Raw genomic sequence first — 63,215 nt, forward strand, 5'->3', positions numbered from 1 at the left:
TTCCCCAAATTAGGGAAGTTCTCTGCTATAATTTGCTCCATTATACCTTCTGCCCCCCTCTCTCTTTCTTCTTCTTCTGGGATCCCAATTATTCTAATGTTGTTTCGTCTTATGGTATCGCTTATCTCTCGAATTCTGCCCTCATGATCCAGTAGTTGTTTATCTCTCTTTTTCTCAGCTTCTTTATTTTCCATCATTTGGTCTTCTATATCACTGATTCTCTCTTCTGCCTCATTTATCCTAGCAGTTAGCGCCCCCATATTTGATTGCACCTCATTAATAGCCTTTTTGATTTCTACTTGGTTAGATTTTAGTTTTTTTACTTCTCCAGAAAGGGTTTCTCTAATAACTTCCATATTTTTTTCAAGCCCAGCTAGTATCTTTAAAGTGATGATTCTGAACTCTAGATCTGACATCGTACTAATGTCCGTATTGAGTAGGTCCCTGGCAGTTGGTACTACCTCTTGTTCTTTTTGCTGAGGTGATTTTTTCCATCTTGTCATTTTGTGCAGAGGAGAATAGATTAATGAGAGAACAAAATGCTAGCAGAGTAACAACGTCCCCAGAAAATATACTCTAAACAAATCAGAAAAGACCTGAAGCAGTGGGAAAGAAAGGGAAAGAGAGAAAAAAGAAAAAGATAAAGATAAAAACAAACAAAAACAAACAAAACAAAACAACAACAACAAAAAACAGAATGTGATCAAATATGAACAGGCTGGTATATAGATCAGTGCCACACACTAGATTTGGGGTGTATTTTGGTCTGCCTCCCAAAATTTTAAAGAAAGAAAAACTTATATATGTACAAAAATAAGGGTTGATATGATGAAGGGATGGAATATGACTGTAAAGATGGAAATTATAAAAAATTTTATAAAAGGAATTGATAAGAAGTTGTTTGAAAAAAGAAAGAAGAGGATTTAAAAAAAGAAAAAAGAAAAAAAAGGGAGAGAATGTGATCAGGCAGGGGAGTAGAAAAACCATATAGTAGAGATTTAGGGTATATTTTGATCTGTTAGAAGAAACTATCTCAAAATTTTAAAGAGAGAACAACTTATATATATATGCCAAAAATATGGGTAACTACTATGAAGGGATAGAATATGACTCTAAAAATGAAAAATAAAAATGTTTTTTAAAAAAGGGATTGATAAGATGTTGGTTAAAAAAGGGAAAAAGAAAAATTTAAAAAAAAAAGAAAAAAAGTTAAAAAAAAATTAACTTTGAAAGACTAAAGAATCATGGTAAAAAAGCCATGAATTCTATGTGTAGTATTCCCCTAGCGCTGGAGTTCTGCCGTTCTCATTGATCAGTAAACTTGGTCTTGGCTGGCTGTTCTCGCTGATCTTCTGGGGAGGGGCCTGTTGCCGTGGTTTCCAAATGTCTCTGCCGGAGGCGGAATTGCCCCGCCCTTGCCCCCTCCCGGCTAAGGAATCTGCTCGGGTTTGCTCTCCGGGCCTTTTGTTCCCTGCGAGCTTTCCGTACAGCTTTGGAGGCGGAGAGTGAAAATGGCGGCCTCCCACTCTCCGCCCCGGAGGAGCCGAGAACTCGGAGCCCGCTCCTCAATGAGCCCCCAGAGAAAAGCCGTCAGTCACTCCCGTCTCCCTGGTCTCCGGCCGCACTCCGTGCTCCCCCGGCCTGTGACCGCGCGCCTCTCTCTCTGGCACCCGACCCCGGGTGGAGTCTCCAAACCCAGCAGACCCCTGCGGTGCCCTCCCGCGCGGCTCCTCCCGGGGGAGGAAGGGGAGTCTCCCCGGATCTGCCGCTTGTTGGGTCCCTGCTGGAGGAGCAGGGGCCCGACTGTGCGGCGGATCACGGTTTAGGGCCACCCCGAGCTGAGAGCCCGCGCCTGGGCTCCGCCTCTGCAGCCGGCTTCCCTGCTCCGATACCTGGGAGCTCGGCCACACTCAGGCACCCCCGGTCTTTCTGTGACCCCGAGGGTCCTGAGACCACACTGTCCCGGAGGGTTCCACCCCCCGCTTAGCCACCAGAGTGACGTCCCTCGGCGGAGCAGACTTAAAAGTTCCGATTTTGTGCTCCGTGGTTCTATCACTTGCCAGAAGCGGCCGACGGAGGCCCCTCTCCCGCCATCTATCCTCCCGAATATCGCCGCGGATTCACTTCTCCGCACGTCCTACCTTCCAGAAAGTGGTCGCTTTTCTGATGAGAGAGTTGTTGCTCTTCTTTTCTTCAATCTCCTGTTGAGTTTGTAGGTGTTCAGAATGGTTTGATCCCTATCCAGCTGAATTCCTGAGAGGAGACGAAATCCAGGTCTCCTACTCCTCCGCCATCTTGCTCTGCGCCCCCTGTCTCTTGATTTTTGAGCAAACTTGCCCCCACCCAGCCCTAGAGCTTCCCTAAAAAGGTTGAAGGCTCTGTTCAAAGAGAAGACAACTATTTAAAATTGACATTTTCCACAGTTTTACTCAAGAATATCTATACAGCATTGATTTAAAAAATTATCTCTTAGGCTATATCTTAGAGGATCATGGCTTTTTAAAAATAATGCTAGTTAGCAGAGCCTGGGACAAAAACAATGCCCATCTCTTACAACTTTGTAAAGCATTTGGTCCCAGGCTGCAGTCTTCAGGTGGATGGCCTACATCACTCAGCAGTGGGTACATTTTTCAATAATTAAATGACATTTATGTTGGCTGCCTGTGTTATGGGGAAAAAAATTAAAGGTGACTGTAGCTAATTTGAATTCCTCTGGGAGTTTGACCCCAACGCCAGGCTAACAAGTAATTCCTGAAGGTCTTGCTTTTTTCCCACTTCTCCGCACCTTCCTGCTATCTGGCAAAATATCAATCTACCTGAGGTGGTTCTGAAATTGGCTGGCCTTAGAATAACCGGGGGAGCTTTAAACATTCCTGCTACCTGGGTCTCATCCAAGACTAGAGTGGTCACTCTAGGGAGTGGCCCAGGCACCAGGTTTGTAAGCCCCCCGGGGATTCCAGGTACAGCCAAGGCTGAGAGCCACTGGCCACAGGGTTGCTATGAGTTGACTCACAGCTTGTCCCTTGTGAAATGAAATGCTTTTTCCAAAAGGTAGGTAACCAGGGCCCTAACAATCCCAGCATCCTACATGTGCATTTCAAGTGGCGGGATTCCTGAAGGAAATTGTATTCTCCTGTGGTGGCCTATGGGGTAAAAGGCCATTGTTGGCACTGACAAGGCCCCATGACCAAGAGAATCTGTAGAGTCTTGTAATGTTTGGCTCTAGGTTTGTGCACGCAGTCAGTCTTTGGGGCTGCACCTGTCAGCAGGTCTGGAAGGAATGGGGAGTTCTGGGTGTGATTAGCTGACTTAAGTGGGGACCTAAGTGACTTCGATGGTCCTGCCGCCACCACCATGCAGCCCCCTGGGGCATTCTGGGGAGTCAGAGGTACTGCCATCAGGGGAGGCTGCATCCAGCCTCACGGGAGGGACTGAGCGACTGCTATAGAGGTTTCTGGTCGTTCTTTGGCTCAATCGTTCGCCTGTAGAAAGAGGTTTTTGGAGAGGGAAGAAAATATTTCCCCCAGGAACAAAAGTTCTTCTGAAGCTGTGGCTGAATTCTGAGTCTCTGGCTAGGAAAGTATTTCCAAGACCTCCTCACCACCTCCAGAGGGGCTCAGGGGAGGGGAGTGCATGGGGAGGAAATCTTATTCTGCTTCATGAGATGCAGGTGTAGTGCTCTCAAGTGCACCTGGGCACAAGGTCAAGGAACTGACACATGAAGAGCCAGAGGACACCCATGTTAAGGAAGCAGGAGCCTGTTTGATACTAGGCTCCGTGCAGTAGAAAAAGCCCAGAGGGTTTGGGTATCAGCTGGTTAGGATGCTAACCTGTGCAGGTAATCGCAAGTTAATTTCTTCACATCTCCAAGTACCAGTGTCCCCATGTATGAAATGGGGCTGATACCCACCTCATCAGATTTTTGGATGCAAACGATGTACGCAAAGGGCTTGGTGTTGGGGGGCAGGTAATCCTAATGCTGCCAGGTAACACACGTGGCAGAGGCGGTCAGTGATCAGCCAGTGCCCACCCGCTCCTCTACTTCTGGCCCCTCTAGCAGTCTGGGGCCCTGTGACTGGGTTCTGGCCAACGGGACAGGAGCAGGTGGGACCGAACTTTACAAAGCACCGCATGCTACCTCTGCGCTCTCTTCCCCAACACCCTTGGCAGAGTTCAAGAAGGACCACGACATGAGGGTGCAACAAAATGAGCTATATGCTAAACCACTGGGAATGTGAGGTTTATCTGTCATGGAAGCACAGCATAGCCATCCTAACAGAAATACTTTAATAATTTAGTTTATAATGTCTTAATGTATTTGTTAGTGGTTTTTTTAAAAAGATTTTATTTATTTATTCCGAGAGTGCATGAGCAGGGGAAGGGCAGAGGCAGAAGGAGAGAATCTCCAGCAGGCTCCACGCTGAGCGCAGAGGCCAATGCAGGGCTCCACCTCGCACCCCCGAGATCACGACCTGAGCTTTCGGAAAGCAAGAGTCCGGACGCTTAACTGACTGCGCCACGCGGGCCCCCCTATTTGTTAGTGGTTTATTAGTAACAAGACGGCCACCGTTAGTCCAGTCCTTGTCTGAATTTTTTCACATCTCTAAACTGATTATACTTCACTGGAGTTATGCTTGGTGGGACCAGCTTCAAGAAAACACGAGGATGAGGGGCACCTGGGTGGCTCAGTCGTTGGGCGTCTGCCTTCGGCTCAGGTCGTGATCCCAGGGTCCTGGGATCGAGCCCCACGTTGGGCTCCCTGCTCAGCAGTGAGTCTGTTTCTCTCTCTCTCCCTCTGCCTGCCTCTCTGCCTACTTGTGCTCTCTATCAAAAAAATAAATAAAATCTTTAAAAAAAAAAAAAAAAGAAAACACGAGGATGAGACGTTCTAATTCATTTCTTATGGGGCACATTTTATCAGTACTCTAAGCATATTCATCATGGCCGGTTCGCTTTGGGGCATGGCCCTCGGATGTAGCAGTTAGGAGGTTCGTCTTCACCCAAAACTCATCACTCAGGCAACCTATTTGAGTTGTGCGGGGTCTCGCTGACCCTGGGAGGGACCCCGGGGGACAGCACGGTCTGGGCTCCCACCGCGAGGAGGCCAAGAGCAGCTGCTGGGAGTAAGACGTACTGGTGCAGGGGTGGATGAGAGGGGCAGGACAAAGGAGGACTGCGTGTCGGCAGCGGCCTGGCGGTGGCTCAGCTCTGACTCCCCAGCTGTCCCAGCGGCTCCGGCTCCAACAGCCCTGCAGACGTACTGCAGCCACTCCGTGGGCGCTGCACAGTGGCCCCTGGTGACGCGCACGGTGGCCCCTGGTGACGCGCACTCTGCCTGCTTGTAGACCTGCCCAAATGAGTTGTGCAGCCTCCCGGCAGGGTCGGCCTTTCCTGGACCCGGTCCCCAGAGTTTGGCACCGGGAAGTAGGTGGACAGTAGATCTAAGGACGAGACCCAACAAGCCTTTGGCTGGGATTTCTGAGGTGACTGGCCAGAGAAGGAGGCAAAGCGAATGGGTATCACAGGTTCCTGTTGAGCGCGATTGTTTCTGTGGCCAGTTAAGAAGACTACCCCGGGTTGCAGAGAGCTGCTCTCCGAACCCGGCAGGTGCTTGCTGCCCCAGCCCCTGCAAGACGGTGGGCTGTGGCGTTTCCCTGCAGAGGTGGCCGGCGCCGTGGCCGGCCTGTGCGTTTCTACGGGCACGAGGGATCAGCTGGGTCTCCATAGACATCCGGAGTTTTTAACTCCTACACCACCGTGCCAGGTGCTGGGAAGACCGCAATGAACGGGCCAGACCTAGTCCTGGCTCCCTCGGGGCTCCCAGCACACGCTAGGTGACGGCACCAGGCTCTGTAACTGGGGGGCTGCGTGGAGAAGGGCCGGCTGCCAGGAAGGCCTGGGCAGGGAGCGGGAACGTGCTCAGGGAAGGCTTGCTGAGCCACCAGCCGTCAGGGGAGCGGTCCACGGCGGGGCAGTGGGCCTCGCAGCTCAGAGCATGGACTCTGGAGCCACGCTGCCCGGCTGTAATCCTGACTCTGCCACTCACCGGCGTGTGGCCTCTGTGCCTCGGTCACCTTGTCTGTAAAATGGAGAGAAAAGTTGTGAGAATTAAATGAATACATGCAAAGTGCTTCGAGGACATGTGGCGCACCATAAGTGCTATGTAAATGTTAGCAATGGGGAAGCAAGACTGAAAAGGAAGAATTTGAGGGCAGGCTCTGAAGAAAGCTTCTGTTCAAGTAACTGAAAGAAATCTATGAAAGTGGGCTTGCAGAATGTGTGTGTGTGTGTGTGTGTGTGTGTGTGTAGGGGTGGGGAGTAGCAGCGAGGAGAGCAGAGATGGATGGGCCAGGGCCTGAGGCAGGAGTAATGGGGGGCCGTTGATCAGTTTTAAGTAGGGAAATGACATTAAATTTGTATTTTTAAAAGGTCTCTCTGGCTGCTGGAGGAGAAAGTTGTGCAGGGCGTCCAGGGAGGGGCCGAGGTGTAAGTGAGCCCAGTGTTTCAGTCCAGGTGGCAGTGTGGATTTTGCACCTCAGTGGAGCAGGAAGGAAGGGGACAGCCTTGAGAGTCACTTAGGAGCACAGACTGGAGTTTGCAACTGACTGGAGAGTGAGGGAGTATTTCAGCGACCAGCCACACCGGAAACTGAGGAGTACTGTCCTTATTAGAAGTTATTTCTTCAGAATAATAAATACCCCAGTGAGACTGCCATTGCTCAAAAACTTTTCTAGCACCTCTCTCTGTCACAGATTAGTTTTAAGGATCTGAATGACTATTCTACAAAGTTACTAAAACGTAAGTCTTGACAGTTTCCTTAAGACCCAAAGAATATGTCTTTAATTTCTGGAGGGAGGGAGTTGTTGGCAAACAGAAGTGGCTGGTGGGGAGGTACCATGGGTAAGGCATGTGGTTCTGCGACCACAACTCTGTGTCTTGGGTCGGAAGGACAGAGCCTAAGTTTTGCCCCAAAAGATTTTTTATGGCGATGCTGACAATTATAGCCACGGCTGTCCACAGTGGGGACTGTCTCTTAGAAATGGAGTGAAGGTTGGGGTGGGGGCGCCTCGGTGGCGCGGTTGGTTGAGGGTCCAACTCTTGGATTCAGCTCAGGTCATGATCTCAGGGTTGTGAGATCTAGCCCCACGTCAGGCTCCATCCTCAGTGGGGAGTCTCCCTCACCCTCTGCCCCTCCCCAACTTGTGCACTCGCTCTCTCTCAAACAAACAAATAAATAAATAAATCTTAAAAGGAAAAAAAAAGGAAAGAAATGGAGTAAAGGGATGCATTCAATCCAGAGACAATTTAAAGACATGGATCCCACGCTGGTTGACTGGTAAAAGAAAGCAGGCTTTCCACCCTGTAACGAATGCAGTCTTTAGTAAAAAATACTTCTGTATTTAAATGTGCTGCTCACGAGTTCAGTGTGGCTTGGGATTTTTTCTGCTGCCTCTAAATAATATAAACGCTTAATGAAGGTGAGAAACAGATTTCACTTATCGGGGTGAGTATTAAAATGCTTCCTGCGATGAAGCTCTGTGAACCTTTCTGGGTACCTCCGCTCTTGTTGATTCTTCAACAAAAAGAACAAGAAAATCATCTTGGAAGGAAGGACAACTGGCAGGCTTGCCGGTTTCTGGCTCCACGAAATGCCTAAGTTACTAACCACCGACAACTCTAACTTCTCACGAAGCCGGGGAGCTATCCATTCAGCCGCTGTCCCAGTCCGGCCCACCTTAAGCCCCAACAGGCGAATGTTGTCAGTTTTCTTTCTTATTAATGGTGAATCCACCATTTCTCCTGAGCCCCAGCTCCAGAATTTAATCAGCACTACGGTGCAAAAGTCCTCTACGTCAAACCAAACTTTTCCCTTGCTTCAGTCCAAGGCAGTTTCTTCTTCTTCTGTCGACACTGGAGATGCAAACAAGGGCAACTGCAACAGTGAATCAAAGATCTGAAGACAGCTAAGACCCTCCTTAGTCATCTCTCATCGGAATCCATTCTCCCCCCACCCCCCGCCGATCTCTAAGGCCCATTTGTTCCATCAGGAAATTGCAGAATGGTCATGCCAAAAGGGATGGTCAGTTAGGTAGTCCTACCCACTTGACAGATCAGGAGAGCAGGGCATGGAGGGATGGTGAGTCATGCAGGAAGCAAGCTGTAGAACAGGGATGATTTAGGTCTCTCTGTGCCAGGACCCTGTTCTCTCCATCCTACTACACAGCCAACTAAACTTGTCTTATTCTTTGTTTCTTCTCTCTAGGCTCCTACAGTCCCTAAGAACAGAGAGGCTTAGTTGGATTTTTAAAAAAATCTCACTAACTGGAATGCTCTGGCAATGGGCTATTCTGGTGAAATGAGTCTCTCTCTTAAAAAAAAAAAAAAAAAATGGCGGCCAGTCTACCCTGTTAATGGTGGGAAGGATTTTGGAACAAGCTCAAGGATGAGTCTGTGGGGCAGAAAGCCCTCTAAAAGGAGAGGAAGGAGACCAAGTCCCAGTCCCATAGTTCTAGCTTTGTCACTCCCAGTCATGTGCGCCTGGGCAAGCCACCTAACCACGCAGTCTCATTTCCCTTATTGGTAAAATGGGATGGCATCATCACCCTGATGCCCCTGCTTACTGCATATAAATGTGGATAATTTAATGAGATAAAACAAACTAGAGTCAAATGTCAATACTTCTGTAGGATTCACTTGAAAATAGAACTCTAACCAAAATCTAGACCACCAGTGAATTCAGGTTAACCCCTAAGTTACTATTTCCCCTCACTTCTCCTCTATCAGGTTACCTGTGAAAAGGAACCTCTACCACTATGCGTTAGATCTTTGTGTTTAAATAACCTGGAGATGACAAAAAGGAGGTAAAGAAAATACAGAATGTACTAAAAAGCTAGAATAATTAAAACAGTGTTATACCAGAGTAGGAACAAATAAGTAAACCTATGGAACAGAGAGTCTAGGGGAAAAAAATCCATCTGTAGGTGGGACTTTCATATGTGATAAAGGAAGCATTTCAAATCATTGGGGAAAGTGTGGAATACTGGATAAATGGTGGTGGGCAACTGGAGAGCCATATGAAAAGATCAGATGCCTATCCCCCGTCAAGCACAAAAATTAATTCCCAATGGGTTAAAGACCTGCAAAAGTATCAGAAGTCAATATATGCATAAAAGCTGAGGGAAAAGATGGATATATTTGATTATATATAAATATAAAACTTTGGTGTTAAGTTATAACAAACAGAACTCAGGGACAAATAATAGACTAGGAAAAAACATTTGCAACACATATACAGGCAAAAGGTTAGCATTCATTCTATTTTATAAAGATTTACAAATCAGACATCAAAATGGACGTGAAGTGTGAACACACCATTCTAAAAAAAATGGCTAAAATACTTTAGCTATCTCCTGGCATTTTTTTCAAAAATCATCTTTGACTCAACCGACGAGGAAAATACACTTTAAAGACTTAGACAATCCAGTGCTGCCAGAAGGTAGAGAAATGGGTACTTTCTTACTCTATTAGAATATAAGTCAACTACTAGGCATTTCACAGGGTAATTGGGCAATACCAGCCAACTTTTGATCCAGAAATGACACTTCTAGTAATTCCACAGGAATACATGCACAAAAATTACACAAAAAAGTTTGTTCACCACAATACTGTTTGTAATAGGCCCAGACTGGGAACAACTAGATTTTCATCATAGAAACACAGTTACATACGTTACGGCATATGCCCACAGTGTGGAGTGTGCGAGAAGACTGAAATTCACAAGCATACATATCTGTATATGTATACAAGGTGAATATACTGTAAAATGTCTAATACCTAGCAATCTCTTTATATAGAAGTTCAATGTAGGCCAGGGAATGGGATGGGAGAGAAGAAAACTTTGGCATTTTGGTGTACATACTTTCATATTATTTGATTGTTTACAATCATATTTATCAAGTAATTAAAAAAAGATAAAGGAAGAGACAGAATCTTGGGAAGCTGAAGCAGAGTGAACTGGGACCTGGGTATGAGACGGAAGAGACGAGGTCAGACTTATGGGCTCCTGCAGGGTTATTAAGAACCCGGAACAGACTGGACCAAGATGGCTGCTTGACAATGAGGAAGTCTGGATTCCTGAACACAAACACTTTTCAATGCATGCCTCGAGCTGATGGTGGGTTAGGAGGTATCTTCCTAAAAGTCATCACCACGCTTGCTGCGGAGGCACATATTAGGAAAGAATAATATGAAAGATGAGGCATCTATTTCTCTAAGATGAGAATAGAAGACGTCTTTGAGTTTCATTTAAAATAAAATGAAAGAACAGCGCTTGGGTTAAATTATCAGCACACGATCATCTGCAGTACCCAGGAATGAAGGAAATTGCTGTTTTCCATCCAGAAAGAGAAAAAAAATCTCAGGCAGGGGAGCACGACACCGGACAATGCCCGCAAGCACGCACATACTGCGGCTCACACAAGTGCATGTGAACATACGTGCAGCAGCTGTGCATCCCTGTAGAACAACTCTCCTGAGCTCTCGAGTGTGGGCACAGCCCTTCCCACGGCCTCTCCCGCGCCTCCACCCGCAGGATGTCATCCTCCAGTGACTCGCCCAGCCAGCCACCTTCTACAGCTCTCTTTCCACAGGCGACAGGTGCAAAAAAACACCACTTTTCTCTCCAAAGCATTTCCACTTTCAATCACAGAAAAAAAAAAAAAAAAAAGCTTTCCAAACTCCTTGACTTGCTCAAGACAACCTTATATTTTCCTATCTTCAGTTTCTAGCCCGGTGACTGCACATACTAGATGCTCAATCAATCACACTTAACCGAGTTATCATCCTCCAGAAAAAGTCGTCACCTCCCCAACTGGTATCCCCCTGAATGATTCTTTCATAGTTTTTCAGGCGGTTATCTCCCTCATCTTAAAAATACTGTGGATTAGTCAACAGTACTGTACCAATTTACCTGTACTGCTGACTTCCTAGTTTGGGCTAAAGGCACCAGGGTTATGTAAGATGTTGATATTCAGAGAAGCCGGGTAAAAGGTAAAGGGGAACCCTTTGCAACTCTTCTATAAACCTACAATTATTTCAAAATAAAAAGTTTTCAAACAAAACAAATTTTAAAAAATGAATTAAAAAAGGGGGGGAGTTCTCTTGACTCTACTTGCCTTTCCTATCTTTTTCCTTCCTTTTATAGAAAAATTCTTTGAAACTATTATCTATACCCACTCGTTACAATTTCTTTTCTCCCAGTTGTTCCTAAACCCACTCCAATAGGTTTTCCTTCTTCGTATGCTTTCCTTGATAACACCCATCTTAGGGGGATCGCCAGTGATCTTCCGGTCGCTAAATCAATGGCCGCTCATGGGAACTCTCATCTTTCCTGTCCTACCAGCAACATGACACAGCTGGCCAGTCTGTCCTCCTTGAGACAGCTTCTCGACACCACACTCACCTCCTTTTCCTCCTTCCTGCTTGTTAGAGCACTGTTGGCACCTCTGAGAGCCCCAACCCTCATCAACCCACACAACCAACACAACAGGGGTCGCCCCCAAACAAGCTGAGTGTTGGAAAATTGGCCACAATGGGTACAGTCAAATGTACAGAAAGTCATGAGTCCATAATGATACTTAAAAAAATCTCACTGGTGACCATCTTTGGAGGTTGCTAGGGCAGCAACTCTTACTAGGCCAATTGATAAAGGGCAAGAATCAAGCACTGATTCTGTCTTTCATCATTTTTATAACAAGATCTTTGTAAGTAGAGGCTACTGACCACAACCAGGGTTCCAGAGAACATCTTCATCTCAGAGCTCCACATCCACCTGCAGACACCCTGTTGGTGAGGAATGGTAGACGATTTGGGAAAGACCACATATTTGATCCATTTTCTGGAGAGCGCTGATGCTCACAGCAACACTTCAAGTTTGAGGAAGACTCGTACATCAGCTTAACCTATTTCTTACGTAGACTGTAAAAGGGTCTCCTGTCACAAGAAGAAACAGCTTTCCACAGACTCATTAGGCCAGAAGGATCTTTAAGAATCCCTTTAACACAGCTCATCAGCTCTGGGCAGGTCCTTTCACCCGTGTAAGAAATATTCCTTAAAGCACCTGTCGTGTGCCAGGCACACTGCTGAACAAGACAGGGCCTTACCCGCAGGGAGGTTAAAGGTCAGTGGACTAAACCTAAGTCATCCAGCCTCTTAAAGTCCTTTCTGAAGAGGACAAGGAATAGCAAATTAATAACACACTCAAGCAGTGCTCTACCAGGCACTTCATAGGTTTTATCACATTTAATCCCTGTAACAGCCCGAGGAGGTAGGTAGTATTATCTGTTTTATATGCAGTTGCAAGTGTGCACACGTGTGTGTAATTACAAACTGAGGCATGCCACAGTTGAGTGACTCGCTCAAGGTCATCTATCTAGTGAGCAGTATGAACCCAGCAAGGGCCCTCTCCAGTCTGCGTTCTCAGCCACCACACTATAAATTCAAGCCGCCCTGGCTGGAGATCTGGACTAGCCTGGCAAACGAGGGCAACGGGCCCTTCTCGGCCAGCAGACCAGAAATGCTGTCCAGCCCTCGGCACCCGAAACGACACAGAGCTGGAAGAACGACAGTCCAGGCAAAGGTCGTGACCTGGCCTATCTCAGCAGGTTACAGATGGTGACAGGGAGTCACCGGCAGGGGGGGCGGGCAGGACAGGTGGACCTTGCTCGGCGACAACAGCAGACACAGGCAGACGGGCTGTGGCAGTGGGTGGACGGAGGCGGTGCCTGGCACCCCCCTGGGCTCCCATCATCTCATGCTGCGCTCAAGATGCTCGCCCTACACCTCCACTCCCCGCGCGGAAAGGCCTGGGTTGGCCACTTGCTCTGTACCTTGTGTCCCCTTCCCCGCTGGCTGCCTTTGCCAGTCAGCAGAAGGACCCCCGTGCTGCTCCCACACCCCTGAATCTCATGGTGCTAATTCTCCCGTGCCTCTTGAGTACTCAGCTCTCAAGCCCAGCCCTTGGGCCTGGGCCCTTTGGGGCCAGTTGCTGAGCCAGGGCTCCTTACAGTAGTCAGAGCTTCGCATATTCCCCTCACCTCTGAAACGCTGATGACCTCTGCCTTGAGTAAACTTTGAAATGCCCATCAGGGCAACAGCGCCCCCCCCCCCCCCCCCCCCCCCCCCTTCCTCCTGCTGAATTCGAATCTGGGATTGAAACGGTTGACAAATGATCTTTGCTTAAAACTTGACAAAATTCAAAACGGGGCAGAGGCTAAAATCCTGGTGCCAGCCATCATCAGTCCCCATAAATCAATGCTGTGTTTAAGCTCCAAAGTCCTCACACCGTGAGGCCTGCAGCCACAGAGATGACAAGGTGCAAGCTGTCTTTTCCCAACAGCTCAGGAACAGAATCCCAACTGGGGCTCCTGTGTCTCCAGAACTGATCTTTCCTTCTTCCCAGACTCCCTTTACCCTCAGTGTTCTCCAAGCTGGTAGCCTTGGGCCCGACACTGTGTGTCACAGAATGGCCTGGCCTCAACCTATGCACTCCTTTTGGATTTTCTAAAAATCTAAAGGAAGGCAAGAACAGCAGTCTGCTTTCTAGCAGTTTCATTAGAGCAGCCTTGGGATGAGGCTCCACCATTGTCTCTACCCATCCTGGGGACTGCCTCCCAAACCCTGGGCTTAGCAAGGAGTTGCAGGTCAGTTGCTTTCTTTCAGTCATTCAACAAGTACGTATCGAAGACCTGCTGGTGCCAAGAAGAACTCTGGCAAAGAAACGAAATAAAAGACTGAAAGACAGGATTTGGAAGTGGCTCTGTAACCCCTAATCAATCCTCACCACATTTTTAGAGCCAGCCAGCCTAGTCATTGAAGGCAGATCCGACATGCAATGCAGCAGTCACCAGGGCCTTTGTCCCAAACAAGGAGCCGCCGCCTGCAGAGTGTGAAGGCAGGCGGCCAAGACACAGAGCACAGGAAGGGTTTCGTTTGAGAAGAAACTAACAATTAGTCAGGATAACACACTTAGGACATTCATTAACATTAAGCAAACATGCCAGACACTCAATTCCCTAAAGCAGTTTTCCTCATAATCTTCCATTTCCAAACCCACGTATGATGGTCTGAAGAAGCAAGGCTTCGGGCTACAGGGAGGTGAATGAAGGCATTAAATATAAAGAATTTTCAAAGTAAAATGATTAGGACCGTGTTTAAATTATAAGTTTATTGAGCATAAGATATAAAGGTTGCTATCAAATGAAGATAGCTTACATTTTACACACAAAACAGCATTCTTATATGATTAAATTTAAGTCTATGTCTCTTTTTTCCCTAAGAGGAAAGAAAACCTATATTGACCAATTCAAGATATATCATAAGATAATCAGTTATTAATAAAAGAAAATCAATAAAGTAAAAAATAATTGAATCAATGAAGTCTTTGTAAAAAATTTATCATCTAAGTCTGTCAGCTGGTTTTTCTTTTATGCTCCAGCTGGTCACTTAGTTCAGCCAAAAAAAAAAAAAGCTGAGCAGAGGTAAATTTGTCGTGCCACAAATCATAGCTCTGTTGCTGTCCTGGGTAGATTTCACAGCTTTCTCTTTTCTATCTTTGCCCGCTCCCTACCACCACTTCTCAAAGCAAATGTGTTCTTTGGGAACGTGGCTGTTTTCCAGTTGCTTGGAGAAAAAGTCTGTCATTGGAGGTGGGCCACAAATATAGAACAAAGTCTCTTGTGAAATATGATCTCTTATCTCCTTCTCCGTTATTCTTCCTTCTACCAAAAAACAGAATAAACACCAAATAAGCCAGACACGCCTGTACTGAAATGAGGAAGGACTAACTACAACTCAGCAACGGGGTTTATTTCCAGTAACCCAAGCTCAGGGCGTCTAGTGTGGACTCGTTCACACAATGGCTTCTGGTGGCAGCACCAGACGCCAGACCCAGGCAGAGAATGCATCACCAGGTTCCCTAAGCTTACGGTGAGCAAAGTGGGGAGCTAACCATCATGCACTCTTCAGACAGGGCCAGTTAGCTTCCTGATCTCTGGCAGAGATTCAGAACTGGCTTCAGCAAAGTAAATAAACTGGTGAAAAAAATCTTTCCAAGCAGGGGAAACCACGGGTAATTCAAATGACCATTAATGGCAAACGGCATCAATTCAGTCGAGGCTGGAACATAAAATCTTTGGATGTATACTACAGTGATGACACAAAGGTCCCCTTAAAATATGTGGAAAATAAATTTTTAACATGGGCAGTAAGAACCCCGTATATAATAAGGAAATCCAACCAAATCTCTCATTTTTCCACGGTGAATCACCTCCCAGTTCCCCAGGTAGTGACATCCCAGGAAAGCAACTACCGTCCACCAGCGGTCCGTGCCACCAAACAGCTGCGTGGACATAGTCAAAATATCCCCGGGGGACTCACCCGTGACGTATGGCTTGAGTTCTGCACTGATTTGGGCTGTCTGTTTCGTAACATGCAAACTGCACGCAATCTTCTCAGGAAATTCATTTACTAAATCGAGGATATTTTTCTGGAATGTCAAACGTATTTGGTCACACTACAATTTTAAAAAATCAAAACAGATGTGCACAGCCTCTGCCGCTGAACCCCGACTCCCAGTCTGCACACGTCTGCCACTCTCTTCCTCTCTACTTAAGAGACGTATTGTTGGGGCGCCTGGGTGGCTCAGTCGTTAAGCGTCTGCCTTCGGCTCGGGTCATGATCCCAGGGTCCTGGGATCGAGCCCCGCATCGGGCTCCCTGCTCCGCGGGAAGCCTGCTTCTCCCTCTCCCACTCCCCCTGCTTGTGTTCCCTCTCTCGCTGTCTCTCTCTGTCAAATAAAATCTTTAAAAAAAAAAAAAAAAAGAGACGTATTGTTTGCAGCCTCGCAGGCCGGAGCATTCACAGCACAGAGGGCTAGTTGGCTTTAATTGAAATCTGAATATGCTAACAAGCATATTACTAACTCTCCGGGAGTTTTTTCTTTTCCCTTTTTCTCAAGCAGTGGCAATTAAGCAGCAGTTTCACTGACCACAGTTGTGTCTTTTAACTGTTTCTGTTCTTTTGTTCATCCCTGCAGCTGCAAGGCAATCCAGAGTGAAAGCCTTCTCCTGTCAAGTGTACTTCCTTTCAACAGATGCAGCCGAGGGGGGTTTCCGTCACCCGGCGGGGGCCGAACTCCGCGCGCCTCACCTCCTCTGTTATAGAACCTGTAGGTCTCCTGACTCCGCAGATGCTCGGGGCTGTGGCCACCTTTCTGTTCATCGGCCTCCAGATTCAGGCCCACCAAACCCGTCCTGGCCTGTCCTGTCACTTCACCGGGAGCCCCTCAACACAAGCTGTTTTTCTGTCCTAAGAAGTGGTGGTTAATTCCCCATCTGAACATGATTAACGTCAAGCCTTCTGTTGCAACGAACTCTCGTAGAGAAGACAGAGTAACGAAGAACGTTCCGGAGACGACTCCCACCCCGCCACGAGTTTGCTCACGGCACGCTAGCAAGTGTCCGTCTCTCCCCTACCTTAAACAGGAGCTCACTGGTATTCTGGGCACTGTAGAACAGCTTTGTCGTCCCCATCTCGTAGCCGCTCCCTCTGTGGGCCAGTTCTCTGTGGAGGTCGGCCGTGTGCCGCAGGATGGAGAGCAGGGGGTTAATTCCGACCCCTCCTGCAATCAGCACGAGGTTTCTAGAGGCATCTGCAGGCTGCGGGTCAAAGAAGAACTCTCCACCCACTCTCACGGCCACTTCAGAGTCAAGTGTACACTATGGCAGGAAAGAAAAGATCCGTGAGTCCTTTGGGGCACAGGCCTTACACCTACCGCTCTTCTTCAAGAAAACGGACTGCCTCTGCCTCCTGCATTTTTATCCGTGCTGAGGACTGTTTTCACAGCCGGCTCCCACTTGTCCCACTCGCCCATCACACAGGCCATTCGCTGCTCTGCCTTTGTGATCCGTACCGCCTAGCCGCTCCAGAACCCAGGAGAGGGGGACTCCCTTCAGTCGTTTTGCCACTTGCTCACTTCTTAGGTGATGAGCCGGGCTGCGCAACAGGCACTGGACTCAGGGCACAGCTCTGAAGCATGAGTTTCCTTTTCTGCTCGAAGCCATGGAGCTCAGACAGGCAGGCTGGGGCAGGTGTCATTACGCTGCGGCTGCCCTGGGCTCGTCAGAGAACACTCTGGGTACCGGGGGCCCCCTCCGGGCCACCAGCAGGGCACAGCCAGAGCTCTGCTGCGCAGGCTTGAGGCCGGCCCCGCGGTGCTGGTCGGTGCTGTGCGCCTCTCCCCGGAGCAGCAAGAACAGGCACAGAGGCTTCACTCCCCGGGGGGCGACTGCCACACCCCCGACCCAGCAAAGCACCTAGTGGGTGAGGTCACTTAGACCCGAACGACCATCAGAGCTGAATGCACTGGTTCTCCATGAGGGTGACAGAGACCCCAAAAGGAGGTGTTTTGGAAACACGTGGTGATACTTTTTTATTGTCACGATGGTTTGGAAAACCCAACTGGCATTTAGAGGGCAGGACCGGAGATGCTAGCTAGATGTCTTGTGCAGTTAGCAGTGCCCGGGAGCTGGCTCCCACTCAGCTGATGGTTAAATTTTGAGGAATTTCGTGAACCAGGTTTGTTTGGGTTTTTTTTAAAGATTTTATTTATTTATTTGACAGAGAGCACAAGCAGGGGGAGCAGCAACCAGAGGGAGAGGGAGAGGCAGGCTCCCCCACTGAGCAGGGAGCCCGACGCGGGGCTCGATCCCAGGACCCTGGGATCATGACTTGAGCCGAAGGCAGCCGCTTAACCGACTGAGCCACCCAGGCGCCACGTGAACCACTTCCTACTGGTAGTTTGAATTCAGCCACTGAGGGAGTATCTGCAACACAGAAATCAGCAAATGCTGCAAATCAAGACTTTTTGTACTCAGCCAGTTTAGCAGCACAGGATTGCCCTGCAGAAACTTCTGAATGGCCCATGGGACATACATGGAGGTGAAAACTGGTTTGTAATGATCTGAGACTAGATCCTAACTCATTTATAAAAAACCCAAAGCACTGTGTACGGACGGATCTAGTGGAGTCCGAATGTTCCAGAATGTACCCATCGTGTAGACTGTACTCTATTGTATCCAGAACATTACCAAGTATGCTCACTGTTCTGGCCAGCCACATCCCCGTTGGTAACATGCACGTGTGGTTCTCCCGTCACCAGGCAACAGGCAGCACCATCTGCACCTGTAGACGGTGTACTCATGCTGATTCTACGCTGAGGAACAGCCGTCTGACTACTTAATTCTCTCTTCCAGTTAAGATCTGCCCAACCACTGATCTAGTGAAATACACAGTCTGTGACTAGGAATCCCCCCTCTTTTTTTTAATTTCTCCTTGGCATTACATTTAGAGAATTATGTCACCAAAAAAAAAAAAAAAAAATCTTTCATATGTTGATTACATTAACTTTGAATTTCATTTCAGGAGGGTTCTAGAAAGAGGGCAGCGGATCTGATAGGGTTGAGACCTCTAGCTTGGATAAAATGTACTGATGTAGGAGTCAGAAGACTGAATTTTAATCACAGCCTATGAAATCCATCAAGTTCCTTCATTTCTCTGAGCCTCTGCTGCCGCATCTGTTAAATGGGTACCAACACCTGTGCTGCTCACCTCACAGGGCTATGGTGGCCATCACGGGACACCCGGCGGGGAAGAATTCCCTGCTGGACTGCTGCCATCTAGCTCTATTACAGGAGGGGGTTTTAGTCACTGAAGCTGCCAGGGAAGAAAAAGTGCTGGGGGTGCCTGCTCCTTTCTTCCCTGCCACTAAAAGGCAACCCAGAACTAAAGAAATTTATATGAAGAGCAAAAGTTGGCTCCATTACATGTTCCTGATGTAAATCAACAAAATGAACTCCCTCCTAAGAAGCAATAAGTTATCATGTGCTTTTTAAAGACCAAATCCTCAACATTCACTCCTTGGAGCCCTGCATGGCAGGTAGGCCGTTAAGTACTTATTTTTTTAAATTTTTTTTTAAGATTTTATGTATTTATTTAAGAGAGAGAGCACAAGCAGGGAGAGCAGCAGAGAGAGAGGGAGAAAGAGGTCTCCACTGTGCAGGGAGCCCGATGCGGGGCTCGAGCCCAGGACTCCGGGATCATGACCCGAGCCGAAGGCAGACGCTTAGCCGACTGAGCCACCCAGGCGCCCCCAGTTAAGTACTTTTTGACATGAATTTAATTTGGGGCTTTACAACTTAAAGAAGAAGTTAAATCTTAAAGAAGAGTTAGTCTCAGAGAAATGTAAGAAAAAACAATAATTAGTTTCATTTACAAAAGAGGTCCTTTCTGGTAAAGAACTATCAAATGAAGGAAAATCCTTTCTCTGAGGGAAAAGAAAAACATCTAAACTAAACAATTTTAAATAGGTAGGCCATTTTTACACGAAGGATGAGAAGTGGGTTTTTATTTTCGACAAAAGAAATGAGCAGCAAGGGAGCATTCTGTTAGGAATAAGTACAATCTAGGACTTACTACACTGGCCACCAAAGTGCTTTAAAATGCCCTTCCTTTTCAAGTCTCAGAAACAGAATCTATGGTATGAGAAGTTCTGCCTAATGATGCCAAAAGACTGAATCTCTCTGTCCCTTCCCTCCCCATCTTGCTTGCCTGTACACCTCTCTCTTTATCACTAAGAATCAAAGAGTAAAAGAAACTAAGAAATGAGAAAGAAATCATTTTCTCCAACGGTCATCTTTAGCAGGATTAATAATTACAACAAAGCCTTTAGGGTACTGTTTTTGAGACAGAGTATTTTCAAAACCCTGAAGTTGGCAAAAAGAGAAAGAAAGAAAAAAAAATGTGCCTACCATCTCCTTAGTGACAAAATAATCTTAAATAGATCTATCTTCTTATTTGCTAGCATCTGGAAAGAATGAAAAGCCATCTTTGTCTTTTACTGATCAATAAAAGCTGCCAAGGTAGCATGAACACAACACTCCAAGTACTGTACCCTATAATACGGAAGTGAGTAAAAGGACATTACCTTCGATTACGCGGCCATGTTTTGGGTACAGATTTTCCACTTGTGAAATAAACAACTTTTCCACAGCAGCTGGAGCCCAGCACACAATAGCTGTCTAGAACCCTTTACCCTGCCAGGAGCCTGAGCCAAAGCAGATAAAATAAAGGAAGACATTTATGGCACTTTATCCCATGTCCCAACAGAGCAGCCTGCTGCCACCCAGACACTCACGTGCCTCCATTGTCCACTCTAATAGCTTAATAAGACAAACCCCTCAGGAGGAAAACAGCCACCTGAGAATGGTTCCAAGACAAATCTGACTTCATAAAGGCTGTTTGCAACTCCCACCGGGCAGAGTGGAGCCGGCACTACAATTAAAATGTGCATTCAAGCAATGCCACTTGGAGATTTTCTACAGCCTCTAAGAGTAAGTTCCTTCATTGAAATGCCAATGAGGCATGAAACCAAGCAGGGAGCTGTGGAGCAGGACCAGGTCAGGTCACGTGGGAGGCAGATAACGGGAGGGAACTCATGGCACTCGGAGCCAAGATGGCCAAACTCACTGTAACCCTGGGCAAGGGGCACATGGAAACCTTGCCAGCCCCACCCCCACGGCATTTTTTAGAGATTCAGGATATAGCCTACAGACAGTAATGGGTGGGAAATCCAAAGAGAATCTAAAAAGGAATGAGGCAGCTGAGGACACATGGAAGGAATGACTCAGAAGGTCGGAGGGTAAAAATGTGACAGGATACATTGAGAATGGAAATGCTAAGGCAAGCAGCTGCCTTATTCTGAACAGATACAACTTGACACGGAAATCATAATTAGAAGAGACTTTTTTTATGCCCCTATAGATTTAAAAACCTTTTATTTTTTTTTTAATTATCTTACAGTAAAACTTTTTGGGGGGAGCGGGGGAGGGAGTATAGTTCTGTGGATTTTAACACACACACACACAGATCTGCCTAACTACCACCAAAACCAAGATACAGAACAGTTCCATCACCACCAAAACCAAGATACAGAACAGTTTCATCACCCCCAAAACCTCCCTCTGCTTTCCCTCTATGCTCACACCTTTCCCTACCCCTAACCCCTGTTAACCACTCATCTGTTTTCCATCATTGTATTTTCTGTCTTCCAGAGTGTGACAAAAATGGGATTACAGAGTACCTAACCTTTGAGACTGGCTTTTTTCACTCAATATGTGGCCTTTAAGACTCACCCAAGTCAAGTGCATCAATGGTTCATCCATTTTTACGCTGAATAACAATATATTGTATGAATGGATCACAATTTGTTTATCTGTTCACCTTTTGAGGGACATTTGGGTTGTTTCCAGTTTTTGACAATTATGAATAGAACCACTATAAATGTTTCACGTACAAGTTTTTATATGAACAGAGCTTTCTGTTTCTCTAGAATAAAGATCCAGGAGCAGTATTACTAGGACTTACAATAAATGATTGTTTCATTTCATACAAAACTACCAAAATGTCTTCCAGATTGGCAGCAGTATCTCGCATTCCTGCTAGCAATCTAAGCTATAGAAGAGAGTTCCAGTCACTCCACATCCTTACCAGCATTTGGTATTGTCAGAACTTTTAACTTTAGTCATTCTAATAGGTGTGTAGAGATATCCCCCTATATCCAGTTTTAATCTGCATTTCCCTAATGATGGTCAACATCTTGTCATTGCTTACTAGCTGTCCTTATATCCTTTTTACTGAAGTGTCTATTCAGGCTTTTACCCATTTTTAAATTATGCTTGTTTTCTTTCTGCTGACTTTTGAGAGTTCTTTATGTATTCTGGATATTACATATCCTTTGTTGGATATCTAACGTGCAAATACCTTTCATCGAATCTGTAGCAGTGTCTTTTGCAGAAAAACGTTTTTAATTTTGATTAACTCCTATATATCAATCTCCTCTTTTATGGATCTGGCTTTTGGTGTCATGTCCTAACACACCTACCCTCAAGTTCAGAATATTTCTTATGTTTTCTTCTAAAATTGTTACGGTTTTGTGTCTTCTACTTACATCTATAACCTATTTTGTGGGAATTTTCAACATAAAGTAGGACACTTAGGACAAAGTTGTTTCTTTGCATATGGATAAACAACTGTCCCAGCACTGTATATATGTTGGAAAGGTTATCCTTTCGCCACTGAATTTCTTTAGCACTGTCGTCAAAAATCAAATGGCCATATGTGTGTTGGATCCAATTCTGAATTCTTTATTCTGTTCCATCAATTTATGTGTCCATCCCTTCACCAATACTAATTTGATTACCATAGCTGTATTTTAATCTTAAATTTGAGCAATGTGATACTTGCCACTTTATTCTTCTTCAAAACTGTTTTAGCTATTCTAGTCCCTTTGCCCTTCCATATAAATTTTAAAATCAGTTTATAGCTACAATATTTATACTGGTACATTCCTTTCTGGCAAAGGAGATAAGAAAATGGGATGGGATAAAAGTTGTTGGTAAATATAGAAGGCACTCTAGAAATAAAAGGGATGGTCAAAAACTAAGAAGACAAACAACTGATTTGTGCGGAGCTCATTCTTTGTTATCAGAGTTCTCAGAGGTAATGAACAGTCAGCTTATGTAGAATTGTGTTGAGTCCCTTAGTGAAACATGAGTTATTAGCTGCAAACGTGGATTCCCTCTCAGGATCTCATGTGAAGAGCTCTCCAGAGGCAATGGCACCATGGATTTAGCAGTGCTCAGCTCTAGGCACAAGCGGGATAGAATGAGAAATCACTTCCTTGGGGCGCCCGGGTGGCTCAGTCGGTTAAGCGTCTGCCTTCGGCTCAGGTCATGATCCCAGAGTCCTGGGATTGAGCCCTACATCGGGCTCCACGCTCAGCAGGGAGCCTGCGTCTCCCTCTCCCTCTCCCTGCCTGTCTACCTACTCGTGCTCTCTCTCTGTCAAATAAATAAAATCTTTAAAAAAAAAAAAGAAAAAGAAATCACTTCCTTTCCAAATGACAGAATAATAGTTTAATTCCTTTTATTTAGGATAGTTAGGACAAAATAATCTGATTTATAGGTTTACCATTTATAAGACACACAGAGAGCCAATTTAAAAAAACTTACATATAAAGTAAAATGTTTCAATACTAAAGTAGTGTTCAACTGAACACTAGTAACCCAGAAGGTATTTTCAGATCCCAAAATATCTTTGAGTCTTCCCTAATGCATCAAGAAGATTCTGCTTCTTTGACCATTCTGGAGTCTGAATTCTGGATGTGGGGGAGCTCTCTGTGAGCATGTACCCTTCCCACTCAAGCCTTGGTTTCTTAGGTGCATTAAGTGAGCTGAACACAAATTTTGTGGGTAGGCAGAGATGCCCAGAGCTCCAAATTTAAACAGGTTTGCTCACCTGATTGTGAATCCAGAGAGCAGGAGGGTGGTTCGCATATTTCACTGCCAATTCTATCATTCTCTCTTGTTCTAGTAGTCTGGGGCTGGAGCATATTGAGAACCCACCAACCACAGAGACTCCTGGGATAAAGAAATCAATCCTAAAAAGAAAGGCAAATAAACTTTTTGTTGAAGCAATTTTAAAAGTGGGCAACAAGATAAGTAAAACTGATAAACTTTAAGCTAGTTAAGAAAAAAAAAGAAAAGAGAAAATTAGTAAAATCAAGAATGGAAGAGGGGACATCATCACCAAGCTTACAAAAATAGAAAAGATTATTACAGGAATTCCATGAACAACTGTATGACAAAAATTGAGATAAATGAAATGGATACATTCCTAGAAAGACAGAAATTATCAAATTGGACTCAAGAAGAAACAGAAAATCTGAACAGGCCCCTAACAAGTAAATAGTTTTAGTAATTTCAAAACTTCTAGAAAAAAAAAAGGATAGGCATCACTGGTGAATTTTACCAAGGATTTAAAGAACGCTAATCTTTTACAAACTCTTCCCAAAAACCAGAAAAGAACATTTGCCATCTCATTTATAAGGCCAGTATTACCCTGCTACCAAAACCAGACAAAGATATAACAAGAAAAGAAACTAAGTTCAATATCCCTTGTGAATATAGATGCAAAAATCCCAGGAATATTAGGTTGGTTTAACATCTGAAAATCAATCAATGAAAAACACCACTTAGTAGAATAATGGACAAAACCCAGGTATCATCTCAATAGATGCAGAAAAGGCATTTGGCAATATTTAAGACCCTTACATAATAAAAATACTCAACTAACTACAAATAATTGGGAACTTCCTCAATCTAATAAAGGACATCTACAAAATATCCAACATTCAATGGTGAAAAGCTACAAGTTTCTCCCCTAAAGACAGAAACAAGACAAGGATGTCTGTTCCTACCACCTCTTTTTAACATTGTACTAGAGGTTCTAGCCAAGGCAATTAAGCAAGAAAATTAAATAAAAGGTATCAAGATTAGAGAGGAAGAAATTGTAGATGACATGATGTTGTATATAGAAAATCCTAAGGAATCTACTATAAGGATATTAGAACTAATAAGCAAGTTCAAATGATGCTGCAGAATACAAGATTGATAAAAATCAACTGTATTTCTATACACTAGCAGTTAACAATCTAAATGTGAAGTTGAGAAAAATAATTTTATTTATAATAACATAAAAAAGATTAAAACAACTGGGAATAAATTTAACAAAAGAAGTATATAAGACTTGCATACGGAAAGCTACAAAACATTATGGAGAAAAATCAAAGAAGGTCTAAATAAATAAAAAGACACCTAATGTTCACAGACTGAAAGACTTAATAATATTAAGATGGCAATACTCTCCAAATTAATCTATAGATTCAATGCAATACCTATCAAACTCCAGATGGTTTCTTTGCTGAAACTGACAAGTTGATCATAAAATTAATATGGAAATTCAAGGAACCCAGAATCATCAAAACAATTTGGAAAAAGACCAACAAATTTAGAGGACTCACACATTCTGATTTCAAAACTTACTATAAAGCTACAGTAATGAAGACACTGTAGTACTGGCATTAGGACAGGCACATAAATCAACGATAAAGAACTGCAAGTCCAGAAGTAAACTCTTAAGTATGTGGTCAGTTGATTTTTGACAAGAGTACCAACACAATTCAATGGCAGAAGAACAGTCTTTTCAATGAACTGTGCCAGAACAACTGGATATACACATGTAAAAAGAACGAAGTTGGACCCCTACCTCACACCATATACAAAAATTAACTCAAAATGGGTCACAGACTTAAAGAGCTAAAATTATAAACTCTTAGAAGACTCACACAGGAGTAACTCTTCATGGCAATGGTTACTCAGATAGGATACCAAACACAAAAGTCAAAGAAAAAATGGAGAAACTAGCCTGCAACAAAATTAAGATACCATCATTAAAAGGTAACCTACAGAATGGGAGAGAATACTTTCAAATCAAATATCTGATAAGGAATTTGTATACAGAAAATATAAAGAACTTGTACAATTCAATAATTAAGACAACTCAAAATATGGGCAAAGGATTTGTATAAACATTTCTCCAAAGATATGTAAATGGCAAATAAGCATGTAAAAAGTTGCTCGACATCATTAGTTATTAGGAAAATGCAAATCAAAATCACAAGAGCTATCACTTCATACTCAACTAGGATTGATGGCTAATTAAACCAACAGTAGTACTAGTAAGGATCCTGAGAAACCAGAACCCTTCTACACTGCTGGTGGGAATGTAAAATGGCGCAGCCATTTTGGAAAATAGTTTGCAGTGTCTCAAAATGTTAAACAGAGTTACCATATGACCATCAACTCCACTCTTAAATATATACCCAAGAGAAATTAAAATATATGTCCATTCAAAAACACGTACATGAATATTCATAGCATTATTGATAATAGCCTAAAAGTGAAAACAATCTAAATTTTCATCAATTCATGAATGTATAAACAAAATATGGTATATCCACAATGGAATGAAGTACTGATACATGCCACAACACAGATAAACATTAAATTATGTTAACAGAAAGAGGTCAGTCACCCAGAGGAATGGGAGAGAATTGTTGAAAAAGAAATGTTGAAAAAGAAAAGCAAAGCTGGCGGCATCACAGTTCCGGACTTCAAGCTCTATTACAAAGCTGTCATCATCAAGACAGTATGGTCCTGGCACAAAAACAGACACATAGATCAATGGAACAGAATAGAGAGCCCAGAAATGGACCCTCAACTCTATGGTCAACTAATCCTTGACAAAGCAGGAAAGAATGTCCAGTGGAAAAAAAGACAGTCTCTTCAACAAATGGTGTTGGGAAAATTAGACAGCCACATGCAGAAGAATGAAACTGGACAATTTCTTTATGCCACACACAAAAATAGACTCAAAATGGTTGAAAGACCTAAATGTGAGACAGGAGTCCATCAAAATCCTAAAGGAAAACACAGGCAGCAACCTCTTCGACCTCAGCCGAAGCAACTTCTTCCTAGAAACATCACCAAAGGCAAGGGAAGCAAGGGCAAAAATGAACTATTGGGACCTCATCAAGATAAAAGGCTTTTGCACAGCAAAGGAAACAGTCAACAAAACTAAAAGACAACCGACAGAATGGGAGAAGATATTTGCAAATGACATATCAGATAAAGGGCTAGTATGCAAAATCTATAAAGAACTTCTTAAACTCAATACCCAAAGAACAAATGATCCAATCAAGAAATGGGCAGAAGACACGAACAGACATTTTTCCAAAGAAGACATCCAAATGGCCAACAGACACATGAAAAAGTGCTCAACATCGCTCAGCATCAGGGAAATCCAAATCAAAACTTCAGTGAGATCTCACCTCACACCAGTCAGAATGGCTAAAATTAACAAGTCAGGAAATGACAGATGTTGGCAGGGATGCAGAGAAAGGGGAACCCTCCTACACTGTTGGTGGGAATGCAAGCTGTGCAGCCACTCTGGAAAACAGTATGGAGGTTCCTCAAAAAGTTGAAAATAGAGCTACCATACGATCCAGCAATTGCACTACTGGGTATATACCCCAAAGATACAAATGTAGGGATCGAAGGGGTACGTGCACCCCGATATTTATAGCAGCAATGTCCACAGTAGCCAAACTGTGGAAAGAGCCAAGATGTCCATTGACAGATGAATGGATAAAGAAGATGTGGTATGTATATGTGTATATATATATATATATATGTATATGTATATATATACAATGGAATATTATACAGCCATCAAAAGGAATGAAATCTTGCCATTTGCAACGACATGGATGGAACTGGAGGGTGTTATGCTGAGCGAAATAAGTCAATCAGAGAAAGACATGTATCATATGACCTCACTGATATAAGGAATTCTTAATCTCAGGAAACAAACTGAGGATTGCTGGAGTGGTGGGGGGTGGGAGGGATGGGGTGGCTGGGTGATAGACATTGGGGAGGGTATATGCTATGGTGAGCGCTGTGAATTGTGTAAGACTTGAATCACAGATCTGTACCTCTGAAACAATACATCATATGTTAAAAAAAAAAGAAAGAAGATAGCAAGAGGGAAAGAATGAAGGGGGATATCAGAGGGAGAGACGAACCATGAGAGACTATGGACTCTGAAAAACAAACTGAGGGTTCAGTTTGTTCAGGTAGGTAGAGTGGAGGGGGGTGGGAGGATGGGTTAGCCTGGTGATGGGTATTAAAGAGGGCATGTTCTGCATGGAGCACTGGGTGTTATACGCAAACAATGAATCATGGAACACTACATCAAAAACTAATGATGTAATGTATGGTGATTAACATAACATAATAATAAAAAGAAAAAGAGAAAGAGGTCAGTCACAAAAAGGACCACCTATTGTATAATTCCATTGATATGAAATGTCCAGAATAGGCCAATCCATAAAGACAGAAAGTAGAACAGTGGTTGTCAAAGCAGGTTAGGATGGGGAATGAATGATAATCAGTATAAGGTTTCTTTTTGGGATGATGAGAATGTTGCAAAATTTTGTTCTGTTGATGGCTGCACAATTCTGTAAAAATACTAAAAACCACTGAATTGTAAACTATAAATGGGTGAATTTTATAATATGTACAGTATATCCCAATAAGACAGTTTTTTAAAAGTGTAAAAAAAAGGGGTGGGCAACAAAAACTTTTTCACTGGCATTTGACAAATTAAAATGCTGATGTGACCTTCTAAGTTCCAAAACTCTTATATTTCCTTTTCTTCAAAACATACTCCTATAGTCTAGAACTCTTGCAAGTTTCAAGCCTTTGATACTTCTATGCCAGAGAAAATCTTTTTTGGTAGGGATTCTAGGAAATGCAACAAACCTAGTTATGTACCAAGGAAAGAAAAATTTATTAGAACCTGGGTCCACAAAAAATTCTCCTACCAATGTCTAGAAAACAAACATCCAATCTAGATGTTTTTCAGCCATCAAAGAGCAAAAGTATCATTTATCCCCATTATTTTCATGGAAGCCAGGAGGCTTCCATGAAAAGCACACTATGTTCCCTACTGATTTGATTTATGACCTTAAAAGATGTTCTCTTCTGATCTTTGGCCTTAAACATTTGGACATTTTTTGAGTCTTAAAAAACCTGAGTCTGGATTGGAAGTGCTCCAGAAAAGGTCCCCAGCCTATTTTTGTCTATATTCACTTGATTCTTTTCCATCAATACTTTTATTTCCTTCTCATTTCAGACAAGACATAAATATATAAAGACTACAGTTGTTATTTTTTTTTTTTAAGATTTTATTTATTTGGTAGAGAGAGACACAGCGAGAGAGAGAACACAAGCAGGGGGAGTGGGAGAGGGAGAAGCAGGCCTCCCGCCGAGCAGGGAGCCCGATGCGGGGCTCGATCCCAGGACTCTGGGATCATGACCTGAGCCGAAGGCAGACGCTTAACGACTGAGCCACCCAGGTGCCCCTACAGTTGTTATTTATTAACACAGTTGCTGTATGCTTTCAGAGAAGAAGTATAATAGTATCTCCATAGCTTCCATGTTTAAAAAAAATAGTTAATCAATGAACTACTTTTGCAGCTTCATCTCCTGAACTATAGTGCCCTCTGCTGCTTGATGTTGATAAAGACTGTTCTCGCAGGGAAAGGGAATCTAAGTAACTTTGGAAAGCAACCTTTAAAAAAAAAGGACTCCTTCATTAAATGCTACAGAATTCAAATGACATAAAAACTTCATCTGAATAGATTTAAGAAAATATGCACGATACATATTTAATAAAGCATCTGTCCAAGAAAAAATTAAGTTTTAAACATACACACACACACTTAAAAATGCCCTCTTGAAGCCAAGAGCTGAGGCACCTACTGCACTCTCATATGAGTGAATGTAAGAAGAACTGTGAGGAAGAGCCTAATTCTGTAGTGAAGCCACATACCCATATCCACCTGTGACACCCCAGGCAGCCCTGTCCTGCCCACAAATGCAGCCCTGGTGCCCGGCACAGAGCAGACACACAAATCGTGGCCGAATGTCGATGTTTTACCGTGAGATCCTAAAACTCTTTAGTCCTCAGCTCGAGGGCTTAGAGCCCCTCCCTCATCCCTTGTGCAAACACCACAGACACCTCCTGTTTCCCATGTACAGGCCCTGGCGTCAGTGCTGGAGGTAAAGATGCCAAGTATGTCTGGACTCCTGCCCTCAACAAACTCACCCTAATGGGAGGAAAACTAACAAATAAATACAATTACATGGACTATGATAAAATCTGCTTAGAGGAGAGAAAACGCCCATCATTTGAGACCTGTCTGGAAGAACTGGTACTTAGCATAGATTTCTTCATAGCTCCAACATATGTGATTCTGATTTCATCAGGAAAATACTAATAAAACCACTATTTTATTTTTTTAAAAGTCTGCCTGGAGGGGAGGAAAGCAGAGGAAGAAGCAGTCAATTCTACCAGGCGTGGAAGGATTAACAAAGACTTCACAGAGGAGTCTTAAAAGACACACAGCACTCACCAGACAAGCATGGAGGACACAGTCTGAACGAGGACACCAAGGAATGCCGCACTTTCTATGTGTGGTCACTCGAGGCAGGGCTGCCGAACACAGCTATGTAGGTTAGATACTGTCTACAATGCAGCGGCCCTGCTAGAGGGAAGGGTAGAGTCTTCCTTCTCTAATCTTACTCCTCTCCTCTATTACTTCTTGGAGTCCTTCTCTTAGTCACTTTCAAACATGAAAACTTATGTTACCTTATATGAAATCAGAGACACACCTTGCTCTTTCCAAAAATGCTTTGGCCTTGCTTCCCCTCAGTCCTGGCAAGCCCAAGTGTGGAACGAGTAGTAATGACTAGGCAGGAGGGGCGCCATCATAGTGGAGATGCGCACTCATCCACTCCTACTTGGCCTGCTGCTCTTCCAAACAACAGCAGGGAAACCCCCCAAGGAACTAAGTATTGGAATCTGTCCCCTGGGCCTCACCAACACAGATGACTTAAATGAGTGAAACAGTAGCTATAACAAAAAGCAAAAGCAAACTAATAAAGTTAAACATTAGGCATTGTGTTAAACACTTGACATATCCCAAGACAAAGGAATGTTACTATTCCCTCTTTAAAATGGAAACTGAAGCCCAGAGAAAGAAAGAAACTCCCACATCACAGAGCTAGAAAAGCCCCCAGATGAGTCATGCAGTCTCCAGAGCACTAGGCATGTGACACTGTGGTAGAGACTCCCTCAGGGGATGGACCCAGCCCACAGCAGTGCGTGCCACAAGGAACACTGAATCTGCCAACTTCAGGCACTCACACATTACAAGAGGACTGTTGGTGGCACACTCTAGCCCCAAGAGATAATCCCAATCTTCCTATCATCAGGAAGGAGAACTTCTGAGGTCAAGAGTGGGACTCACCAAGGAGCTAGGTGGTCGGCAGTGGATCTACCAGTGATAGAAGGCTAAAAGGTTTAGCCCTGCTCCTGGGAGTAATGGTTTTGAGGGAGTACCCTCTTTTGACCTTTCTCTTTAGATTGGATTTCTTGAGTTCTTGGAACTGGTTTCCCAGTACAGGAACTAGTCCCCTCTGTATAGCATAGGAAGAGCCCCAGAGGCTGATCTCTGGTCTATAGTGAAGGTGCCTACCTGGAGCTCTGTGCTCAAAGCTCCAGAGCATTCAATCATTTATTTAGAGGCCCATCTAGAGCCTCCCTCTCAGTTCGGCCGGTGTCAGAGGAGGCCAGTGGTCAGGAATTCAAAGATATGGGATCATGGCCCAATCTCTGACCCCAAAGATAAGCCCAAGAACAATTCTCTTATCTCTAGCAGCACCCCACTCTGATAATCCTAACTATACAAACTGCACGGCAGCCACACCCATACACTCCCTCTCCCTAATCCTTGCCCTCTTCCCTAGAATGCCACATGGTGCTTACTACCAAGCTGATGATCTAACAGAGCACAGAACAAAAGCCATCCCAGCAACAGCACCAAAGATGCAGACATCACCAACCTAAGCAAATAGCCATTCTCTAATCAAGAAGTCAAATATCCAAAGGAACTTACAACCCCCGGAGCCATTACAATAAGTCAGTGCTAAGGGAGCAATCTTTTAAAAGGGAAGGTTCTGATGCCAGGAAGGAGTGCTGATGGACACCTGGCAGGGAAAGGTCAATACTAAATAGCCAGAGATGACCACCCCGACATCTGCCCTCTGTAGCAGGAGTCAAGCGCATTCTAAAACCAGTCCTGACATCAGTGAGATTACAAATCCATTCATCGATATGGGATATGTAACACCTACCCTGAAAAATTTTACCTTGAGGATCACAAGGGAACCCTATTTCTTTATATATCACTAGAAATACCACAATATACTTTTCTGATCAGGTAACTACAGTTTGCAAGTGCTAATATATTTGCAGGTACACCAAGGTAGCACCATTATAAACCAGTGCATGGGCTTTCTCTAATCAGGAGTCTTGGCGCAAATCAGAGTTGGAGGCCCAGAGACAATGCTGCGCACAGGACCCAAACACTTCCACAGAAGGGAAATACGGAAAGACAGATCATTACAATTAAAGTTTCCACTTTTCAATGTAATAACTGCTAAACTATTTTTGAAGGGTAAAAATGTTGCCCGCCCCCCTAAAACAGCCCAAATGCATTTAATATGTATCACTGAACATGTGCAAAGATTGCAGTAAATTGCTTCACAAACGCAAATTATTGCAATCAGCATCTTGTTTTCTAGTTCTAAATTCAAAGGCAAACTATTAACACAAGACTGCTAACTCTTGCTATTATCACACATCCTCCTTCTAACAAAACCACATTTCCAGATGGACTGCCAAAATTAGTCAAGTGACTCCTAAGAAATACTACAAGATTGACATGCCAGAAATTCACTTAGAAATGAATGCTTTATTTAAATAAAGGAAACATACACCCAAACACACCTTTCCTAAGGAAATACGAGCTGCTTTATTTACAATTCCACTTGAATTGCAACTCAGTGAAGGCATTCGCAGGAACAGTGGGACAGCTGGGCTGTTACCCTGTCAGTATTCTGACTAGTCCTCAGTGTCAAATCGGGCAGAATCAGGGGTGTGGTGCAGGCTGGGCCTGATTGGGGGATCCTGATAATAAATTCAGCAAAATATTTAAACTCAACTAAGACAAGTGATGCAGGAATTGTTGAGAGAGTGCTCAGCTCTGCGACCTAACTGGGTATTCTTCTTTCCAGACTGCTGTGTTTACTCTGTATTTGACAGAATGACTAATTTTTTTAAATGTATCAATCAAGCAGATGAGATTATTCCAGTGCATTCCATCAGAGCAACCATTTCTGAAGAGCATAATGATCAGGTCCGTGGCTCAGAACTAAGCTTTGTTTCAATCTACAAAACTCAAGGCAGCAATTTTCATACATGCCTGAGAAGGTCAAGCTCACCAAGGTGAGCTCTGAGGCGAGGAAAGGAATAGGATTCTCCATGCCAAAAGAAGGCTCCCCCTGAATGGGGATGGTCTAGAATTCCTATTCCTCAGGAGAAACAGCTGGCCACCGTAGTCCTTCTTTTTGACAGCACCTTGAACACACAACACCAAGGAATCAGAAAAGCCACTTACCACTGGCCAGCTTTAAAAGAAAAGTCTTTATCAGCAACATGCAGGCAGAGCCTCTTCACTGATGGCGACTCATTAGCGGCCCCACACACCTTAGCAGCCGACACCATCTAGAGCCAAAAGATGAACTGCGGCTGAGATTAGTGTGTCTACACATCACGAACAAACTATGGCTTTCTGGTAACTAAGGTTTTTTGAAAGCTACAAAGATGTGATTTTTGAAAATTACAAAACAAGGTAAAGCACACTCTGCTTTAAGATGCTGCCTACTACCTGATGAACAAATTTAATTATCTTACTGTTGAGAGACTTGCTATCATATTGAGTTTTATTCTGCATACAAAAATCATCTCTTAGAGGGGCTGGTTTAATAAGTGTTTATTTGCTGAGCATCTAGTATGTTCCACACACCAGGCTGGGTAATCTGGAAAGAGCCTGGGGGAATGGGAGCCCCGTGAACCACCTGCCTGGCAGGTGTATGTATGACATAAACTGAAACCCACTGTTAGGTACGAGCCTGTGTTTGTTCTGAGCCTGCAAGAAGTCCATGACTCGCAAATTTCAGAAATTACAAGTAAGCACTTAGAAACTATTTTTTAGCAATTTCACAGAGTCTGTTGAATCTAATTATAGACAACAAATTGGGCTTGTATTCCCTGTTTTTGTTTTCTTTATTTTTTCTAATTCAGTGTTGATTATATTTGACAAAACATAAACAGTCCACAACCTTTGAACAGTATTAAAAAGGGCCCTTTGCTACAGATAGCTTAAGAGGCACTATTCTAAACAACATATCTGGTTTCTAGAAAATCCTAAGGTGTGAGCTAGGCACTCCTCAGTGTCATCCACACCTCAGCATCCCTCAAATTCAAAATGCCTCTACTTCCTTCTTTTTTTGTTTCTTCTACCTTTGGGTTTTTCTTCCTCCTGAAATCTGGGACATTTTCACAACAGGGGAAAAAAGACAATATGACTCTTTCCTCAACCTCCGACTGCCATTCAACTCCATTTCTGGAAGCAAATGAAAGCAGCAGCAGGTGACCAAAATACAGTCATTCTCCTTGGATGGAGTTAGCTTCACGGCTCCACCGAAGGGTGCCTTGGAAAGCTGTCAAGATCAGTGAACCTCACACCCTAAAGCTGGCTCCTTCAGCCCCTTTCTCCAACAGGACTAAGTCTAATCAAACTACCAGTGGGAGACCACTCTTAAAAACCCACTGCAAAGTTCTCCAGGTGGATGGTGGTCTCCCTTATTGACTCAAAACCTCTCTGAAAATGTCTTACCCTTCTCTTGCTCCCATAAAATCCCTTGCCTCTCATCCTCTGGATTTTTGCCAGTCCTCTTTCTCCTCTCCCTGAGAGCAAGTGGGTTGGTTTCCACACCGACTCTCTTCCTGAGCCTCTGGTTCTAGGCTTGCCCTCCCTCTCTGAACCAGCGCTGCACCCACTCCCACCGGCCCCTTCCTTCGGGGTCACGGTTCCTCTCCTTAGACCCCCTGTTTGTCAGACATGATACCTACTGCCATTTGCCTGTCCTAAACAGCTCAGCAGCAAAATAAAAAGCAGCAGCATGGCGTGGCTGCCAACAGCCCGGGCTCTGTAACCGCACTGCCTGGTATGTAATCGTGGCCCCAGCACACACTTACCTGCTGTGGGACTCTGGGCGTATTACCTAGTCCCCCCTCGGCTATAAAATAAGATCAACAACACTTGTATCTCAGAGCTGCTGGGGGCGGGGGGGAATTAAATGAAATACGTGCAAAGCACTTATAATGCTGCTGGCTCATAGTAAATACCCATTAAGTGTCAGTTATAATGTATCTTACTGCATTCATTATAATTAGCTTATTAATATTTATTACATTATACATTACACTTTATTCACATATTGTTATCTATGCAAAACCACCCCAGTGCTACCACACAGGACCTCACAGACTGAGCACTGCACACCCCCGGGGGCCTATTCTCATGGACAACACTAAGGACCTGTAAAGTACAGTGGTCTCTGTACCACATCCTAGCTATTTGCTAGAACAAACTTAAAAGCCATATTGTCTTTAAACTATTTTAGAAACCTTGCCTTTAATCTCTGCCTCTACTTCTTTATCCGACAGAATCTTCTCTCTGTCCTTGACACTCTCGGTAAACACAGGTAACCTGGCTTCTGCTCTCCAGTAACAACTTCTAAGGTGGGTGGATGCCTGCCCAAACAACCAAACTCAAATGCCCAGGCTCAGCTCTCCCCCTCCCTGAGCTCCCTGCATTCCATACTTTTTACTCCCCTTCCCTCCTGAAACATTCTCCTTGCCTGGGAGAGCTGACGTGGAACTTTCCGGGTCTCCTCCTGCCTCTCCAGCCTGGTCCTTGCTCCTTTACCTTTCCTCCTCGCACTTCCTCAATGGGCGCTCTCTCTAAACTGCCTCACTCCCACCCCCTCTCCCACCTCTAGGCCAAGGCTCTCAGGCATTCCCAAAGCTACTAATCCCCCACCCCAACTCATCAGTTACTTTTCTGCCAATCAGACCCACATGTACGCTCCCCTGTGAGTGACAAGAGCCAATGACTGAGGAGCCTTTATCTCAGGTATATTCCAGGTGCGGGCTTAAGAGTCTCATGTACACCAATTCATTCAGTTCATATGAATAATCACAGTATATCCCAACAGACACTGTTATTATCCTCCATCCTGCACATGAGGAAATGGAAAGGTTTAGTAACTTGCTCAAGAGCACTCAGGAATGGCTGAGTCAGGATTCAAACCTAGGTGTGCCCTTAATCACTTGATTGTCCCGTCCCAATGGTAAGCTCACTTATGTGTCCAACTAAATCTACCATATTCATCCCTTCCACAAACATTCCTTCAGCATGTGCTGCCTGGCACTGGAGACGCAGAGATGCAGAAGACTGCTCCTGCCCACAGGGAGCCCCACAGAATCAGGTGCTTTCCATCACCAGTATTTCCCTTCAGGACTCATCTTGGACTCAAGAGAGTCAAATCCATTTTCAATGGGTTTAAGTGTAAACACACACACACACACACGCACATGCACACACACGCACACAGAATCTTTGACTCTTTTCCAGGCATCCTGTCCCTAACGTGAACAAGTTCCACAAATTCAGCTCATGTCTTCTCCTCCCCATGCTCACCCTCCAGCATCCTAAGCCAAGAATTTCTTCTCACTTGAACTGCTGCCTTAGCCTCCTTCTGTCTCTCTCAAAGCAGCCAACAGGTAAATACTGCTAGTATTCTGACCTCACTGAGTTACCCTCTAGCTCAAAAACCTTCAAGGGCTAACATTCAACTTGGAAAAAAAAAAAAATGCTAAAAGGCCTTTGTAGCTTGACCTCTCCTATATCCCTATGCTAGTGGTTTACCAGACAAACTGGACAATTTGCTGGTTCTCAAAGGCACCTGACATTTGCCGGCCTCCCAAAATCCTGCCTAGGTTATTCGGCACGCACCACACTCTCAACCCTGTCCATCAACCTCCTACCCACCCTTTCAGTCCCTGCTCAAAGACTAATCCCTGCCTGACGTTTTTCTGCTTCTCCCTATCCCCTCAACTCTACCAACAAAATGTTTGTCTTCTTATCATACTTAGCACATATTAATGTAACCATCAATCCTCATGAACGTGTCTCTTCCACCACACAAGACCACAAGCCTCCTGAGGTCAGGTATAGGGTAGAATCTACATCTGTATCAACTCCCTAGATCAAGCACAGGGCTCAACTCATGGTGAAGATTCAGTAAATATTTGCAGAATGAATGAAAACTCTAGTTTAAAGTCACTTAAAAGTTAGTGTCCTGAACAAAAATTAGTAGAAGTTCAGGAGACTTTTGTTATTTAAGAAGAAAAGGAAGGGTAGGGGTAACCACTACAGAAAATCTAGATTCATGCTTAATACGGTGAGAGAGGTAAGGGAAAGTGGGATTTCTTCAGTAGAACAGGACTCTTCCATCATTTGCCAGACTCTATTTTAAAGATTTTTTATTTATTCATTTGCCAGAGAGAGAGAGAGAGAGAGAGAGAGAGAGAGAACACAAGCAGGGGGAGGGGCAGGCAGAAGGAGAAGCAGGCTTCCCCCTGAGCAGGGAGCCCAACCCGGGACTCGATCCCAGGACTCTGGGATCATGACCTGAGCCAAAGGCAGACGCTTAACGACTGAGACACCCAGGCATCCCGCCAGACACTCTATTTTAAATATCTTATTACAAAAACAAGTAATAAGATTCATCAGAGGACTCTCCATTATGTTATTACTCTCATTTTTCTTAGATTTACCAAAAAAAAAGTTTATTTTATAAACATTCATTATTTTCCTTCAACATAATAATCTGTAAAAACATAGCCAAGAGCTAGATTATTTCATTTATAACAGTTTAACTGGCATCTGTTGGATTCATTGATAAAACTAAATAGCTTTAAAAACATCCTCAAGAGTCACCTGGTGGCAGGGAAACCAACATTCACAATCACTGAGGGGTAGCCAGGCAGAGGGACACCGAATTTCAGCTGGAAGGTGAGCATGCTTCACAATCAAATGCTAGACTATGTAAAATGAAATCAACAACATTTGCTAATGTTCAAAAATAAAATTCAATGAAGAAAGAAATTACACTTTCTGTTAAAAACTCATATTTTCATTTAGATAGTCTCTATGAACAAAAATGTTCACAGGTGCTTTATGCTTATTGCTATTAATACAAACGGTAATACACCTGTTGCTATTAGTCCTAATAATCTGGGCAAAACTGCTCTAACGGGTCACACAAAGTATGTTGCACGATTCATGATTTTTAAAGACAAGCCTTCCTATTAACACTTTATTTTATTCAGTTAATGCAAATCTACATACTATATAAAGATTTCTAGTAAAGTGGATTAAAAACATTAGCAAAATCTTTTTGAAGGCCACATCTTTATTTTATTCTGGAGCTAGTTTCATATAATTAAGATCTGTAATCACGGCCCTTGTTATATGCCATTCTTTCTTTACTTTTATGAGTAAAGAAAACATGATGGAGAAACTATACGTTTTACCATTTGTACTTGTTCTCATGCTTAATGGATCAAAAGATTTCACAACTGAAACCTCAACTAGCCATGTCCTAAGTTAAAACACATGGCAGGAAATGAAGTTTTCCATAAAATAACATTTAGACTCTTCTACTGTTCAATAAAATAACAATACATTTGCCAACTTTTACTAGCACACATTTTTAATGGTTTGACGGAGTCAGCATCTAAAAGGAAATTCCATCATACTGATTTTAAAAAATGGTTTTAAGTAGGGTATTTTGTTGTTACTGTTGCTGCAAAACTCTCTGTGCAGGAAATAGGTCTTTCTTTGGGAAACCTAGCTGGCTTCCTCTGTTCACTCCCATTCATTCGTTTGCTGTTTAAAAATTTAGACAAAGCCAGGATTAGAGATAACCTTAAACAAAAATACCGTTAGGGCACAGAGAATTTCAGAGTCAAAGGAAAATTTAGTCATTGTCCAAAATAGTATATCATTTTACACATAAGGAGATCAAGGCCCAGAGACATTATTAAATTGTGGCAGAAAACCAATCTGATGAGTAGAAATCTGACTAAAAGAAACTGGTTTAACTGAAGTGATTTATTGACAAGGAAAGACCACAAATTCCTGTCAACTGGACAACTTCGTAAGTAGCTTCTGCCTGTCCACACCTCATCCTGGCATGACAAACGGATTCTCCTTGCTCCTACCAAAGGCCAACCCGTCCACTTGGGCTGAGTTTCCTCTCTGCTTTCTCCAGCAGTACCCTCTCTCACATATCCCCCCCTCCCCTCTCCACGAGACACACGCGACCACTTGGGTCTTCCACCTCACGTAACGTCAGCCGCAAACACCTATGTATGACTTAACATGCTCCAGGCCCTTCACATACACTCATTCATGCATTCTTTGCAACAACTCTGGAAAGCAGGCATTATTATTGTCATTCCCATTTTTTGGAAGGGATTTATTTATTTGTTTATTTATTTATTTTAGAGAGAAAGAGAGCACAAGCGGGAGGGGCAAAGGGAGAGGAACAAAGAGAAATCTCAGGCAGACTCTATGCCGAGATCGGAGTCCAACGAGGGGCTCAATCCCAGACCCCAAGATCATGACCTGAGCCAAAACCGAGAGTCGGAGGCTTAACCGACTGCGCCACCCAGGTGCCCATCATTCCCATTTTATATATTACAAAACTGAGCTCCCAAGGCCAATAAGTGGCAAAGCAGAGATTCAAATCCAGGCATCTGGCTGCGGTGCTTTGCTGCTTCTCCAAAGAAAAACAAAACAAGCCTCTCCCTTAATCCAGCTGTCTGGCCATTTCTCTGCTCCCATTAACAGAAAACATTTTCAAAAGTTATATATGGCCCTGACTCTGCTTTCTTCTCTCCCCTTCTCCCCCCAACAAGTCCAGTCAGGCTTTTACTCTCCGCAATGCACTACCGGTCATTCTGGTCACCACCACCCATTTTGCTACATCCAGTGATGCCTCTCAGTGCAGAGTTCAACAGTTGGCCCCCCCGCCTTGAAACACATTTTCCTGGCTTCCCCAATACCCTGCTGATTTCCCTCTGGCCTTGCTGTCCCTCTCTTCTGCTGCACCTCTAAATATTGACACACCCCAGGGCTGAGTCACGGGCTCCCTTCCCCCTACTCTCCACATGGCTAAAACCTTTTATTTCCAGCAGTGAACTCCAAACTCATGTCCAACTGCTGATTTGAATTTCCATTTCAAATGACACATCCAACTACAAAACTCTTTTATCTCCTCAGCTTTCTTCCTTTTTATTATTATGGGAAATTGAAACATATACAAAACTAATAGAAATAGTATAATGAATCTCCATTGTACCCATGACCCAGATTCAACAGTCGATATGAGCCGATGAAACTCATGGCTAATCTTTTTTCATCTATAACTCTACCCACACTCCACCTTCCCACCCCGGATTATTCCAAAATTAAGCGCTTTGTTTCCCCTCCTCCAACTTGTTCTCCATCTTAGCAAATATATACCACCATCCTAATCTACTCAGATTATTCAAACCCCAAAGCTAGAAGTCTCTTGGTTTCTGCTCCTATCGCACCCACTACAGCTGTTCCACCCCCAATCTGTGCATCCCATCAGCCCTCCGTCTTAGCTCCACCCACTGTTCCCCATCCCCACCACTACCACCCTACTCTGAGCCTCCATCACTTCTCCTGGGACTGTGTCCTTAGCCTCTAGCTGGTGTCAAAGCCCAACAAAAGCCGTGTTCTACCGAGCAAAAAGTGACCCATTTCACCCAATGGGTCACCCATATGCCCAATCATATGGCATTTCCCTGCTTAAAACCTTTCATCCCGGGAGCCTAGATGGCTCAGATGGTTAAGCGTCTGCCTTCGGCTCAGGTCATGATCCCAAGGTCCTGGGATCGAGTCCCGCATCGGGCTCCCTCTGCCTCTGCCTCTCTCTCTCTGACTTTCATGAATAAATAAATAAAACATTTAAAAAAAAAAACAAAAAAAAAACCTTTCATCCCCCTCAGAATAAAATCCCAACCCCTTATACAAGCCCGTAATAGTTTATACAACCTGGGCCCTGCCTAATTCTCATCCTATCACCTTCCTCTGAACACACCAAGCTCATTTCTGCCACGAAGCCTTGGCTCTTGTCTGTTCCTCTACCAGAAATGCTGTGCATGTGGCTGGCTCTTTTCCCCTCTTGTCTTGGCTCCAGTGTTACACACCAGTTAGAACAGCACCCCTGCCCCCAGCCATTCTGGCCTCCCATGACTCCGCCCTGTTTTACTGCCTTCAAGGATGTATGACATCTGACACTCTCTGGTTGATCGGCGCCAGAATGAAGCCCTACCTAGAGCAGCGGCTCTGCCTGCTTCGGGCACTGCTGCGGTGCCTGCACCTGGAACAGGTACTCAGAACAGGACTGCTGGATCAAAAATAACATCTATTTCATCGGATTGGATCCCCTAGGGGAAAAACAGAAAAGGGCCTGGCCTTTCAAATGGCTTAATTTATTGAACAAAAGTGTGTCTGTGAAAAGCACTGACACTACACATTCTATTTTTTATTTTTATATATTCATTTGAGAGAGAGAGCACGAACAGGGGTGGGGGTCAGAGGGAGAGGGAGAAGTGGACCCCCTGCTGAGTGGGGAGCCCGACGTGGGGCTCAATCCCAGAACCCCGGGATCATGACCCAAGCTGAAGGCAGATGCTTACCCGACTGAGCCACCCAGGTGTTCCCTACACATTTTAGACATTAACAAGTTCTGGGCATTGCTAGAAAGTAGCAGTATAGGCAAGTCCTCATTTTTCACAGCTCTACCTGCACAGATCCATATAGCACACTCGCATTATCACCTCATCTCTTGAGATGGAGGCCGTCACCGTTCCTACTTTAAAGTCACTCATCCAAGGCAGTTCAGGTAATCAGCCACAGAGGTGGGCTGAACACTTGTTTACGCGGCTCAGTACCACATCGGCACTGTGCTGGGCACTACGGCTACAGCCTGGCTGTGCCGGGCCTTCCACCAACGAGCCCCGCTCTCTGCAGGCTTCCATCCGGAGTGGACTGACTTGTGCATCCTGGGGAGCCCCAGGCCAGCTGCCTGGCCATCACACTACACCTCCCTGGGAGTCTCACCAAAAGACTGGGCCCAGGCCCTCCACAAGCCACACAGCTACCTCGTGGTGGTGGACGCCGGAGGTTTCTCCCCACCATGCTCTGCTGTCGGAGCTGACAGTGTGGTAAGGCTGGAATGCCAACTACTGTTCATCCTAGGCTGGATAATCTCTCAAAGGCTATCAGACTCCAATAAGCACAGCAAATTGGTCTCCAACTGTTAGAAACATTCCATATTAAAGAGATGCCTGCCACATACGCCCCCAAGTTGAAGGCCATTCCAGCATACAATCTGCCCAGAATGTGTAGGTGATGACTAGCAGAGAATTGTAAGGCTTCAACTCAGGACACGGTCCAGATCTCTAGCTAAGCAGCTCATCCCACTCAAACCCAAGCCTCCACAAAACCACAAATCAAGCAGACTATTAGCACTCAATAGTCAGCACGGGGCCCTTAGGACCCCCAAAGGTCTCTGTCCCAGAAGCCAAGCCATTTGACTTTATTAACTACTGTACCAGCCCCAACTCTCTCCACAGTCAAGTTTTGATTTGGAACAGAGATGAGGATATGTGAAATTCATCTTCCATTGTGTTGCTCAATTAAACTTGGTCTAAATCAAGTGTCACATTGTTCTGTTGTAGTAGAAAGAGAAACCAATTTGATATCAAAGATCTGAATTCAAGGCCTGAGATCCCCACTTACTAAACAAGTCCTTTAAATGTAGGTCACAGTGTAATTTTCATCCCAAACAGGGCACCTGTGAGAGTGAAATGGGATGCTAGCCTGGGCAAATCAGGAAGCAGCGTCACTGCATCTAAATCTCTGAAATCTTAACTTCCTCATCCGTGAAATGCGGTGAGGATCCCTTCACCCCCCCACGGTGGTTGTGACAATCAAGTAGCAACTTGATATAATAGAGTACTTTGTCAACAAAAAGGTAATGATACACATAAGGCATTTTTGGATAAGGCTTAGGCTTCTAGAAGAAGCAAACTAGTAGAATTGAAAAAGGATTAGTGGTTTATCCACAATGAATTAGGTGCATAAAATCAGTCTCTTCTGATCAGAGTCCAACTAGAACTGAGGTCAAGGACTTTATGTATCATGCTCAGGGCTGCAACCCTAACCTAGCCTAGTGTCTGGCATATTTCCAAATAAATGCATACGAATTCATCATTTAAAAAATGCTTTCCTTACCAAACTCTGCCACCAAACTGAAGGACGAGTCCATCTTGCTCAGTGGGCCGGCCTTCTAGAGGCCAAGCATGGAGTGACCCCTCCAGTGAAATCTTAGTCTGGCTTCAACAATCCTTACAGCATTACATAATCTTACTTTTATCTCCGTGACATTTCTAAGGTTACCCAGACTGCTTATTCTTTGATCCTTAAGAAAAAAGTGTGAACTTGAACACAAACAGTCAAATGTCATCCAATTCAGACCTCAGCTTCCTGCATCAACATGACCTCAGGCTGGTTACATTTATAGCCCCAGATAAGAAAGAAGCATTAACATCATAATATGGTCATTCAATAAATTCTTCAGAGGAAACTCAAGCCCTAACAAGGGAAAAACATTTCTGGGTGGGTGAGTGCTCTATTCTTTGCCCACTCCAGGAGGGGCAGCAGGGCCCTCAGGCCTAGGAGTCAGAAACGGGGCTGGAGCTTCCCTCTGGCCCAGGGAGAGCCACTAGCTTATCTCCTGGGCTCTGCTTCCTCTTTCATAAAATGCAAATGCCATCCTGTTCTGAGGCTACTTCACAGACTTGAACTGAAGAGCAAGTGACATGCTGGGAGTCCTTTCTATAAAGTATACTTGCAATACAAATTAAAGGCAAGAGAGTTATGAGACGGTGATCCAGTTCCATTATGGCCCAAGCTGAGGTGCTGTTCATTTCGGCAAGTCCAAGGTTAGGTTCCTGCTCTATGGCTAGGAGCTATCCTCTGAGGAGCTGGGGTGAGCCCACCCTTCAGAGGGTGACCTTATACCCTCTGAAGCTGTAGCCCAGACATCATCTGGCTTTATCCAGCTCTTCCTGGCTCCCAGTTCCCATTCTGTTTGGGAGACGAGAGGAAATCAGAAACAAAAAAAGAATTGCAATTGGAAAATTCTTCTGCCAAGGTCATACCATAGGTGCATTTTCTGACTTCTGGGCATTACAATTCTTAACTTTGCAATCACACTACTAGAGCTTACATTAACTTCCGGTGTAGTTTTTTTTAAAACTTTACTCAGGGACCCCTGGGTGGCTCAGTTCGTTAAGCATCTGCCTTCGGCTCAGGTCATGATCCTAGGGTCCTGGCATCAGGCTCCCTGCTTGGGGAGGAGTCCACTTCTCCCTCTGCCCCTCCCCCTGCTTGTATACTCTCTCTCCCTCTCTCAAATAAATAAAATCTTTAAAAAAACCAAAAAACAAAAAACTTCACTCAAAATAACCCCAACAGTCTCAATAATTTTGTCCTAGAAACTCTGAAATGCTACTCTAATTCAGGGATTGGCAAACTATGATCCACAGGCCAAATCTGGGTATTTTGATAAATAATGTTTTATTGGAACAGAGTTGCTCAGATTTGCTTATGTATTACATATGACTATTTCACACTACAAAGGCAGAATTTTGTAGTTGTAACTAAGACAACATGGCCCATGAAGCCTAAAATACTTACTGACCTTTTACAGAAAGTATACCAAACCCTGTTCTAATTCTACCTGCCTCAAAATACAACAGAAAAGAGTGTAGTCCAAGTTTGTTAAATAAACTGCTTTTTTTTCAAAACCAGCAAGGTGTCTCTTTTTATTTTTTTAATTTTTTAAAAAAGATTTTATTTATTTGTCAGAGAGAGAGAGAGAGGTGCGCGCACAAACAGGGGGAGTGGCAGGCAGATGGAGAAGCAGGCTCCCCACTGAGCAAGAAGCCTGATGCGGGACTCGATCCCAGGACCCTGAGCCAAAAGTAGACACTTAATGACTGAGCCATCCAGGCGTCCCAAGATTTCACTTTTTAAAAAGAAATCCTAAAAAATCATACATTTACAGAATGAGCATTTTTGTATGTTGAGCAAATCAAGGAGAAAAAAAGTACTTTCAGATTTATCATCACTGGGAAAAGTATATTTTCCTCCACATCCATAAATCTATTATGCTGAACTAATTATACACAGACATCTCAAAAAAATATTGGTCTAAAACTGAATCCACAAACTGAATCTTGATCTCAAAGCAATTTTCTTTAGTATTAGCTTGAAAAATGGGGCCTGCACAATAGTCTTTTACATTAAAGTATATCTTACTATTAATACTAAAAATTAAATTCCTGCAATAATGAGATGTCTGACCATGTTTACAGAAGTGTATAATAGTTTTCTTACTGTTAGTTTGAATGTACTATAACACTAAGCTAAATATATCTAAATATGTGAAGAATCACTCAAAAAGCAAAATCCAATATCCAATTTATGTTTGTAAAAGAAAATGGGATTACTCACTGAGGTAAAGGGTGAGGATCCTTTATTTCCCAGCCCTTGACAGCCCTCCAGGTGGTAGGTTAGCTTTCTAGGGTCTGAATATGGTGGAAAAAAATCTGCACATGGGAAGGGTAACAAGAGCTCATCCACCTTCCTTTCTCAGATGTTAGTGCTTTCTCCTTTGATGAAATAAGAAGTTGTTCTAAAGTAGGGATAAGAACAAGGACTTTGAGACAATGCCAAAAGAAACAAATAAAAAAATTTAGAAAGAAAGGAAAAGGTAAGCTACTCATAAAATGTAGGCTGTCAAAGTTCTATCCTTAAAATATAACTCTAAACATTACACATGTGAGGGTAGGTCCCTCAGTTGCTGCTATACTCCCTTCATCAAAAATTAATCCATTTAGGGGCACCTGGGTGGCTCAGTCGTTAAGCGTCTGCCTTCGGCTCAGGTCATGATCCCAGGGTCCTGGGATCGAGCCCCGCATCGGGCTCCCTGCTCAGCGGGAAGCCTGCTTCTCCCTCTCCCACTCCCCCTGCTTGTGTTCCCTCTCTCGCTGTCTCTCTGTCAAATAAATAAAATCTTAAAAAAAAAAATTAATCCATTTATTCTGTTTTAAAGGAAAAATGTGAGTATTTTGCTGTCATCTTTTCAAAGTTCTATCCGAAAAGTTCTAAACAAAAAAAAAACAAACTTCCCCGGATTGTCCTTTGAAGGGATCGAGCTCATCTGTGGCCTTCTCCATGAGCCGGTCATTACTGTGTACACTGTCCAGCCTAGAAAAGCTTGCCACAGCCCAAAGATACAAACCTCCCGACGAACGACATTGGCAGTTCTCTCCAAGTGATCAGTTTTCCTTTTGGATTTCATTATGCTTTAATAGAAAGCAAAATTAGATTATTATGTATTATCCTCATAAAAATAATTAGTTTCCCCTATAATATCATGACTATTCATAGTACACTCTAACATTACGGAGCCTAGGAAGTGGTCAGTGAAAATCTGCACATCTAACTCAAGTTTAACGGTCTCCGGATGGCATGCCTATTTAGGCAAGATGTTCTGATATGCCTTCAGGAGTCTGATGAGCCTCCCACGCCCATCAGCAGGTCAGGTCTATGAATCCCCTCAAATGACACTGAGGGCCAGAAACCCACCTTGCTAGAGTCAGGTGGCGCAAAGCACTGGCTGTCAGCCTCAGCGAGGCAGCCGGGGTGCGGACGGTCCCAGCAGAGCTTCGCAACAGCCCAGGGACCGCGACAGCAGCACAGACCATGGTGCCTCCTGCGCAAACATAAAACTGAAGTTAAAATACTTTAAGAAAAGGCAGGGAAATATCAGACGATTTCAGGGGCCAATGAAGAAGAGTTTGGATTTTTGTTGGTAGCCATATGAGCTGCTCTAACAAAACAAACAAAGCAATTAAAAGGTCTAACTCCACCCTGACAAAATTTCTGCCACTATTTAGAGCTGACTCACCCGACCCCCAAAGTACATACCTACGTACTTAGTGGTGCCATCAAATATCCTTACCCTCTGTTAGTTTCCAAAATCACTAACCAAGCTCATGTGACTGATCTTACACTATTAGAGGAGAGGAGAGATTTTATAACTGCCTAATAATTGTATTCCACTCAAAGAGCACCACGTAAGTCTTTAGTATTTCTTGCTAGATAAAGTGCAAGCAGCAAACTGTCCGAGGTTCACGGCCATGTGAATAAACCAATGGCAACTGCGTGCAGTCACACAGATGAGCATCACTAATATCACACTGAGTGAAAGCCAGACTCAAAAAAAGCATATATTGTATGAGTCCAGTCATAAAAAGTATAAAAACAGACTAACTTAATCTCCCAAGTCAGAAATCAAGTTAGCAGTTACCCTCGGGGAGGTAACAGCGGCAATGCTGTTTCTTCATCTGAATGCTGACTGCATGGGTATTTCCATTTTGTAAAAATTCATCGAACCACAGAAGATTTTTAGGGTATTAAAGATACTCTGCATGATACCATAGTGACAGTGACAGATACATGTCATTATACATTTGTCTAAATCCACAGAACACTCCATGCTAAGAGGGAAGTAAACTACAGATTCCGGGGGATTATGATGTGTCAGTGCAGCTCATCAGCCGTAACAGATGTACCACTCTGGTGGGGGACACCAATAACGGGGAAGCTACCCTTGTGTGGAGGCAGGGAATACATGGAAAAATCTCTGTACATACCCCTCAATTCCGCTGTAAACTTAGAAATGCTCTAAAAAAAAAAAATTAAGTCTTAAAAAAATTAATCAAGCTGTCCTCCAAGGATTTATATACTTCTGTTTCAATAAAACGTAAGAAAGAAAAACCAGAAAGATTACCCGACATTTAAATTCTAAAACCTATAGGCTTATCAAAAAAAAGCACTGACGGTGAGTCAGATGATACATTTTTTTGATTCCTACCATTCTGTTATCTTCTGCCAATTTTTGACTATTTCTCTCAGATGGTCACATTTAACACATTACATTGCCATATATAGCTGTCCTATATTAGTTAGAGAATAAATGAAAATGTATGTACATACCCTTTTTTCTGAACTCTTTGGAAGGAACTATATAAATTAATTGTAAGAAATTTCATGTTAGAGGGCGCCTGGGTGGCTCAGTTGGTTAAGAAATTTCATATTAGAAAAATTCAAGCTAAGTGTGCTTACATTCCTACTCCATATTTGTTCATTTAGTCCTTCATCTGACAAATATTTATTAAGAGTCCATTATGTTGCAGATACTGGGGATACAGACATAAACGAAACAAAGACCTTCTTAGGGAGCTAACGTTTTAGAAGATAGAGACAGAAAACAAATAAAAGTAAATAATCAAGTGATGATAAAGTCAGTTATAACCAAGTCATATCAAAAAGCACTGCTTTCTAACTAAGAGATCTATTTCCTATCATAGTATGTCGTAGCACCATTGTGGGTAAACACGCTGCTCACCATTTTTCTCTCTAGTAAATGAAAAAAACATGAGACCTTTCACCTCATGTATGACTACTAAATGTTGTTTCTCTCCTTTAAATGTACTAAACCAAAAATGGTGCATTCGTTGTTGAAAGAAGGAAGGCAAAACTTACTTTAGAAGTCCATGAGATTTTAGGAGTCATGAAGTATGTGGCTGGCTGACTGACTGACATGCAATACCTTGGTCCTGGTATTATAGTGAGACCTTTGGATAGACACCGGTTGGAACAAGGGCAGTGTTTCCATATACTGAAATTCTCACAAAGTTCCTGCAATGGCAGAGATGACATGTAAGAACCATGTTCTGGGAAACAGTGAAAAGGCACTCTCGGCTGTAAAAGGAAAGGCTCATTATAATCAGCAAGCATCACCTCACAGCAAGTCTACTCTTCACTACCTCCTTCCCATCAATTCTTCCCCCTTGTGTTTCCACTTGTCCCTTCTGATTGTTTCTCTTACTGCTTCCCTTTTTCAGCTTCCTTGGCTTGTCTTTAACTCTTGTTCCTTATGATACCCACCCCATGAAAGACCAGAGCAGGGGCACCTGGGTGGCTTAGTTGGTTAAGTGTCTGCCTTTTGCTCAGGTCATGATCCTGGGGTCCTGGGATCGAGCCCCATGTCGGGCTCCCTGCTCAGCAGGGAGTCTGTTTCTCCCTCTGCCCATCTCCTCTGCTCCTGCTCTCGCTCTCTCAAATGAAATCTTAAAAAAAAAAAAAAAAAAGACCAGACCAATGGCTAGAATGATATAGTTACATGTCACTTAAGGCAAAGTTCCCTGACAAAATTGAACTCATATATAGTTAATATGGTAACACTGTTCTGCTCAGTGTTTTAGACAACCATGGCTAAAAAAAATTGTCCTCAAATAAGATAGACTTTTTGGTGATTATGCTGTTTAAAGGGTCTACTGCTCAACTGAACTTGAAAATAAAGAAGTGTTGGGGCATCTGGGTGGCTCAGTTGGTTAAGCATTTGCCTTCGGCTCAGGTCATGATCCCAGGGTCCTGGGATCAAGTCTTGCATTGGGCTCCCTGCTCAGCAGGGAGTCTGCTTCAATCCTTCTGCCCCTCCCTGCCGTGCGGGCAGTGCATGCGCGCTCTCTCAAATAAATAAACAAAATCTTTAAAAAAAGAAAAGAAAGAAATGTTAATTTTAAAAAGCTGTTCTCTTTAAAATTCTAAAATCTGGTTTTTGAATGCCAGTACCATGACCAAGAGTGCCACCTACTGGTAAATAAAGGGTATTTTTATCAAATTGTGTTCAAAGGGCCCCCCAAAGCAATAAGGTATTAAAAACAAAAATAAGAGACAAAAATCTACCCATCTTTTGAAATACATCCAATAGTTTCATATATCCAATGTAAGTACTTGATTAGCTATAGAAAATTAACACACATTAAGGATTTTCTAAAATGATACAAGAAACTATATTCCATCAATGTTTCTATCCTCACAGGCCTTACCTCAACCAAAAAATTCTTACTTAACTCTATTTCTGAAACAGAAAGTTATCTTATGATAAATAAATAAAACGTATCCACTTAAGCAGTAAAAAAAAACTGCAGGCGACAGATTAAGATTTAAAACGAACTATACTGGTTTCTGTTCGATAAGTACACTCAATTTATTTAAGAATTGCTGGGGTGCCAGGCACTATTTTAGGCTGTGGAGACACACTGGTTTCTGTTCAATAAGTACACTCAATTTATTTAAGAGTAAAAAAAAAAACCCTGCATTACATGTTTGGTTATGGTTTTACTTTCTTCAGCACAGCATGAACTCAAACTGGGCAGAACCATACAGGGAATCACCTCTGGCACACAGAGGCAGGATGAAAGCAGTATGGAAAGCCAAGGAGACCCCCAAATCTAGGTTTCAAGGGCACCAGCACTGTTCTAGCAGCCAATCTCAGCAGTCTGCAGAGCTTCAGGGCTGTTATGTTTAATCTAGCTTTGCTTCAATACCATCATATCACAGATGACATCAAAGTTACTTAAGAGCCTAAGTTCTGGCGTCTCACCGATCTGAGTTCTCACCACAATTTACTGCCACTTACCAGCTTTGCCTCCTTAGCTAAGTTCTTCAGCCCCTGGTTTCCCAATGTTGATGATGGGATTAATGATACCTATACCTCACTGGGCTGTTTTAATGACATCATGCATAGAAAACATTTGATAGAGTGCTGGACACATAGTGTCCATTATTATTAGTAAGTGGTTCACTAGTTTTTCTTTTTCCATTTTAGGTAATACATACTCCAAAAAAGTTGGAAAATTACAAAAAAATTATAAAAAAAATTTTACCCAACAACTCCTGTAACTTCCAGGCCTATTAACCTCAAATTTTAAAATTCCCCAGCAAATTGTTTTTGCTAGGTCCAAATTGCTTTCTAAAAGGTCTATCAAACTTCCAAGAACCAAATATGAATGCACTCATTTCTATACATTCAAAAAAGGGCTCATCTTTAATTTGTAGGTAGTTATGCTGAGAAACACTGAAGAACTAAAGATGATTTCCAACCTCAAAATGATCACTAGGACTACAGAACAGACCCTGGAAGACTCTCACTTGTCCTCCTGTCTTCAAGGGACTACCTGGGGAGTATCTGTGCCTACAGAGATACAAGGAGCAGCCATGGAGCTGGGTGGGCTTTGCTGGGATGTCTCCTCTGCCCAGTCACACTGGAAATCATCCTAGTTAAGCCTCAACAAGTTTAACAAGTGTTTCCTAACTGCCAGGTAGGTCTTCAATTATGCAAAATGTGAGGCCTTTGGGATAACCTTCCACAAACTTCTTAAATGTAACTTCTTGGTTTTCTCCCAAAGACTCCTCTCTGCCTTTAGGTTTTCAAGCCTCAAACCAGGTGGAGCTTTCAACTCAGTATGCACAAAATTGGTAGCTTCATGCAAACCTGAGAATGTATACATAAATAAACATAGGAATGTGTATACATGTAGGTATTACATGAAACATACCATGTAAATATAAAAGAAATATGGTATATATAATTGTGAACTCAGTAAATCTCGTAATTTCCATGCAAAAGTTAGATCTGTATGTGATCTTGTGTATCATCTCTAATCCAACCTTTTTTTAGTTAGAAGAGAAAATAAGGCCCAAAGAATGTAAATATCCAGGGGCACCTGGGTGGCTCAGTCTGTTGAGTGTCTGCCTTTGGCTCGGAGTCCTGATCCCAGGGTTCTGGGATTGAGCACCACGTTGGGCTCCCTGCTCAGTGGGGAGACTGCTTCTCCCTCTCACCCCTGCTAGTGCGCTCTCTCTCTCAAATAAATAAATAAAATTTTTTCTTTTTTAAGATTTTATTTATTCTGATAGCAAGAGAGGGAGCACAAACGGGGAGTGGCAAAGGGAGAGGGAGAAACAGACTTCCTGCTGAGCCAGGAGCCCGATAGGGGGCGCAATCCCAGGACCCTGGGATCATGACCTGAGCGGAAGGCAGACACAACGACTGAGCCACCCAGGCGCCCCTAATAAATAAAATCTTTGGGAAAAAATGTAAATATCCAGCTCCCAGAGCCAGTTCCCAACACTCAGATTCTGACCTCAGATCTATTTCTCAAAAGTGTCTGTTTCAGTGCACTGCATTCCTTCTCTACCTAAATTTGAATAAATGCATGGTGATGGAGCAATATCCCCATGGAATCTGGTTGTACTAAAACAGGCACTAGCATTGCTTTCAAGACAAACCACCTTTTATTTGCATTTCGTTTCAACGTATACAGAGGCCTCATGGTAATATCTGCTGATGCCATTCCTTTTACAAAGAAGAAACCGTGGTTCAAATAAATTAAGTAATTTGTCTCGAGGCTTTGGGGACAGACAGGATCTTCATTTCCTAAATGGGTGATTTTAGTCAAGATACCCAATTCTCTGTATCTCAGTTTGGAGATTAATAATATGGAATAGCACCTAAATTCCCAGGGTTGACGTAAGAATCATTCTTAGCGCGATACCTGGTACATAGCAAACTCCCAATAATAAAAGGTGATGTTATTACTATTTTACAAATCACTGTCATTAATAATGGTATATGCTTGGCGAACAAAGGACTAGAACTCAATCTGCCTTCACTCTCTTGGTCCTCTTGACAACAAAATTTAGGGTATTTGAAGATAACCCGGGGTGAGGAAGAGCCAGGGATGTACCTGAATAGCCGAGTGCAGCCCTACAAGGTATGCGTCGCCCTGAGCTCAAGGTCACTCGGTGAATCAAAATTCCAAGCGAACTTTTCGTCCGTCACCGGGGACGCAGGAAGGGAGGTCCAAGAGGCAGAGCTGCTCCGGCCGCCGCCTGAGACCAAGCAAAGGAGCACCCTCCTCTCCCCAAGGACGTCGAGGGCCGGGTCAATGCCACCGATTCCGCGGACCCAGCTCAAGGCCTCTCTAAGCTCCGCGGACTTGAGAACGGCGGCCGCAAAAAGCGGCCTCGGCACCGCCGGCGCCGCGAGAACCTAAGCTAGCTGACCGGGCGGAACTCCGCCACCCTCGCCTGAGACCTTCCGGTGACATGACGTCACAGCAGCGCGAGCCATCCCCACATTTTATTGGTCGGTGCCTCCGACAGCCGGAGTCGGGAACACAGCACAAAGCCGCGAGCCGCCACAGACAGAGTCTCCGCCCCCTAAGCTCCGCCATCTCCATGGTGACCGCTACCCGGTCACCCATTTGGCCTCCGAGGCCGGAGTTGCGTCATTGTCTATGCGCCGGAAGCGATAGCCCCCGAGCCGGTGCAGGCTGACGGCAGCCGGCTGGCACTAGTGCCCGCGGAGTTAGACCGTCCCGGGGCTGTGTCGGCTTGGCGGGGGCGCCAAACCTCTGCTGGCCCCTGGGGCAATGGCGGTGTTTCACGACGAGGTGGAGATCGAGGACTTCCAATATGACGAAGACTCGGAGGCATATTTCTACCCCTGCCCGTGTGGGGATAACTTCTGCATTACCAAGGTAACTTCAGAGTCCCGCCCGGCCATTCGTCGGAGCAGGCGCGTTTTTGCTCTTCCTCGTTCCTTCCGCCATTCCGTCACCTTGCGGCTCACACGCCCTCTTTATCCTGTCTCTGAGTCCCCATAAAGTTGATTCTTTGATCTGTCAGTGGGCATAGCGTCCTGGTCTTTAGTCCGGCCGAGGGGTGGAGAGTCGGGGTGGGAAAGGTTGGATGGCGGAAGCTTAAGTCTTGCCATTCTTCCCCACTTAGGGTCCCACTTCCTTTCCTGGGATAGTTTTTTGGAGGCAGGGACACGTTGTTGTCTTCTCAGGGGTTTTGAGGCGATGAACCTTGGCTAACCTTCCCGGGTCTGGTCTGGTCTGGTCTTAAGAGAGAGAGTAGGGGTGGGGGTGGGGGGTGCGGCAGAGGAGCAGAGGGAGGATAGAGAGAATCTTAAGCAGGCTCCAGGCCCAGCACGGAACTGGGGTGGGGCTCGATCTCAGGACCCCGAGATCATGACCTGAGCTGAAATTAAGAGTTGGATCTTAACCGACTGAGCCACCAACGCGCCCCTCTTCCTGGGTATTTTTAAGTACCGCTTGGCAGGAAAAATGGAGTTGGTATTTCTCTGGGCAGGCCTTTCTGGCCCTCGCATACCTTGTAGGGACGTGAGCTACAAAGGAGCTTGCCCATAGAGGTAGAAAGAGTTTGGAAGGAGGAGATCGCAAAGGGAAGACAATAAAATGGCTTTTGATTTTGTTGTAGGAAGATTTGGAGAATGGGGAAGACGTGGCAACGTGTCCTAGCTGCTCTCTCATTATAAAAGTGATTTATGACAAGGTAAGTAGTTGAATTTTAAACGGTGTGGGGGAGGGTTGCAAGGCAAGGACCTAGAGCAATCTGTAAGTGCTGGAGAACGTTTCTTAGCAGTATGTTAGGTGAGGGCGCCTGGGTGGCTCAGTTGGTTAAGCGACTGCCTTCGGCTCAGGTCATGATCCTGGAGTCCCGGGATCGAGTCCCGCATCGGGGCTCCCTGCTCGGCAGGGAGTCTGCTTCTCCCTCTGACCCTCTCCCCTCTCATGTGCTCTCTTCCTCATTCTCTCTCTCAAATAAATAAATAAAATCTTTAAAAAAAAAAAATAGTGTGTTAGGTGAGTGCTATGTATTTTTTTAAACAAATTTTATTCCCCCACTCCTAAAACAAATATGTAAAACTATTAATAAACAGCTGTATTGTAAATTGCAACTTTAAAAATCAAATTAACTCATTTTAGCTGTCAAGAAGGCAAAAAAGAAAACTGCACTGTAATTAATGGAAATTATTGATTACTTATTAAATAGAAAAATAATTATAAAGGTTATTTAATTGGCAGTCTGTATTCCTCCTTTATTTAATAAGTGATTAAAATTGTTCAGAGCTCCTAGACTTATTTTGGAGGGAACAGTTGTATAGTATTTCTTACTTGGCTTCTACAGATAGAACTCTGCATTATCTTGTTTTGAGATATGTCATAGCTGCTATTTTACAATTTCATTTTGGTCTTTAATTTTCTTACTGTTTTTCACTCAAGGATATTGACAATAGAAAACAAATGTTCTTATTGCCCACCTCTACCCCAACTTTTGGTCAGTACTTTGAATGGAGTCTTAAAAGTAAGAAGCTTAACAGTATTTTTTCCTTTTTTTTTTTTTAAGATTTTATTTATTTATTTGACAGAGAGAGACACAGCGAGAGAGGGAACACAAGCAGGGGGAGTGGGAGAGGGAGAAGCAGGCTTCCCGCGGAGCAGGGAGCCCAATGCGGGGCTCGATCCCAGGACCCCGGGACCATGACCTGAGCCGAAGGCACATGCTCAACGACTGAGCCACCCAGGCGCCCGCCTTTTTTTTTTTTTTTTTGAGATATAATTGACATATAACAGAGCTTAACATTCTTAAGGATGAACTCTAAAATGAGTATAGGGCAGGTAGCACCAGGCAGTTAGTCTCATGGGAGAAGCATGCTATAATTTAGAAGTTTATGGATTTATTCTTATATCAAAATGTGTTCTGGAACAAAAAGAAAACAGGGTAAGGGAGATTAAGAGTGCTGGTATGAGAAGAGGTTGCAATTTTAAATAGGGTGATCAGGGTAGGCCTTACTGAGAAAGGCCCTATTGAGCAAAGATTGAAAGAGGTGAGGGAGTGAGCCTTAGGGGATAAAAAGCAGTCCAGCAAAAGGAACTTTCAGTGGACAGACCCTAAGGCAGGAACGTGTCTGTTTTTATTGAGGAACAGCAAGTGTGACCAGAGCAGAGTGGATGAAGGTGAGGGAGTAGCCCAGGAGGAAAGTAGTGGAGTGGGGCAGATCACAGAGGTGTTTGTGGGTCACTTTAAAGACTTTGGCTTTTGCTGTGAATGACTTAGGGAACCATTGAAGGATTCTCAAGCAAAGGAGAGCTACAATCCAACTTAAGTTATAACAGAGTGACTCGGGCTGCTGTGTTCAGAGTAGACTCTGAGGAAGCAAGGGTAAGAATAAAGCAAGGGTAACAGGAGGAGGCCCTTAGACGAGCCAGAGGAGGAGATGGATGGCTGCGACCAAGCTGCGGCACTGGAGGTAGTGAGAAGTGGTTGGATTCTGGATGCACTTTAAAGGATAAGGATTGTTTTTACTGATTGAATATAGGATATGAGAGGAATAAAAAATGATTTCAACATCTGTGGTCTTCATAACTGGAAGGATGCATTTACCATCACCTGACGGGGAGGTGTCTGCAGGTGTAGGGGCAGGAGTTGGATATACTAAGTTCAGGAGGTGTTTTTGATCCAGTTGGAGAGCAGGTGAGAAAGCAATTGGATATGCAAGTCTGGAGTTCAAAGAGCGAGATCAACTGGTGCTGTACATTTGGGAATTATCAGCATATATATATATATCACATTTAGAGCCCTGAGATTGGATGAGATCACCAGGGCTGTGAATCTAGATAGAGATGGACAAAAGAAAGGACTGAGCTCAGTCGCTCCCAATATTTAAAGGTCAGGGAGGGAAGTGAGGAATCAGCAAAGCTGGCCGAAAAGGAAGAAGGAGGAAACCACCAGTGCCATATCCTGGAAGCCAGATGAGAAAAGGTGGAGGAAGTGAACAACCTTATCAGATGCCACTGCTAGATAACTGAAAATTAACCACTGGCTTTAATGGGGAGGCCGTTTGGATGGTGGTAAGAGCAGTTTTGATGAAGTAATAGAGACAGAGCCTGATTGGTGGAAGGCTTACTGGAGAGAACAAGAGAAGAATAGGAAGCAGCAAGCATAGACGTTTCTTTCAAGGAGTTTGCTGCAAAGGGGCATAGAGACATGGGGCAGTAACTGGTGGTGATAGAGGATCAGGAGAGGGTTTAAGGTGGTAGACATCCAGCTACGTGGGTGAATATAGACACAGGAGGTTAAATTTAACCAGGGTTGTGGTTTTGTCAAGTAGGTAGGAGGGAGTAAGAGACGAGGATTGTGATAATTGACCATGGACTTTAGGTTCAGAAAACCCAGAGAGGACCAGTGATGATACATGTCATGTCATAAGAGTCAAAGTTGGTGGGTTTCAGGGAGGGAAGGAGGACAGTGGCCGAAAGGAGCAGCCAGCCCCTCCTCCGGTCTCTGTGGTACCGGCACCCTGAGAGAACACGGGACCACCACTGAGGAGGTTATAGGGAAATGGTGTCCTTAGGGGATAGCCTGTTCTCAAACTCAGCATTATGCGCATTTGGGGCTTAATAACTCTTTGTTGTGCAGGGCTGTCCAGTGCATTGTAGGGTGTTTAGTAGCATCCCTGGCCTCTACCCATTAGACGCCAGTGGCCCTTCCCCAGAATGTCTCCAGATTATTGCCAAGTGTCCCCTGGAGACAACATCAGCACGCCTCTCCCACCACTTGAGAACCACTGGGTTAGAGTAAAAAGGCGCAGGAATGTTTTAAAGAAGAGGTTGAGAATATGGAGCAGTGTGCTGATCAACAGACCATAAATTCCAAAGAGGAAGGTGGGGTCGGGGAGGAGGCTCCAGGTGCTGGGTGGGTTCAGTGAGAGTGTGGACACAATATGGGCTGACCCTGCTGGGGATCAGACCGTGCGAGATGAGGGGTAACCTGGAAGGCAGAGGTGGCTTGTGGTAGCAGACAGAAGCCAGGATGCATAATCAAGAGATTGGATTTCCTTTACAACGTAGGTGACACTGCAGATTATCTGTGTAAGGAAACATAAAGAGCTATCCCTTTTAGTTAGAAAAAGTAATTACCTTGAAGAGGACAGGTATTCAAATGACCGAATATTGAAGTGGAGAAGTTTTAGTGTAGCAATTAATACAGAAACTTAAAAAAGGTGTGATATATCTTTACAAATGTGATATTTGACAAGTGGATGCTTGTTTATAAGGTGCTTTAAGTGTGAATTCGGGACTAAAAACTGAAGCATTTTTAAGATTATAATTTTGGTGCCGACATTGACTCTTTGAACAAAGACGAAGTGATACAGCAATGAAAAACAAACAAAGCTGCGGGGCCCCTGGCTGGCTCAGTTGGAAGAGCATGAGACTCTTGATCTCGGGCTTGTGAGTTCGAGCCCTACGTTCGGTGTAGAGATTACTAAAAAATAAATAAATCTTGAAAAAAAATTTTTTTTAAACCTTAACAGCTAGATTGATTCTGCAAGAAAACTAAAGTCTAATATTGATGCATTTGTGACACACTCAATGATTAATATAATTTCTTATTCTGTCTTAGGATCAGTTTATGTGTGGAGAAACAGTGCCAGCCCCTTCCACCCACAAAGAATTAGTTAAATGCTGAAGAGGACTTTAGGAATCCACATCCTGAACATTTGGGAATGAGCCAAGCTGGAAAAATCAAATGCAAAGTCACTGGCTTCCTTCATGGGGACAACCATTCCGTAGTTGGCTCTGCCATTAGTGTGTGGCTCCTTACCATTGGCTGCTGAGTTCATCTCCAATTAAAGAAGCAAGTCCATGACGTGACATGCTTGGATTTTGTGCTTAGAACTTTGAATTGAAGTGTTCTCAATTTTCCATGTGAATTTAAAGGAAGATCATTTCAAATCAGTGCTTTCTTTCTCTCAGTATCATTATTTTTATGTCTTACACCTGATTTCTTCCTCATCTGATAACAGCATCATCTACCTCAAAGTCATTAGTATTCCTTAATAGAAAGGGGAATTATGTTTTGGCTTAATTATTAAGATTATTAAAATTAGTCCTTTCTTTGAAATTGGACACCCACTTTGCCGTTCTAAACTTAAACAAATTTGTTGCTTTGTCCCCACTGTGCTTTCAGTTTCCATACCAAGCCAGTGTGCTCAGTCTTGCATTCATTAGAACTCAGTTTCCGTTCTGCGTAGCATACCATTTCCATTATATTTCCTACACTGAGTTCTGGTCATGGTATTGCAGAGAAAATACACTGAGCTCACAATTTTTCCAGAGCTAAAAGTAAGAAAGAAAAGTCATGGGGCACCTGGGTGGCTCAGTTGTTAAGCGTCTGCCTTCAGCTCAGGTCCCGTGGTCCCAGGGTCCTGGGATTGAGCCACTCATCGGGCTCCCTGCTCGGCGGGAAGCCTGCTTCTCCCTCTCCCACTCCCCCTGCTTGTGTTCCCTCTCTCACTGTGTCTCTGTCAAATAAATAAAACCTTAAAAAAAAAGAAACAAAGAAAAGTCAAAAAGTGAAACGGTCAAAGAATCAGGAGTTTCCTTATCCATATTCTGCATGTTCCTTGAAAACTGGGACGAGATGAAAAGAAAAGCAGCCAAAGGAAGTGAAGTTGGAAGCAGAACAAGAGAAAAACTTGCCAGCTTAGTAAATTGAATGAATGGCTTTGCCAGATCAGAGCAGATCAGATTTGTGTATGTGGGTCTTGTGTTTAGATAAGGCTAATGAAATGGCATTCGAGAGGAGGCTCCATGTCAAGGCTTCCTGGCTGGCAGCGGCGCTCTCACGGTTACCTCAGAATCAAGTCACCAGCCCTGAAAGGTAGAGCTGCTACAACTCTTGCTGAGGAGGAACTTGAAGATAAGATGCCTGTTCTAAATAAATGTGTCCCTGGGGACACATCTAACCAGTGTTTATAAGCTATAACCGAACCAGACGTGCACTCTTACAGAGAGATGTTGCCCTGGAGAAAAAGAAATTTATAAAGGTAGGCTATCAGTCTCACATCAGGGTCTTTCAGATATGACTAGAGTTCTGTGTAATATTCTGTGCCTTGTATACCTTACCAGACATTTCAGACCACCTCTGAGAACTGATCTGTAATCCAGGCTCTGTCTCTTACTAGCTTTGTAGTCTTTTCAAGGCCAGTGGATTCGTCACCTCTACAATTAGGAGACCAAATCAGGTGATTTTTAAACTCGGTATTATAATTTCAGGTTTTATAACTTGCAAGAGCTGAAATGGTAATTGAAACCTTTATAGACTCAAAACTAAATCATGAACTATTAAGAGAAAGACAATGCTTCTTTGGTAACTTGATGTTACCACACTTCTGAGTTAGAAAATAAAGTCAACTATTTAAAGGAATTCTGCTTATATTTTAGTGTACACATTCAGAAGCAGTTTTCCTGGGAAGCACCCAGCACTTTTGATTGCTGTAAATACTAATTTTTTTTTTTTTTAAGATTTTATTTATTCATGAGAGGCAGAGGGAGAAGCAGGCTCCCAAGGAGCAGGAAGCCCGGTGCGGGACTCGATCCCAGGACCCTGAGATCATGACCTGAGCCGAAGGCAGACGCTTAACCATCTGAGCCACCCAGGCGCCCCATACTAATTTATTACCAGAATAAATTATTGACATACTAAATAAAGTCATAATTCAAATCAATTTGTTTTCATGTAGTTTTCTTCCCCTAAATACCAACATTTTTGTATTAAAAAGTTTTGATGTGATTTTATGTGAGGTAGAAGTCTTTAACCTGTTTTGGAAAATTGTAAGTAGGTTTCTGGTATGAACAGGAGAGTTTTGAAATGGTAAAGAAATTGCCACTGTTTCTACAGTTTGGCCACATGGGTTTTGATTCTGTATTTTTATTTTTCCTGGGGAAAAAGCTTTGAGTCAAGTGGCAGTAAGGCAAAGATAGTTGACATTCTTAGGTGAGTAATTCGGTTTTTGCTGGGAAAGAAGGCTGCTATTTTATTTAAGGCTGATGATCAATTCTTGCAGTGGTTTGAGAGCCCAGCTATGGTCAGGACACAGTTTAGACCTCAGTTCCTCCACTATGATTTCAGACAAGTTACTGAATCTTTTTGTATCTCTGTGTCCTGGTGTGTGAAATACAGACCATCATAGTACCTCTCCCATGGTTGCTCTGTGGATTCATTCAATCAAGAAGTGCTTGTGGAGTCCCTGCCACATGTTGGGCACTGGGTAGGGTCTCTGCATGCAAGTGGAAGAGAGGAAATAAGATTACACGCTGCAGTTAGGGCCCAAGAGGAAACACACCAGGTGATGGGAGCTGCAGCAGGTGCATGATAAAGGGCAGGCAGAAGGCATCTCAGGTCCGGTACTTTTTCTGAGACCTGAAGGGTAAGAAGTCTTGTGAAAATAAGATTAAGTGAGCTAATGACTAAAACATTTAGCAAATGACTGTCATATGTGCAGAACAAAAGTTAACTCTTCTAATTCCAAAAGGAATTCAACATGGTTTTGAGCATTGACAGCATTCTTAGAATAAATACGAGAAGTGCAAATTATTGGACACCCTTCCCCCACACTTACTGAATCTGGAGGTGGGTTTTAACAAGCACTGCAAGTGATTCTGATGCAGCTAACATTTGAGATCCATTGGTCGAGAACTGGTGTTCAAACTTGGCGGCACATTGGAATCATCTAAGGAACTTTAAAACTGGTGCCTTAGAGAAACGGACTTAATTGGTCTGGGTGCAGCTTGGGCACAAGGATTTTTAAAGAGTCTCTGTTGATGCTAATGTGCAGTCAAAGCTGAGAACCACTGGACTAGAAAAAAAAAATTCATAATCACAAAGTACAGGGATCCAATTTTTTTTAAGTAGTCACACCTGCTTTGCCTCTGGAACAGGAATGTAGGCTCTGTTGACCCCACACCTCGTATTCAAGCATGCAGTGAGCCTCAGCAAGTGACCTGAGAGCCCAGGGTGGGCTAATGAACACAGTGGGAGAGCCCCACTCTGGGCAGTCTCTGGGCTGCACCCTGTTTAAACAATCACATGTTTTCCAGCACACATTCTGGCTGCTAATTACACACCTTCCAAAAGTGACAACTTCTGCAGATGTAAGTAATTAGGATTACTCTAACTCCATTTGAGGATGCCTGCCATTCCCTACTTCCTACAAAGCAAATTGCTCATGATTACATATTTGACTGGGAAGCCGTATTACAAATTATTCCTTGTTAAGGGTTTAAAACAAAGGACATATGAATAAGAAATCACAGTTAAAAATACTACCCCCTAGCTCACAAAATGCTTAAAAAGTGGGAGGGGTATCTAAGGAAGACACATGAGGGGCATTTGATGGGGGAAGGTGTTCAATACAAAGTGGCTCCCAAATAGAGGTAAATGTCGAGTAAGGGATCAAGCATCCCAGTCAGTGGCACTGAGGCCACAGAGGCCACTTCGGTGGGTCAGCACTTGGGACCCAGGCAAGTAGTTCCCATCTGAGACCTGATCATGGCAGCAGGGTCCGGTCACTAAGCAAAGATTTGGAGGCCGACTTCATTCTTAGAGGGGGAACTTTCCAACTTTTCCAAGTTCCATTGGAACTTTCCAATGTTTATCCAACATTCTTGGATAGGGGCAAATGTTGAACCTTTGGACAAAGATTTATGCCAAGATTGAGGGTGGAGAAGAGGGGGAAATAAACCCTTTAGCCCAAACCCACACCTGTGTTCCAGGCTTTTTCTGTGAGGGCTGCACACGCCATCCAGGGTCACCCCAGAGGACACTGGGTCCCAGTCTGCAATCCCCAATGGAAGAACTTGGAGTATTACTGTAGCTAGCAGATATCTCTGAACTACCAGGTGATGATAATGGCAAGAGTGAACCAGCCTGGATGAGGGATGTGGACCACTTAATGAGAGGAAATGAAACAATACATTGAAGTAGTTAGCAGAGTGCACATAGTAAGGGCTCAATAAATGGTTTAATCTTATATATTTCTTGCTCTATTGGAAGTGACTCAAGACTATGGGTGTGGGGAACTTGCCTGAATTTACATGTCAAGACAACAGTGGACTCAGCCATGATGTATCAGGAGTCAATCCAGAGAAACAGGAACTGTGAGTGATAGGGAATACGGGATTTGTTAAATGATTAGACTTTACCTACGTGTGAGAGCTGGTGGAGACATCAAGGCAGGACTGTTAACCTCTATCTGACATGGAGCCTAAAGTAGCTATAGGTCGGCTAACCTGGTAGTTGGAAAAGAAAGCTTGATAGGAACAAGAGAAAATGCAATCTGGAACCCACGTCTGTCTTTCACCGCCTCCAACCTTGACGCTGTGGGTGACTTCCAGGGGAAGTCTCTTCCCTGTGGAGTTGCGTATAATCAGCCTAGAACAAGGCAAGCTAGTAGATCAGCAACAATGTGTGTGAGCACCCACTGTTCCTGGTCCCCTGCTCCAACCTTCAGGGCATAAAAAATATGTGTGCCGATTCACAAATCTTTCTCTGGTGGTCACTGCTAACTTAGGACCATACCGGGAAGGGAATTCTGGGAAGGCAGTCCTGTAGTCCCTGTTTAGCTAAATTGGCAGCACATACACTGTTAGGGAAGTCAAGGAAAGAGTGGAGCACTTGTTCTTAAGCAGGGAAAGTGATAATAGCAGGATGTCATTTAGATTACATTGTGATTTTGGTTTCATTATCCCTGTGTTAGCTGAAACCAAGTCTTTATTAAAACAGTATCCTGCATAATATTCCATGGAATATTATGCAGCCATCAAAAGGAATGAGATCTTGCCATTTGCAATGACGTGGATGGAACTGGAGGGTATTATGTTGAGTGAAATAAGTCAAACAGAGAAAGACATGTATCATATGA

General features: G+C 43.8%; 2 protein-coding genes across 7 annotated transcripts; one reads left to right on the forward strand and one right to left on the reverse strand.

The window, feature by feature from the left end:
- Window positions 1-14,205: 14,205 nt before the first annotated feature.
- OXNAD1 (oxidoreductase NAD binding domain containing 1) lies at window positions 14,206-52,675 on the reverse strand. Of its 5 annotated transcripts, XM_034994138.1 has the most exons (9): window positions 52,387-52,673; window positions 48,335-48,490; window positions 46,373-46,499; window positions 46,026-46,089; window positions 33,101-33,207; window positions 23,413-23,554; window positions 16,533-16,775; window positions 15,436-15,544; window positions 14,206-14,777 (listed from the first exon to the last, which is right to left on the reverse strand). In XM_034994138.1, exons 3-9 carry the CDS (start codon window positions 46,489-46,491, stop codon window positions 14,623-14,625), a joined length of 939 nt encoding a protein of 312 aa, XP_034850029.1. In that variant the 5' UTR covers window positions 46,492-46,499; window positions 48,335-48,490; window positions 52,387-52,673; the 3' UTR covers window positions 14,206-14,622. The 5 variants fall into 5 exon arrangements, with proteins under 5 accessions (XP_034850029.1, XP_034850045.1, XP_034850039.1 ...); XM_034994154.1 differs by lacking the exon at window positions 48,335-48,490; XM_034994148.1 differs by lacking the exon at window positions 52,387-52,673 and having other exon boundaries at window positions 48,335-48,789.
- Window positions 52,676-52,934: 259 nt separating this feature from the next.
- Window positions 52,935-58,245, forward strand: DPH3 (diphthamide biosynthesis 3). Of its 2 annotated transcripts, XM_034994179.1 has the most exons (3): window positions 52,946-53,181; window positions 53,927-54,001; window positions 57,914-58,245. In XM_034994179.1, exons 1-3 carry the CDS (start codon window positions 53,074-53,076, stop codon window positions 57,977-57,979), a joined length of 249 nt encoding a protein of 82 aa, XP_034850070.1. In that variant the 5' UTR covers window positions 52,946-53,073; the 3' UTR covers window positions 57,980-58,245. The 2 variants fall into 2 exon arrangements, with proteins under 2 accessions (XP_034850076.1, XP_034850070.1); XM_034994185.1 differs by lacking the exon at window positions 53,927-54,001 and having other exon boundaries at window positions 52,935-53,181.
- Window positions 58,246-63,215: the final 4,970 nt, after the last annotated feature.

Source organism: Mirounga leonina, unplaced genomic scaffold (assembly GCF_011800145.1).
Source record: "Mirounga leonina isolate KUSES-001 unplaced genomic scaffold, KU_Mleo_1.0 Mir_115, whole genome shotgun sequence".
In the NCBI taxonomy this organism is placed as follows: Eukaryota; Metazoa; Chordata; class Mammalia; order Carnivora; family Phocidae; genus Mirounga; species Mirounga leonina.

Bases quoted from the DNA above. Each gene is read 5' to 3' on its own strand.
- OXNAD1 (XM_034994154.1), bottom strand. From the start codon at position 46,491: ATGGTCTGTGCTGCTGTCGCGGTCCCTGGGCTGTTGCGAAGCTCTGCT. The intron at 46,090-46,372 runs GTGGGTTTCTGG...TTTCTATTAAAG, and splicing joins CGCCACCTGACTCTAGCAAG to CATAATGAAATCCAAAAGGA. The intron at 15,545-16,532 runs GTAGGGGAGAGA...TTGACATTCCAG, and splicing joins CCAGTGAGCTCCTGTTTAAG to AAAAATATCCTCGATTTAGT.
- DPH3 (XM_034994179.1), top strand. From the start codon at position 53,074: ATGGCGGTGTTTCACGACGAGGTGGAGATCGAGGACTTCCAATATGAC. The intron at 53,182-53,926 runs GTAACTTCAGAG...ATTTTGTTGTAG, and splicing joins ATAACTTCTGCATTACCAAG to GAAGATTTGGAGAATGGGGA. The intron at 54,002-57,913 runs GTAAGTAGTTGA...ATTCTGTCTTAG, and splicing joins TAAAAGTGATTTATGACAAG to GATCAGTTTATGTGTGGAGA.